Consider the following 72,089-nt stretch of genomic DNA (forward strand, 5'->3'; position numbering starts at 1 on the left):
GGTTGGTAGTGTTATTAGGTAATGGTCCTGACTCTAGAACCTTTTCCAGAGAGGCAATGGCATATCAAGCCCATCGGATCCCTTCATGGAGAAAAGAGCTCCCATCAGTGAACCATATGAAAGTAGGGCTGGGTAAGGCCCCCGCCTGAACATTGGAGGGACAGGGCAGCTATGGGATATTGAAACATGTATGTTGGGGGGGTGGGTAAGAGGGTGGCTGGATTTAAAGGAGGACATGTCTTAAATGAAATGGAAGAATCCTCAATAAGAGCAGTTTGCAAGGCTAACACCTGACAGGGCGGTAGAGTTTGCAGACCCTCATAAGTAAGGAGCTCGGACAGATGATGAGGTGAGAGCACTTCAGTGGGAGCCCCAAAGGAAAGTTTGATTCCTGGATTAAGACAAATGCTGCAGCTAATACTCTAAGACATGGCGCCCAGCCTCTTACATGGGGTCTAACGTTTTTGATAGGTATGCCACTGGGCCAAAGGTGGGGCTGAACATGTGTCCTAAGCCCCCAGTGCAAACCCACTTTTCTCAGAGACAAACAGGTAGAATGATCTGGTAATGTCAGGGAGCTGTAGGGCTGGGGTTTGAAGAAGGGCTTTCCTTAGGGTCTGGAAAGGGGCTTCCTCCGTGTTGAGGAGAGGTTCAGTGGGAATACCCTTTGAAGCCTCATATAAGGGAGCTGCCAGGATGGAAAAATTAGGGATCCAGGATCGTAAATATCCTGCTAACCCTAAAAAGGAAAGGATTTCTTCCCTGGTGGATGGAGTGGGCATGTCCTGCAGCAATGCTTTTCTCTCTACAGTGATGGTCTTAAATCTAGGTGAGAGGCTAACTCCTAAGTAAATCACCTGAGGCTGGGAAAGCTGCAACTTTGCTGGAGAGACCCTGCCAGCCAGAAAATTTAGAAGCTTAACTGTGTCTCCTTGGGAGTCCTTGAGAGAGGGACTACATAGAAGATCATCAACATAATGTAAGAGGGAGGAGGAAACGAAAGTGAGAGAGGCGAGATCATGAGACAGTGTTTAACCAAAGAGGTGAGGGCTGTCTCAGAATCCCTGTGGGAGAACTGTCCAGGTTAGCTGAGAAGAAACATGAGTGAGAGGGTCAGTACAGGTAAAAGCAAAGAGATCCTGTGAATCAGGGTGAAGCGGGACGGTGAAAAACGCAACCTTCAAATCTAGCACTGAAAAGTATGTGGTGGAAGAAGGGATAGAGGAAAACAGTGTGCAAGGATTGGACACAATGGGAAAGATGGGGACCACTGCTCAGTTGATGATGTGGAGGTCTTCCACCAAACGGTAAGATCCATTAGGCTTCCTAACGGCCAGGATGGGGGTGTTATGAGGTGAGTCGGTGGGGCGCAGGAAGCCTTTCTGCCTTAAATCCTGGATGACTGGTTGAAGTCCTAAGAGGCTCCTTTGGGAAAGGGGATACTGGGCCTGGGCTGGGTAGGATGTTGGGTCCTTCAGGCGAATGAGTACAGGTGAGCATTTGGCTACAGAGGGTGTGTAGGTGCCCCAGACCTTGGGGTCAACCAGGGAGGGAGGAAGGGGAAGACTCAGTTTGAGTTGTATATTCCTGCAGAGCCATAAGGAGAGGAATAGCAGTGGAGTCTTGGCGGAGGCGTATGGTGGGTGAGAAGGAAATAGAGGCACCCAATTTGGTTAGGATGTCCCTTCCAGGAGGGAAATAGGACACATAGGAATTATCAAAAAGGAATGAGTGAAGCAGATTTGTCCTATATGACAACTTATTGGAGGGGTTTGTAGGGGGTGGTATGGTTTTCCCTCTACCCCAACAATAGAGGATTTGGCAGGGGAAGTGGGTCCCCAAAACTCCCGCAGCACTGAGAAGGTGGCTCCAGTGTCTATAAGGAAAGGGAGCTGCCTGCCTGCCACTGTAAGTGTCACCCGGGGCTCCTGAGCGGTGTTGGTCATCAGGTGCAGAAGTCCCGGGCCCCTTCAGTCATCCATTGCCAATCTCAGTAAGTCACTCGGGGGAGGGAGCAAGGGTGACCTGGCACACCTCTGAGCACCAGGGCAATCCACTGCCCAATGTCCCGGTTGGTGGCATTTTGAAGAAGGACCTGGGGGCTGCTGGGGGTTGGGGCAGGGTCGTGCCCAGTGGCCCTCTTTTCCACACTTGAAGCATGGGCCTGGAGGTCTTCTGGGAGCTAGGGTGCCCCTAGTGGTGGCCAGTTGGGCAGGTCTAGCTGGCTGAAAAGCTTTGGCCAGCATTTGGTATTTTAGTTTAGTTTTTTTTTTTTTCTTCCTTTCTGTTATACACCTTGAATGCCACTGCTAGAACCTCTGGCTGTGGGGTAAGGGGCCCCCTATCCAACTGCCTCGATTTAGCTTTTATGTCCAGGTAGCTTTGGGAAAAATAGTAAGTCATAAGTAGCTGCCCCCCCTTCAAGTTTCAGGGTCCTGATTAGTATATTTGAGCATGGCCTCTGTGAGGTGAATCAGAAATGCAGATGGGTTTTCAGTTTTGTCCTGTGTTACTTCCTGAAGTTTATCATAATTAATGGGTTTAATGGCAGCTTTTGGGACACCTGCCAGGACACAAGTTTGGAACTGGTCTCACTGCCATTGCCCGGCCCCCGTGTTATAGTCCCATTGGGGCTCCCTATCTGGTACTGCTTCAGCTCCAATGGGGTGGGCTGGGGTTGACTGGTGAACCTCATCTGCATAATTGCATGCCTGTTCCCAGACTCTCCTGCACTCCTCAGGGGTCAAGGTGTTGGACATAATCATGTAAATGTCATGCCAGGTAAGGTCATAAGACTGGGTAAGGTATTGAAATTCCTTAATGAAGGTCACAGAGTCGGAAGTGAAGGAGCCTAGCTGCTTCTCTATCTGGGAAAGATCGGAGAATGAAAAAGGAACATGGACTCTGATCACCCTTTCCACACCGGCAACCTCCCGTAGGGGGGCTAGAATACGTGCTTGGGACCATGTGGTGGGTGGACTGGGTGGAGGGGCAGGAGTAGAAGCAGAGCAGAGCAAAGGAGATGGAGAAGCAGGGGCTGGAGGGGCTTCCTCTGCAGGAGACTGGTATGGGGGTGGTTCATTTGCTGGGTCAAACTCAGAGGGGGAGGAGGGATCAAGAAAGGGAGAAGAAGCAGTGGGAAGTGAGGGTTTCATTGCCAAAAGGAGGTGGTCAGGCTTGCAAGAAGAATAAAGATCAGTTTTAGTGCACAAGAAAGAATGTAAGGAATCTTTTTCCATTTGTCCGATCTCTCAAAGAAGTTGTGTAAATCCCGTAAAATATCGGGGTCCAGGGAGCCAGTTATGGGCCATTTGGATTGATTATCTAAAGGGTACTGTGACCAAATATCATTACACAAATGAATAAGTTTTGATGGCTTTAAGCCGGGGGTCAGGCGAAGGGTTCTAAAGTTGTCTAATAGACATCCTAGGGGTGAATCTGCCGGAAAGGAGGACCCAGATCCCATGGTGGAGACCGATAAACAGCCAAGTCAGTGCCCGCGGCATCCCGAGGTTAGACTAGTTGGCTGAAGATGAGAAGACAGCTCAGTGATGGGGTCGTCACCCAAACATCTGTGTGTGCCAGGCAAAAGCCGAGGGGGTTGAGGACCTGGCGCCAGGCATTTCAAGAGGAAAATTAAGAAAAGGAGCCTCAACCCTGACAGGGAATCTCCACCATAAAGATCAGGAACCCACCCATTAGATAAGACCGACTAAGGGGGCCAACCGTAACTGTAAAAGTCCTGGCTGGGGGTACCCCCCACTCCTCAACCACCTTGAGGGCCACAGACACTCAGTGGTCACTTCTGAGGTTGGCAGAGGAGTGTTTCAGTTGGCCTAGGGAACTCGCCTAGAGGACTCACCAATCTGAAGGTCAATGATGGATGCAGAGCAGAGTGTCCGGGCGAATGGAAGGTGAGGCCGTGTCGGGGGCACTGGGGCGTCAGATGGGGTTCCGCTTGCCTAAGAGGCAGTGGAAGAGCCCATTTGAAGTCATGGCACCAATGTAAGAAAAATGTGGCTCAGTTTGGGTCCCAAGGCAGCTCAGACCCTTGAATCCAGGGGAGCAAGAGCTCTGGGGTGCCCGGTCTGAGTCGCTGTCCAGCGACAGCACCCAGAAAGCCACTCGGGACACTCTGGGAACTCACACCAGAGATTTTATTAGGTGGATGACCAGAGCGTCTGCTCTCGGGGCTGGGGGAGAGAGAGAGAGAAAGGTGCAGGAGCTTCTCCTAAGGAGTGGAATTTCTCGGACTAACAATCGTCAGGTCAATTGCAGAGAAGGGGGCTCGCAGGCTGACTAGTGGACCAATAACTAGCTAGGATGTTCACAGACTGACCATCTAGGTTGTAAGATGGGAGGGGGAGAAATGGCTGCAGCGTAAAGGGCTGGGGAGCAGCTTTATATTAAAATCTCTCTACAGATGATGACCCAGTCTGAAACTCAGTGTATGAAACGTAGTTGAGTGCATATTACTGCACAGTGCACGACTGTGCAAACTCTATGTAATTAAAGAAACTGCACTTGAAGATTGAGGAAAACTGAATATGCTAGAGACATTTGCAAATGAGGATTGTCCTAACTAGGTATTCAACCAAGGAAAGCTGTTCTCTCCATCTCTCTTGGGGGATGAGTTGCTTGCTCAAAAGCTTCACTTTTTCTGCAGGCCATTTAAGAAAGCACCCAGCATTCCTTTTTCCTCCCTGACTTTGTATTCTCCAGTCTGCAGTTTCTAGATCAAGTGGTCTAACTTGCTCTCCTGCAAAGTGTTCAGCAGCATAAGCTAAAGAGCATGGACTTTGGAATCGGCTTACTTGGATAAATGCTGAAACTAGCTGTTATTCCCTTGATGAGAGCCACCATTTCATCCCCACCTCTGATCTTCTGAAAAATCACCTATTCCTTGAAAGTTGTATGTATGGCCCCCTCTTTCACTTCCTTTATTGAATTTGTTTTTCAATGTCTTTGAAAAGTTCACTTCCTGCATGAATGCTTCCCTACCAGAGGGAGAGGTGGCGAACTTGCCTTCCTTATTTAAACATGCAACCCCCAACCCCCACTCCTTCCAAAGCCACAGCAGGGCTGTGTGTTGTGGGGTTGAGGGTAGACACAAATATTCCGTCTGGAGAAAATACTGCTCTTGGAAGTACCAACACAATAATAATCAAACGATGGCTTCCATTTTACAACCAAGTTAGTGCACCTTTGCAGTTTATTATTTTTCTGATAGATGCAAAATCTTTTCCAAGAAAAGCATTTCTCTCCTTATTCTCCTTTCTCCCTTTTCCACAGTCCTTTTAGTCTCTGCTGTTCTTTCTTTTTTCCAATCTCCTTTTGCTCCCTTTAAAAATTTGATTTGCCTCCTTTATTAGCCAAGTTACCAAAGAGGGAAAAAATAGAGGGAGGGACCTCTTTCCTGTAGTCATTTTGCAAGAATCACATCTATAAAGGTGTTACTTAAGAGGCATCTCTAAGTACCATTTCACTAATTCTTTTGTGCATTAATAAATAGGTGCCCTATTGTACCTGGCACTGTAACAGACACTTGTCCTTCTTTGCCTTAGAAAACTAAGTTGTGGGTTTAAGTTTTGCTTAATTATCCTGCCACAGAATTTAAAAATACTACCAGAATTTGATATCCCTATTCCTTCACTTGGCAAGATATAAAGGACTTCGTGTTATTTTTAGTTAGTTTATTCTTTTCTCCTCAGGGTATTAAAAAAGAGCCAAGATTTAGGATTGAAGCAAAACGAGCTTTAGATTCAGGCAATCAGTGTGAATTTAGATAAATCTGTACACTTTTGAACCTTCATGAGTTAATGGAGAAAATTAAAATGACAGCAAAGAGAAGTGAAATTCAAGGAGAAAAAGAGAAGCACTTTCCACGAAGAGAGCTTTTTGAATTGTGCTCTTTGTTTACAGTCTTTAGGGGATGGATTATAAACTCAGTAATCCGAATTGCAGTAGTATGAATAATCCATAGAAAAAGTAAACACACAACGGTAGTAGGGTAGTAGAGACGGCAAATATGTAACCCGAGCACTATTAAGTGCACTATTAAGTGAAGCCATTTGTTGATTTTGCAGTAGGTCATTCATATGCAGGGCAATCTTTAATTTGCTGCTGTTCTGAGCTAGGGAAATTTTTACAGTGAAAATTCAGAAGTCGGTATTTTTAAGGCACTTTGTTCTCTCATGGGGAATTTCTTTTTGCCCCAACAAAAAGTTATGGTAACACATTTGCATATTAATATTCGTGAGATGGAACTGTGGAAAACCCGACTTGTAAGCCGAGACAGAGACCTTGGGCAAGATACACGACTTCTCTGAGCCATACTGTTTGGAGAACACTGCTTATGCACACACATTTGTGTATGAACTAAGCATGCTGCGTATTTCAAACACCTGGCATATAATTGACAATCAACTGTTATTTTCTCCTTTTCCTGGTCCCCCAGATCGGTTACAGGAAAATGATGCTCATAAACAGCACCTGTTGGTGTGCCAGGCGTTATGCTAAGTCCCTCACAGGCTCGTCTCATTTAATTCCAGCAACAATCTTACGAAGGTTACAGAAGCAGTTTGGCAATGTGAAGCTAATGAACATTCAACTTTGGGCCCGCTCCCTTGTACCGAAGTGACCTCCTCCCGCCAGGTGTTTCAAAAGTTTCAGGCGCGCAACACGTGGATTCGCTCCTGGATTAAGTATTATCACTCTCTTTGCAGAGAGGAGTGACGTTATTACCTAAGCTCGTGCACTTGCCAAGTAGTGGAGCAAGATCCGAGGCAGATAACTCTAGGGCCCACACTGTTAACCGCCCAAGGTGATGAAAATAGTCTCGTGGGAAAGGCAGAGTTGCAAACACGGGGGCGGATAATAATCGCGCAAAGTCCCCAAGGCGGCTGCAGTGAGCAGGCCCGGGTCGGAGGGGATCACCGGGCCGCGGCACCCGCCCCTTCCTCTTTTCCGCGCAGTCAAGTCGCAGCCGCGCAGCACGCCCTGCAGCCGCCCAGACCCCCTCGCTGCCCTCCGAGCCCTGCGGACACGAGTTTGAGAACTTTACACGTTGGGGAAACTGGATGGCGAGTCGGGAGGAAGCGCAGGTGAGGCGCGGCCGGGGCGGCGGCGGGAGCAGGGGCGCGGCGCTCGAACGCGCGCGCTGGGCGGTGCCGCCACCAGGACCACAGGTGCCCACAGGCGCACTGAGCCGCCGCAGGGCGGGCTACGCTGCCCTACTGAGGCTGTCGCCTCGGGTCTCGCTGCGGAGACCAGGAGGTGCGGGCGCACGGGACTCTGGCGGCCGTCTTTGTGCGGCTCGGCGCGCTTCCCTTTTCTCTAGCGTCCCTCGCTCCCGTCCTGGCGAGGGCGGGGCGGGTGACTGTCGAGTCGGGGAGCCGCCACCTAGCGCTCGCCCCGCCGTCCGGGCGCGGGGGGCGTGTCCTGCCATCGCGCGGGGGCGGGGCGGGCGAGGGGCGGGGCCTGTGGGGCGGGGCCTGCGCGGCCCGCTGGGGGATCGTTTCTGAGCCACAGAAACGTGAGAATTTCAAGTTCTGGCGAAGTCTGTTCCCTGAGAGACGGAGTTGATGGGAAGAAAGTGGCCCAGTGGCGGGCCGGGGAAGTCCCTGCAGACTTCGGGAGGAAAGGAACTTGGGGCCCGTCGGCGCATAGAGGATGGGGAGGGCTGGGTGCTCCTGGGTGGCGGGCAGGACGCGTTCCCTCCGCCGAGGTGGCAGTGACTTTGGGGGTGCGCAGCCGTGTATGAGCTGTGTATGGGTGGCGGTGGCTCAGTGGAGAGGAACGTTGTCGCCAAGGGAAAGGTTGTCCCGGGTGCTAATTTGGTTTACCAGCTGTGCAGAGGTTACGGACCTCGGGAGCCACTCCTTGTATTAAAATAGTTGTGACAATGGTGTCAGGTACTCTCTATTGAGCAGTTTTTTTTTTTTTTTTTAAACCCTTGCGGGACTGGGGATTGAACCAAGGACCCGGCGCACGCTGAGCCGCGCCACCACTAAGCTACGTGCCCCGCACCCTTTTGACCACATTGAATAAGAGAATAACTCCACGTGTCCCGGAGGACTGATGACGTTAAAAGGCTGTGGTGTTTGTTGCTGGGCTGTCTGACCTGAGTCGGCACCTGGAGAGTTTTTCAAAGGTCACAGATTGGGGCCACCCCAGAGGTTCTGAATCAGAAGCGGTTGGGGCTGAAGCCTGTGGGTGTGAGTTTTGGTGAAAGCTTCCCTGGGGGATTTTACTGCCTGTCGCCCAACCCAAGGTGGAAACCAGGAGGTAGAACTGAGTTCCACTCACTGTGACCTTGAACACTCTTAAAGCACAATGTTTTCTCACCTGTGAGGTGCCTCTAAGAACTCATTACCGAGTTAAAATAGTATTGTGTATAAGGAAGGGTGTGGAAAGGGAGAAATCAGAATAAGGTGCAGGTGACAACAGAGTTCTGCCAGCAAAGGTTTGGGTTTGGGAGAAGTCGCGGGTGTGAAGAGTACCTCTGTCAGGCGTGGGAGCAGGAGGCTAGTTTTCAGGTGATCTGATCTGTGACAAAGAAAGCTATAACTCAGAAAATCACTATAATCCTGGTGGGAAAATGAGCCAGCTCCCCTTTAGAGGACAGCTTGAAAAATGCGCCATATGTGTTTTTTCTTAAGAACCAAAGGCTTAGCCGGGCGCAGTGCGGAACGCCAGTAATCCCAGTGGCTCTGGAGGCTGAGGCAGGAGGATCATGAGTTCAAGGTCAGCCTCAGCAATTTAGTGAGGCCTTAAGCCACTTAGACGCTGTCTCTAAATAAAATATATAAAAAAAAAAAAAAAAGGGGCTGGGGATGTGGCTTGGTGATTAAGCGCCCCTGGGTTTAATCCCCAGTACCAAAAAAACAAACAAAACAAAGGTTTTAGAGTGTTTTTCCTTTGATCAACAGTCAGGACTCACCCAACTGTCCTGCCCTTTGATAACCCCAGTCTGTCTGAAAGCTCTGTTTTTCCTCAATGTGAATTTATTTTCCATCATTCATCAGACACATGTTGATGCTCTTCATGTACTAGCCATTCTCAGAATTCAGAAATGAATAGAGTATTTTTGTCCCAGCCCTCCCCATTTGGGGGAACAAGGAGACCAGTGTGAAAACATCCTCCAATATGATCTGGTTATGATACTAATAAAAGTATAGAATAAACACAGTGCCCTGTGGCTCAGAGAGGGGAGCAGCTCCTAGATCTTGGGTAGAGGGTGGGCAGCCACAGGCAGCAACATGAACTGGGTAAATGGGGCCCTTCTGTAAAAGCTGTGCATACAGCTTAAATTTCTTGTTTGTGTGTTTTCAATCTGATAAAATTAAGTATAATCATGTACTGATAATCTAAAATGGAAATGACTGGGTTTCACGATGACTTTTTTAGTAGGCATTCTGCCATTTTAGGTCTGTGAAGTCTCAGCTATGTCTAAAGTTAACACGAGAAAGGGGTTGTTTTAAAAAAACATTCAAAATGTGTCCTGTTCTTACTAAGTAGTCCCACTTGAAAATAGTAGACAAATTTGATTACGTGAGCATTTAAAAGTGGCTTTAATTTTTCTCATTGTACAAAAACAAAGTGACAGTAGAGGAGGGGGCACAAAAGGAAATGAAGCAGGAATAAAAAGGGACCATCTAGAAAAGGGAGGTGGGGAGGAGATTGGACTGGTAAAATTGCAAGTGGGGCTGAGAAATGAGCGAATCAGATCTGGTGGCCAGCTTCTTTGGGGGCTCCTTGTCTTATACATTTTTATTGGAAGTATGCATGGGTTCTTGGTTTTAAAAGTTATTTCAAATATCATGTCTGTAGAGGGAAGAAGTATAAGTGATGGTTGAAGCATGAGCTCCCCCAACCTCCTTGGAAGAACTTGCTAGCTGTTGACCTTAGACAAGATCCTTAATCAGCCTCTGCTTATTTGTAAAATGGGAAAACAAACTTATCTGCAGGGGACCTATGCAGATGAATAGTCGGTGGTGTTTTGGAGGCACCTGGCTGCAGTGAGGCTCTGATCTGGAATGGTGGTGGCCCTTGACCTTGGCTCACCTTAAATGAGCCTGGTGGAAGCACTGGCAGCCTGCTCAGATCACTTTGTTCCCTCCTTTCACAGCTGTAGAAAGAAAGTGGAGTTGGGAAGGATTGGGCGGCTAAAGCCCTGGAGCTGATGGGCAGCAGAACTGAACCGAGGAGCTGTGTCTTTTGGAATTTATTTTGTGTTTGTGCTGTGACTGATCCCATTCTGGTCACCCTGGAGTTGGAAGGAGCAGTTCTGCTCACACTGCGATCCGCTTTCAAGTTCTCCTTGTTGATTTCTTGATAATTGCATTTTTAGTTCCAAGACTCTTTAGTTCATTCTGGGGAGAAGATGGTTGAAAAACCATAAGGAAGTCATATATGGGAGAACTTGAAAAGGGGGAACCCCTCTCTCCAACTTCCAGTAATGTATTGTTATATTATTAGAAAAATAGCTTTTTTTTTTTTTTTTTTTTTTTTTTTTTTTAAACTCAGCAACTTAAGTGCTTTCATCTGCAGCTGGTGGCTCTGGTGTCAGAAATCTTATTTCCTGGCATATCCCCTTTGGTCCCTACATAGGTGCGAGGGGGGTCTATGAATCTGTGCAAAGAACTCATGGGTGTGGGTCAGATTTTAGGATGATAATTGGTAACTTGAAATGCAAAATTATGACCAGGAATCCCTTAACTGAAAAATAAGAACACAGAAAAGTGTAAAGGAAGATTTTTGGAAAGTAGTTACCAATGTTTTATTTATTTTCTTAGGAAGAAGCATCCTTAATTGTCATAGATAATGTTTCTAGTGTTAGATGCACCTGGTCCCCTCTTTCATGTATTTCAATTCAGGGTTTTTGTTTGTTTGTTTGTTTTTACAGGAACCCAGGAGACTACACCACTGAGTTACATCCCCAGCCCTTTATGTATATTTTTTTGAGGCAGGAACTTGGTCAGTTGCCCAGGCTGGCCCCAAACTCACCATCTTCCTGCCTCAACGTCCCAGGTAGCTGGGATTACAGGCATGGGTCATAGTGCCCAGCTCCCAGCTCAGTTCAGCACCCTTAACCTTCAGAAAGGATCACAAAGTGTATTGCATACCAGCCGTGGGCCTAATGCGACATTGGGTACTACAGGTGGCACACCAAGGCAAAAGCCAACATTTAAGGGAACAAAGAGGAAACAACAGGTTGAAATACATGAATATAAATGCTAAATGGTGCAGCTTGGTCTCCTGAAAGGAAGGGCTCACAGGGCTTTTGTAAGGCTTGAACCTCATGAAAGAGGAGAGGGAACTTTCCATTTGCTAACGTCATTCTCACTTTTCAAATCCTTGGTCACCTGAAAGTGATGGTGGGGCAGTGAGGTGACGTATGGGACAGAGTACTGAAAGTAGAGGTACTAAGAACCAGGGACCTTGAAGCTGGCCTCCCAAACTGGCCCCAGGCACCCTGAGTCTAACTAAAGCAGGCTTCCTGGGCAACCTAGGAACTGGGGAAAATGGCAAAACTTACTCAGCTTCTTCCAGCAGGTACTGACGCTCCAGAGCAGCTGGGGGAGCTATTTGCTGAATACCTTTGCTAAATGTATTAAAGATATCCGGGAAAGGTAGAGTTAGGGTAAAGGTTATAGCCCTCATCTGAAAATCAGAAATCCAGAATGCTCCCAAATCTGAAACTTTTCGAGCTCCAAAACAGTGCCACAAGTGGAAGATTCCACATCTGAGCTCATGTGATAAGACAGGTAAAACACAGGCACATTAAAAATATGGTATAAAATTACCTTTCAGCTTTGTGAATAAAGTACATATAAGGTACATAATGAATTTTATGTTTAGACTTGAGTCCCCTCCGCAACATAGTTCATTATTTACCTGCAAATATTCTGAAATCTGGAAGAAAAAAATGCCAGATCCAAAACATTATTGATTCCAAGATTCTTCTAACAGATGTCCACACTGTATTGCAGAATAAATGATAACTTCCCTATTCTTGGGAAGGGAAGTTCCAGAGCAGGAAGCCACAGTGTCTCTAGGAAAAGAAAATTGGAGAGGGTGTGAGGACTTTGGGGTCTTTGTTAACAGTGACATGACAGGTCCTTGAATCCTGCCCGGTTGGTGAGGCAACCTGAGCAAGACCTGCTAATCTCAGTTGTGTCGAGTAAACTCATAGGAAACAAACACATCCTATTTTTAAAATTTGTTCTTATTAGTTACACGTGATAGTAGAATGCATTTGGACACATCATACATAAATGGAGTATAATTTCTCATTCTTCTGGTTGTACATGATGTAGGATCACACTGGTGGTGTAGTCATATATGCTCACAGGGTATTAATGTCCACGTCATTCTACTACCATCCTATCCCCATACGCCTTCCCCTCCCTTCACTCCCCTCTGCTTAATCCAAAGTACTTCTACTCTTCCCTAGCCAACCCCCCCCCCCAATTGTGAATTTAGCATCCGCATATCAGAGAAAATGTTTGGTTTTTGGGGTTTGACTTATTTAGCTTGGCATGATATTTTCCAACTCTATCCATTTATCAGCAAATGCCATAATTTCATTCTTCTTTAAAACTGAGTAATATTCCATCATACATACACACACACACACACATTATCTTTATCCATTCTTCATCTGTTGAAGGACACATAGTATGGGTGGTTCCATACTTTACCTATTGTGAGTTGAGCTGCTATAAACGGTGACGTGGCTACATCACTGTAGTATCCTGATTTTAAGTCCTTTGGGTATAAACCAAGGTGTGGGATAGCTGGGTCAAATGGGGTTCCATTTCAAGTTTTCTGAGAAATATCCATACTGCTTTCCATAGTAGTTGCACCAATTTGCAGACCCACTAGCAATGTATGAGTGTACCTTTATCCCCACATCCTCGCCAAATGTTATTGCTTGTATTCTTGATAATTGCTATTCTGATTGGAGTGAGATGAAATCTTAGAATAGTTTTGATTTGCATTTCTCTAATTGCTAGAGATGTTGAACATTTTCTTATATATTTGTTGATTGTATATCTTCTTCCCTAAAGTCTGTTCAGTTCCTTAGCCCATTTATTGATTGGGTGGTTTGTATTTTTGGTGTTAAGTTTTTTGAGCTCTTTGTATGTCCTGGAGGTTCATGCTGTATCTGAGGTACATGTGATAAAGGTTTTCTCACATTCTATAGACCCTCTTTTCACATTATCGATAGTTTCCTTTGCTGAGAAAAAGCTTTTTAGTTTGAATCCATACTATTTACTGATCTTAATTTCACTTCTTGCACTTTGAGTCTTGTTAAGGAAATCAGTTCCTAAGCCAACATGGTAGAGATTTGGGCCTATTTTTTCTTCTATTAGGCACAGGGTCTCTGTTCTAGTGCTTAAGTCTTTGATCTACTTTGAGTTGAGTTTTGTGCAGTGTGAGAGATAGGGATTTAGTTTCATTTTGCTACATATGGATTTCCAGTTGTCCCAGCACCATTTGTTGAAGAGTCTATCCTTTCTTTTTTTTTTTTTTTTCCAGCATTGGGGATTGAACCCAGGGCCTTGTGCTTATGAGGTGAGCACTCTACCAACTGAGCTATCTCCCCAGCCCTATCCTTTCTCCAGTGAATATTTTTGGTGCCTTTGTCTCATGCCACAGCCTGTGCAGCAAGGGAATCAATAAACGGTTAAGGAGGTAGGGGCCACCTGGAAGGCAGGAACAATAATATTAACAAAGAGGAAGGACACAAGAAATATAGTTTACGCGGGGGTTTGACGGGTGGAAAAGAGACCTGATGGGTCTGATCCTAACAGAGAGAAAGCCCACTCTTCTGGGCTCCAGGCAGGTGGCACCTCAAGGCTATTTGGGAGCACTGCTGTCTCTTTCATCCAAGGCTAGCAGACATCTAAATTCAAAGCTATCAGACTCATAAATTCCATGTCAGGCATGAAATTAGCCCCATTAACAGCAGCCACCCGCAAATGGTTATGTCTGTCTATACCTCTGCATGGAAAGATTTCCAGATGTGGCAGTCACACTGTACAAGGCTATGGAGTTCAAAGCAATAATTTATTTGCCACAGCTAACATTGGTCTAGTATGAGGTGACTGTATTTATGTGGGTTTGTCTCTGTCTTCTATTCTGTATCATTGGTCTATGTGTCTGTTTTGATGCCAATGCCATGCCATTTTTGTTACTAGGGCTCTGTAGTATAGTTTAAGGTCTGGTATTGTGTTGCCTCCTGCTTCACTCTTCCTGCTAAAGATTGCTTTGTCTATTCTTGGTCTCTTATTTTTCCAAATGAATTTCATGATTGTTTTTTCAGTTCTATGAAGAATGTCATTGGAATTTTAATAGGAATTGCATTAAGTCTGTATAATGCTTTTGGTAGTATGGCATTTCGACAATATTAATTTAGCCAATTCAAGAGCATGGGAGATCTTCCCATCTTCTAAGGTCTTCTTTACTTTTTTTCTTTAGTGTTCTGTTGTTTTCATTGTAGAGGTCTTTGATCTTTTTTGTTAGATTGAGTTCTAAATTTTTTTTTTTTTTTTTTTTGAGGCTATTGTGAATGGGGTAGTTTTCCTAATCTCTTTAGGAGAGAATTCGTCACTGATGTATAGGAATGCCATTGATTTATGGGTGTTGATTTTATATCATTCTACTTTGCTGAATTCATTTATTAGTTCTAGAAGTTTTCTGGTGGAGTGTTTTAGATCTTCCAGATAATGTCATCAGCAAATAGTGATAGTTTGAGTTCTTTTCCTATTACTTCTTTCTTCTGTCTAATTATTCTGGCTCTAGTTTTAAGGACGACGTTGAATAGAGGTAGTAAGACACACACTTGTCTTGTTTCAATTTTTAGAGGGAATGCTTTCAATTTTTGTCCATTTAGAATGATGTTGACCTTGGGCTTAGCATAGATAGCTTTTACAATGTTGAGGTATGTTCCGACTACCTCTAGTTTTTCTAGTGTTTTGACCAATGAAAGGGTGTTGTATTTTTTATTTTATTGTTTTTACAGACTGCATTTTGATTCATTGTACACAAATGGGGTACATCATTTCATTTCTATGGTTGTACACAATATAGATTCATACCATTTGTGTAATTATACATGTACATAGGGTAATGATGTCTGTCTCATTCCACCATTTTTCATACTCCCTACCCTCTCATTTCCTTCTACATAATCTAAAGTTCCTCCATTCTTCTCTCCCCCCCCCCCCCCCATTATATATCATCAACCACTTATCAGGAAAAACATTCAGCCTTTGGTTTTTTGAGATTGGCTTATTTCACTTAGCTTGATATTCTTCAATTCCATCCATTTATCTGCAAATGCCATTCTTTGTTATGACTAAATAATATTCCATTGTGTATATATACCAGTTTCTTTATCCATTCATCTGTTGAAGGACATCTAGGTTGGTCCACAATCTAGTTATTTTTGAATTGAGCTGCTATAAATATTGATGTGGCTGCATTGCTGTAGTATGCTAATTTTAAGTCCTTTGGTATAAACCTAGGAGTGGGATAACTGGGTCAAAAGGTGGGTCCATTCCAAATTTTCTGAGGATTCTCCACTCTGCTTTCCAGAGTGACTGCACCAATTTGCAACTCCATCAGCAATGTAGAAGTGTGCCTTTTTCCCCACAGTCATGCCAACATTTATTGTTGTTTCTGTTCTTGAATAGCCATTCTAATTGGAGTAAAATGAAATCTTAGAGTTGTTTTAATTTGCATTTCTCTAATTACTAGAGATGTTGAACACGTTTTCATATATTTATTAATTGCCTGTATGTCTTCTTCTGTAAAGTGTCTTCCAGTTCCTTGGCCCATTTGTTGATTGAGTTCTTTGTATTTTTGGTGTAAAGTTTTGTAAGTTCTTTATAAATTTTGGAGATAAGTGCTCTATCTGAAGAGTGTGTGGAAAAGATTTTCTACCACTCTGTGGGCTTTCTTTTCACCTTATTGATTGTATCCTTTACTGAGAAAAAACTTTTTAGTTTGAGTCCATCCCATTTACTGATTCTTGCTTTGATTTCTTGTGCTTTGGGAGTCTTGTTAAGGAAGTCTTATCCTAAGCCAACATGATAAAGATTTCGGCCTGCTTTTTCTTCTATCTGTTGCAGGGTCTATGGTCTAATTCCTAAGTCGTTGATCCATTTTGAGTTGAGTTTTGTGTCACATGAGAGATGGAGGTTTAATTTCATTTTACTGCATATGGATTTCCAGTTTTGCCAGCACCATTTGTTGAGCAGGCTATCTTTTCTCCATTGTATGTTTTTGGCTCCTTTGTCTAGTATGAGGTAACTATATTTATGTGGGTTTGTCTCTGTGACTTCTATCCTGCACCATTGGTCTGCCTATTTTGGTGCTAATACCATGCTGTTTTTATTACTATTGCTCTCTAGTATAGTTTTAGGTCTGGTATTGTGATAACTCCTCCTTTACTTTTCTGGCTCAGGATTATTTTGTCGATTCAAGGTCTCTTATTCTTCCAGATGAATTTCATGATTGCTTTCTCTATTTCTATGAGGAATGTCACTAGGATTTTAATTGGAATTGCATTGAATCTGTATAGCACCCCTGGTAGAATGACCATTTTGACAATATTAATTCTGCCTATCCAAGAACATGGGAGAGCTTTCCATCTTCAAAGGTTTTCTTCAATTTCTTTCTTTAGTGTTCTGTAGTTTTCATTGTAGAAGTCTTTCACATCTTTTGTTAGAACGATTCCCAAGTATTTTTTTTTTTTTTTTGAGGCTATTGTGAATGGAGTAGTTTTTCCTAATTTCTCTTTCTGAGGATTCATCACTTATGAATGGAAATGCATTAGATTTATGTATATTGATTTTATATCCTGCTACTTTACTGAATTCATTTATTAGTTCTAGAAGTTTTCTAGTGGAGTTTTTGGATCCTGTATATATAGAATCATGTCATCGGCAAATAGTGACAGTTTGAGTTCTTCTTTTAATTTCTTTGGTCTAATTGCTGTGGCTAGTGTTTCAAGAACAATGTTGAATAGAAGTGGTGAAAGAGGGCATCCCTCTCTTGCTCCAGTTTTTAGAGGGAATGCTTTTAGTGTTTCTCCATTAAGAATGATGTTGGCCATGGACTTAGCATAGATAGCCTTTACAATGTTGAGATATGTTCCCACTATCCCTATATTTTCTAGTGTTTTAAGCACGAAGAGGTGCTGTATTTTATCAAACGATTTCACAGTATCTACTGAAATAATCATATGATTCTTAACTTTAAGTCTATTGTGTGATGAATTACATTTACTGATTTCTGGATGTTGAATCAACCTTGCATCCCTAGAATAAATCCCACTTGATCATGGAGCACTATCTTTTTAATATGTTTTTGTATGCGATTCGCCAGTATTTTGTTAAGAATTTTTGCATCTGTGTTCATCAGGGATATTGGTCTAAAGTTTTCTTTCCTTGATGTGTCTTTATCTGGTTTTGGTATCAGAGTGATACTAGCTTCATAGAATGAGTTTGGAAGGGTCCCCTCCTTTTCTATTTCCTGGAATACTTTGAGGAGGATTGGTATTAGTTCTTCTTTAAAGGTCTTGTAGAATTCAGCTCAGAATCCATTTGGTCCTGGGCTTTTCTTGGTTGGTAGGCTTTTGATAGCTTCTTCTATTTCAGTGCTTGATATTGATCTGTTTAAATTGTGTAAGTGTTCCTAATTCAGTTTGGGAGGATCATATTGTCGCTGGCTCTTTGCGGTTCCAAAATCCGTGGATATTTGTCACCGCCTGCAGCAACAACTTGCTCGGGTCTTATGGGTGGTGGAGTGGAAACTGAGGCACTTCTATCTTTCTCTTTAGTGCACTGCTTTCTTGCTTGTTTATAGAGGATAGAGGAAATGAGGCTTACTTGCTTTGAGAGGAGAGAGAGAGAGACTTTGCTTAAGAGAGACCTTGAGAGAAGGACAGGCTTTGCTTAGAGCTTAGAGGAAGAGACTTGCTATGCCTTAAAGTCCTGCACCCTGTGAACTAAGGGTACGTCTACCTAAGGTGCCCTAGTGATGCGTCTCAGTTCTCCGTTCTGCGATCTGCCTTCCGCTGCTGCCTGCTAGCTGCTGTGCCGCTTTTCCCTACTAGCTGCCGTTGCACGTTTCCTAGCTGCTTTCGTGTTTAAGTCGTCTTCTACTACTTTTCTGCTAATGGCTGCTGTAGTGTGTTTTTCCCTCTGGCTGCTGCCGCGCGTGTGTCTTCTTCTCCTGCTTTTCTGCTAATGGCTGCTGTCTCTCTGTCTCGCTCTGCCTACGCTTATATCACCTCCAGGAGGCGGAGAGCAGGGCCACGCCTCTTACGCAAAGATTAGGCGAGACACTCCGAGCAGGCGATTAGTGCTCCAGAACACACGCGCATACATTGTGTGCGTGGACGAGAAAATCACCTGAGCGTGCTTATGTCAATTAACCTCCTCACTGCCGGTGTGATCAGGCGCCATCCCGGCGCCGCCAACATGGCACGGCCCCCAACATCATATGGCTCTAGAAATTTGTCAATATCTTCAGTATTTTCTATTTTGTTGGAATATAGGTTTTCAAAGTAGCTTCTAATTATGTTATGTATTTCAATGGTGTCTGTCATGATCTTTTTCATCACGAATTCTAGTACTTTGAGTTTTCTCTCTCTTCTTTAGTGTGGCTAAAGGTTTATCAATTTTGTTTACTTTTTCAAAGAACCAACTTTTTGTTTTGTCAATTTTTGAATTGTTTCTCTTGTTTCAATTTCATTGATTTCAGCTGTAATTTTAATTATTTCCTGTCTCTTACTATTTTTGGTGTTGATCTTTTCTTCTTTTTCTAGGGCTTTGAGAGGTAATGTTAGGTCATTTAGTTGTTGACTTTTTAATTTTTTAATGTATGAGCTTGGTGCAATGAACTTTCCTCTTAGTACTGCTTTCATAGTGTCCCAAAGAGTTTGATATGTTGTGTCATTGTTCTCACTTACCTCTAAGATTTTTAAAAATTTTTTCCTGATGTCTTCTGTTATCATTGCATCATTCAATAGCATATTATTTAGTCTCCAGGTATAGGAGTAGTTTTTGTTTGTTTTTGTTGATTTCTAATTGCTTTCTATTATGGTCTGATAGGATACAAGGTAGTATCTCTATTTTTTTTTTGTATTTACTAATGACTTCTTTGTGGCATAGCATATGGTCTATCTTGGAGAAGGATCCATGAGCTGCTGAGAAGAAAATATATTCACTTGATGATGGATGAAATACTCTGTAAATATCCATTAAGTCTATATCATTGATTGTAGTATTTAGTTCTGTAGTTTCTTTGTTCAGTTTTTGTTTGGAGGAGCTATCCAGCGGTGAGAGCAGTGTGTTAAAGTCTCTCACTATCATTGTTTTTGGTCTATTTGATTCTTAAAATTGAGATGCTCCATTATTTGGGGCATAAATATTTAAAATTGTTATGTCTTGCTGATTTATGCTTCCTTCCTAAAGTGTCCTTCTTTATCCCTTCTAACTTAGGTTTGAAGTCCACTTTATCTGGTATGAGGATGGAGACCCCTGCTTTTTTACTGAGTCCATGTGCGTGGTTTATTTTTCCCCATCCTTTCACCTTTAGTCTGTGAATGTCTTTTTCTATGAGATGAGTCTCTTGAAGGCAATATATTGTTGGGTCTTTCTTTTAATCCAGTCTGCCAGTCTGTGTCTTTTGATTAATGAGTTTAGGCCATTGACAATCAGGGTTATTATTGTGATACGATTTGATTTCCTGGTCATTTTAGCTTATTTTTGGTTTTTAACTTGACTTGGTTTCTGCTTTGATTGACTTTTCCTTTAGGGTAGTTCCTCCCTTTGCTGACTTGTATTGTTGTTTTTCATTTCCTCCTCATAAAATATTTTGCTGAGAATGTTCTGTAGTGCAAGCTTTCTGTTTGTAAATTCTTTTAACTTTTGTTTATTGTAGAAAGACTTTATTTCATCATCAAATCTGAAGGTTAGCTTTGCTGGGTATAGGATTCTTGATTGACATCCATGTTCTTTCAGAGCTTGAAATATATTGTTCCAGTCCCTTCTTGCTTTTAGGGTCTAGGCTAAAAAAATCTGCTGATATCCATATTGGTTTCCCTTTATAGGTAATCTGACACTTTTCTCTCGAAGCCTTTAAAAATCCTTTCTTTATTTCATATGTGAGGAATTTTTATTATAATGTGACTTGGTGTGGATCTGTTGTAGTTTTGTGCACCTTGTGTTCTATAAGTCTCTTGTATTTGATTTTCCATTTTATTTTTCAGATTCAGGAAATTTTCTGATATTTTGTTGAATAGGTTGTTCATTCCTTTTTTTTTTTTTTTTTTTTTTATCTCTCTGCCTTCCTCAATTCCATAATTCTTAAATTTGGTCTTTTCATGATCTCCCATAATTCTTGGAGGTTCCATTCATGATTTCTTACCATATTGTTAGTTCATTCAACTTTATTTTCAAGATTAACTATTTTGTCTTCATTGTCTGAGATTCTGTCTTCCATGAGATCTATTCTGTTGGTGATGCTTTCTTTTGAGTTTTTAATTTGGCTTATTGTTTCTTTCAAGTATTTGTTTTTTTGTTTTGTTTTTTCCAGAATCTCTATCTCTTTATTGAAGTGCTGTTTTGCTCCCTGCATTTGCTCTTTTAACTGTTTATTGGAGTGATCATGCATTGCCTGCATTTGCTCTCTTATCTCTCTTATCATCTTTTGCTTCACGGATCATTTTAATTATGCAGATTCTGAACTCTTATTCCGTCATTTCTACTGCCATGCTGTCACTGGATTTCATCAAAATAGCATCTTAGTTTGTTAGGGACACTTTCTTCCCCTGTTTTTTCATATTGTCTCTGTATATTCCCCTCTAGCAGTGAAGATCTGAGGTTGAAGTTTCCCCCCTGCAGGCTCATTGTGAACCTGCAGTTTTCCAGTACCTCTCCTCTGAGGGGGAGATCAATATTAGCAGCACCCAATACAAACAAAATGCATCCCTGAACCAGAGAGCCCCAATAAACACTTTAACATTATTTTAATAAACAGGATGAGTTTGATTATTATTTGCAGTATTTCTATTGGTGAATGAAGAGGTTGGGGAAGGGTATAGAATGTAAGTGAGTAAATAGAGGTACCTGTCAAAGGGCCTCCAGTCTCCTGCAGGTGTCTCAGGAAGGAAGACCATGGCCAATGATGGTGGCCATGCCCTCAGGAATAATTCAAAATGTCAGCACCAGCCTCCATAGAAACTGGGGAGCCTCGGGGTGAGCACGTGGAGTCTGCACAGGGGTGTGGGCAGGCACAAAAGACAGTCTGCAGCGGGACAGGCAGACTGGCATCTGTCTGTGGCGGGGTGGGGGGCGCAGGCGCAGTCATGGTGTTGTATTTTGTCAAACGCATTCTCCGCATCTATTGAGATGATCATGTGATTCTTGTTGTTAAGTTTATTGTTGTTTCAGTCAGCTTTTTTCCTGCTGTGACTAAATGATCTGATCAGCACAATTGTAGAGGAGGAAAGGTTTATTTGAGGGCTCATGGTTTCAGAGGTCTCAATTCAAAAAAGGCCAGCTCCGTTCCTCGGGGCACGAGATGAGGCTGAACATCATGGTGGAAGAGTGTGGCAGAGGGAAGCAACTCAATCATCAGGAAGCAGAGAGAGAAACTCCACTCTCTAGATACAAAATATGTACCCCAAAGCCACACCCCAATACCCACCTCCTCCAGACACATCCTACCATGTCATTTAATCCCATCAGGGATTAACTCACTGTTTGGGTTGTAAGAGTTTTAATCCAATCATTTCTCTTCTGAACCTTCTTGCACTGTCTCACGTGAGCTTTTGGGGGACACCTCACATCCAAACTATAACAAATGTGATTACGTTTATTGATTTTTCATATGTTGACCCAATCTTGCATCCCTGGGATGAAACTCACTTGATCATGGTGCACTATCTTTTTAATATGTTTTTGTATGTGATTTGCCAGAATTTTATTGAGAATTTTTCCATCTGTGTTCTTCAGGACTATTGGTCTGAAGTTTTCTTTCCTTGATGTGTCTGGTTTTGGTATCAGAGTGATAACTAGCTTCATAGAATGAGTTTGGAAGGCTTCCTTCCTTTTCTATTTTATGGAATAATTTGAGGAGTATTGGTGTTAATTCTTTGAAGGTCTATAAGACTCGGCTGAGAATCCATCTGGTCCTGTCCTTTTCTTGATCGGTAGGCTTTTGATGGCTTCTTCTATTTCACTGCTTGAATTTGATCATTTTAACTTGTGTATGTCCTTCTGATTTAGTTTGGGTAGGTCATATGTCTCTAGAAATTTTTAAAAGTCTTCAAAATTTTCCATGTTATTGGTGTATAAATTTTCAGAATAGTTTCTAATGAACACATCCCATTTTTGGATCATTATTTTACAACAGAAAAATGAAAGTGCCTGCTGGGTTTGTGTACTTTTTCCATAGTAGATGTAGGTTATTTCCTTCACAGCAAGGAAACCAAATAAATATCAGAGAGCTACTTATTGAGAAGCTAGCGACGAGTCACCGATATTCAGTGGTAGTGCCACAAAGCCCCAGGAGTCTGATCCGCCCTTCACCTGTGGGTGGGCGGCACGTCCTGGCTGCAGGCAGGCTAGCTGCACCCTTACACAGTGCCTGGGATGCATCAAGTGATCAAAGGCTCCTCTTCAAGTCTCCCTTCTTGGACTTCAGATCGCCACCAGCCTTTCCTTGGGTTTATCAGGCATGTGTCAGATTTCCATGATTTTGACTTAATAATTTATGATAACCTCTCCCAAATTGGAAGTCATTTCTCTTGAGAGAAATTCTAGTCTGTATGAATTTACGTTCGAATACTGTTTTGGCAACAACTCCCAACTTTTTGCTTCAGTATAGGTGTGTGAATTTGGAGGCACTCTTCTTGGACATCCTTAAGCATTCATTGGTTTCAGCCTAAACCTCGATGGAGATCTGAATGAACATCCAACCACAATAAGAATAATAGGTTCCCTTGGGCAGGAATTTTCATGAATTCATGAACCTGAGGACTTTGGGCTGAATGGAGAAAAGAAGCTTGTAGAGATAGGAAAAATGGAGAGAAGTATTATGACATGGCAGGGCATTGGCAACCCCTCTAATGATCCGTTTTCCTGGGACCCAGTTACTTAAGTTGGGAGAAGGACTAGAGGAATGAGCTGATGAAGCTAATGTTGGTGATGTTTTTGGAGGAGGATCAAAGGGAGTATAGTGTCTTTTAGCAGCTTGGGTTTGAGATCTTTGGGGTGCATTGAGAGTGGTATCTGGATCAGAGAAGGCAGGCTATGGTTCTCTGGAGCACCACATCAAACCTTCCAGGGAGAAACTGGCACAGGGCTGTGCCTCTTCCCGACACTGATGGGCAAGGGCTTGGCCAGGTGTACAGGTAGTGCACTTCTGTGATCAGAAGAAAAATGGTTTTTAGTGTCTTATTCTGTACTGGTTAATATTTACATATTTGTAAGTAGCTTGTTAACATTTAGGAGAAGCATGAGTTTCTAGCTAGCTAGGGGTAAATGGAACAGGAGTCATTTTTATTCATTTACAATGTGCACAATGTTATCCAACCTGTCTTGATACAGGTCTTGACACTGTTTAATGAGTGAATGCTGGGGATGTAACTTAGTGGTAGGCTCTTGCCTAGCATGCTTAAAGGCCTTGGGTTTCATGCCCAGAAACCACCCCCCATCAAAAGAAAAGGTGGATTTATCTTCAGAGGGAAGTTTGGCAGTTTTTCGAAACACTACATATATTCCTACTATATGATCCAGCAGTTGCACTTCTTCATAATTACTCAAAAGAATTAAAAACTTCTGTCCATATTTAAAAATAAATCCACACAAGGATGTTTATAGAATCTTTATGTATTATCGCCCAAACTAGGAAGTAGCCAAGGAGTCCTTCAGTAGGTGACTGGGTAAACTGGCACATTCAGACAATGGAAGATTATTCAGTCCTAAAAAGAAAGGAGCTCTCAAGCCACCAGAGAGCTGCTCATTACTAAGTGAGATAGACCAACCTGGAAACCTACGTACTGCAAGACTTCAACTGTAGGACATTTTGAAAAAGGTAGAATTATGGGGACAGTAAAGACTATGGTTGTCAGTGGTTAGGAGAGGGAGTGATGGACAGGTAGAGCACAGGGGACTCACGGGGCGGTGAGACTATTGTATATACTGCTGTAATGGTCGATGCATGCAGTTATACATTTGTCCAGCCATAAAATGTGCAACTCCAACAGTGAACTCTGATCTGACCTATGAGGTCTGCATGAGAACGATGGGTCAGTGTAGGTCCCTCAGATGTAGCCAACACACCACTGTGGTGGGGTGCCGATGATGGGGAGGCTGGGCCTGTGCAGGGAGGAGGTATATGGAGCTCTGTACCTTCTCAGTTTTTCTGAAATGGTTCTAAAATATAAAGTCTATTTTGTAAAGAGTGAATGTGTCAACAGAGAAACAAGATGTATCCCATTTGTTTACAATAAAAATAAATTAAAAAATAAAAGCGAATGTGTCAATATAGGGAAAGTAATAGTTCTCAAATGGACAGACTGGAGCTCTGGGACTCCTCAGCGGTGGTGAAAGGTGGATGTAACTTGGGACAAGGAGTGAGAATGAGTGGGAAAAGGAATGATCTTTTACCTGGCTGCTGCTTCAACTTGTCTGTGGTACTTTTATGTGTTTTGTTCCTGACCTTCCAATATATCCTTATGATAAAGGGCATCATGCCTTTCAAAAGTAAAAGTGCCACTCTGATCTGAGCTTCCAAAGGTTAATTTTTAGCTCAATTGAAAGGGCTAACATGAGTCTAGCCCTGTGTGAAGATAGTACCCAAATGAAGACCGTGCTGTGTTGTCATTTGTGGGAATCGGATTCTTTCTCCTAGGCTTCGTCGTCATTAATAATGTAAATGTGCCTCTTGCTTTCCTCAGAGTTCCTGTGGTTGTGATTCGTATCTCTGACAGCCGTGACTCCAGATCTGGAGATAAGCATACACACATTTTCCTTTCCTGAGCCTCAGGACTTTGCTCAGGGTGAGAGTGAAGGACAGGGTTAGGGGCAGAGTGGAGCTGATCCAGCAGGAGGGTCATATATGGAGGGGACTGGGGTTGAGCCTGAAGCAAAGGGTAGGAGAGCTGGGTATTGGAATAGAGGCAGGTAGGCACTTAGCAGTTAGATTTGGGGACAAAGGCAGCTTAGTACAGATATAAACTTAGGTTTAATCCATGTAAAACCCATCTAGATAACAAAATCCCCAACATTAAAGAACTCCAGGAGGCTGCGTGGTTTTGCTCAGTGAGCATTATGGGAGGTGTGGGTCGTGGCTGTGGCGCTGCCTCTGTTCTTGGCTTTGTGACCTTCGAGTCAGCTTCCTTATTTGTAAAATGAAAGTGTAAAACTAAGCACTTAGTGACTTTTCTTGCACCCCATGTGTTTCTGGGTAAGTGCATTTTCGTGAATGTGGACGTAGGTGTGTAGGAGGGTCCCTCTCTGTGCTCAGTGGATGTTTCCTTTTCAATATGAGCCCAACCCCTACGTGAAAGGAAGCTCCCCAATACAAAGCTGTTTCTTGTCTACAAAACTCAGATGCAATCTTTTATTACAACAACTGAGGTCAAAAAGGTGCTGGGTTATTACATGTTCCCCCTCATGTTTTACTCTTGTGGGGTCCGAAAGGTGAGTTGTGAAATAAAATGGCATTAAATTTTGCATTACCATCCATCTACTATATAAATACTATATTTCTTTACAAATATAGAATTTTCTGGAAATAATTTTGTACAAAAAAAGTAGCTCTAATATACCTCATACACAAATACATCCACACACATGCACACATTCTTGTGCAAGTATAAAGGAAATCTAAAAAGAAATGCACAGAATTTAATCTTGCCTATCTCTGGGGGATGGACTATTAGAAGGATTGGTAAATGTCCAGGTTTTTTTTAATATACTTTTGTTACAGTGAACACATATTAATTTTGTAATTTCATGTCTGATTTATTGCAGAATGTGCCTTCATAATTATAAAGTGACTTATTGGATTTATAGATGCACTCACCATTTGACTTAAGTAATTTAAGACCTGGAGCCAAATATTGTTAGGTCACATAAAGAAAGAGATACCCATTTTTGGGTGGCTTTTAGAGTTTCGTGTATACCTGGGCAGTATTTGTGTGATAAACAAACAAATGCTTTTCTTCATTTACTTGACGAGGCTTGGACCCAGAGATGACCAATAAGTTCTATAAAGTCTGGTTGTGACTACTTAGAGGAATGTATTAAAGAATTAGATCCCGAGATCACATCTGTGTTTATGGGGTGAGAATACCATGATCAGGAACTAGCCTCACATAGGCCCTATAGGACAGGGAAAATATCTGATCATCATCCCCAAAGCTTATACTTTTAGGCATAAGTCTCTTTGTGAAAGCAAATAGTTCTCTTTTGATCCAAACCTCTTAAGGATTTGGTGTCTGCACTATTTATCATATTTAATCAGATGGTATTTTGCACAGTTATTGAATAGTTTCATGATAAATCATGAAGCAAGACTCTGTACCTGAATGACCTACTCAAGAATTAATAACTAATTGAGTAAATGACGATTCCTTTATTTTGTCAGTCTCTGGTTATAGATGGTAAGAATGATCCAGTATCACTGAATGTCAGTTAAGAGAAATACATTCACCCTAGATACATGTATGAAAAAAAATTTTTTAACAAAAAAAATAAGTTGGAAAAAAGATACTACCACCTCTTAAGTTTGGGTGAAGTTAAAAGAAAGATATCTGCAATTGTGTTTAAAAACTATTAAAGTAAGCCTCTTCTTTCTGATTACTCATTTATATAAGACTGGAATTTCTTTATGCACCACACCTAAAACTATGCATTGCTATTGATAGAATGCAAAAGACTTAATAATTCAACTGTCTTCTATTAAACCACATTAATGAGATCTCTAAAATATAAAAAAATATATATATATATATATATTCATCTTTCTTTATCAAAGCATTTACCAGTATTGGTGCTAAACTGAAAAATTGAGTTCTATGTTTGTAATTTCCCTTTGTGACTCTCTCAGAGAGTTGATGATACGAAGAAAGAGTTAAATGGCTTAAATGTATGAACAGGAGTAGCTCAGTTTTTATGTTTTTGGTCTAAGCACACACCCATTCTACACACAGCCTAATGTGGAGAGAAGGGTACAATCCTCTTTCTGGTCACAAGATCCAGATGCCAGAAAAGGAAAAATACTGAAAATCAGCGCATCCCCACCTTTTTTTTTTTTTTGGTCCTTGGATTTGTGGGGGAAATAAAAGCATTTGATCATACAGTAGTGCGAAGCTGCCAGCAAATTGGGTCTCCAATTATTTCCGACTGAATTTAAAAACAAGCCATCCATTTGAATGACATCCTGTTTGCAACTCATGTGAACCAGACAGTAGTCATCCATTTGATTAATAACATCTGTTGAGTACCTGCTATCTGCCCAGCACTGTTGAGGCTCTGAGAACCGAGTGGCAGAGAAGAGACAGAGCACCTGCCCCATGGTACTTGCTACAGATGAGAAAATTAGCTGCCTACAAAGGGTCTTGCCAGGGTGGTGGAACTATGACTTGAATTACGTGAACAGATTCCAAGTTCAGAGTTCTATCCTGTGTGCCATGCTGCCTCATATAATCACAGAGGACCCTGGTGAAATACCACCAGCTCTGCTCTGCTGCCATCCTTTGCCTCCCTTGGTGGGGCCTACTTATTTCCTCATGGACGCATGGATGATGCTCAGCTGCTCTGATTCATTTACTCGCATCTTATTTTTAATGATATGATCCTAACTTGATCTTCAGGAAATAAATGTGGGTGATCCCCATGGACAGCGTCTCTGTCCTCCATATACAGATGGTCCCTGACTTACAGTGAGGTTGCATCCTGATAAATCCATTGCAGGTTTAAATTATTGTTAAAGTCGAAATGTACTGAATGCCCCTAACCTAGTGAACATCCTAGCTTGGCAACACAGCACCCTGCAGAGGGTTGATTATTTCCCCCCCATATTGGAGCCACTGATTTGGAGCTGCTGCTGCTCAGGATCAGAAGAGTATTATACATAGTTCCACATATAGCTAGTCCAGGAAGAGATCAAAATTCAAAATTTGAGGTCCAGTTTGTACTGAATGCATTTTGCTTTTGCACTATTGTAAAGTCGAAAAATCTGAAGTTGAACCGTCCTGAATTCAGGACCCCTTGTATACAGGGTAGAGAGATACTGTCTGCTGGGATCATGTGCACCTTTTCCTGGTTCTGGGGAGAATCACATCCACTTTCTGAATAGCACTTTAGGATCATGCCATTTAAAATAATGTGAGTAAAGTAATTGGAACAGTATTTTTGGTGAAACTGTTGAATTTTAATTTGGTAGAACAAAACCAGCATTTAAAAAAATTAAAAATCTCTGGATGTACTTTGATCAGTAAGATAATATTCTATAAAACTTTTGTTTCATGAATATGTTAGCTAGGTTGCAACACATTTTTCCTTGTGGTCATGGTCAGAAGCATTCAAAGCACTGGCTTAAAGGGCATCAGGTATGATATAGTTGGTGAGAAAAATAGAGGTAAATAATCATCCTTACCTCTTCTGTGAGTATATATGTGCCTTCAGGTATGTGTGCATGCTGTTGACCAAAAGAATTCAAAGCCCTGAAGTAGAATTTTTGTGATGAAAATTCTTTATTTTTTTAAAATTCTAGTTGAAGCTAGAATTCTAGTAAAAGCTTGAATATATGCCCTGACAGGACTTTTCCCACCCAACACGTGTGTTGTAGTTAATGATTTCCCTCTAGCCTATCCTTCCTTTACTATGCTATTGTCATCTCCGAATGGAGTGGCTTTGTTATTTTTCAAAACTTATTTTGTAATTGTGTGACATGTAGAGGAATTTGGAGAAAATAAAGCACCCAACTCAGGTAATTTCCTAGTTGTTACCTGATTATAATAAAGGCTATAGCTGTTTTGATTTTAATAAGGCTTATTATATACTGACTTATTTTAAAGATGATTTAAGATTTTATTTTAAAATCTAATTTTAAAACATTTGTCAGTATATTTTTGCCTGAAGATATTTATTATAAAAGATAACTCTTAAATTCTGGTTTTTATAGAAAAGCATAATTTGGAATTTGGGAAATTTGTACAGATATTAGACTGATAACCTTGGGAAAGAAAAGTTTGTTGTGCAAAAAATGAGCCATGTGAAGAGATGCAAATCTGTCAAAATATATTTTTGGATGCACATAAGAAAACTACTGTTTAGAATCCAAATTATTGAGATGTATTTGAATATTATGTGCTCATTCTTGGCAAGGCATGAATAAGGTATGTTCCCTAGACTAAGTGTACAATCAAATTATGAAGATATTACTGTAGTGAAAATCTAGCTATAAGAGGATAGGATTTTCTCCTCTCACACAGAGGACAGGTGACTAACATAGGAAAGATAAAAATGCCTTGTTTTAGTCAGCTTCTGTGTCACTGTGACCAAAAGACCTAACAAGAACAATGCAGAGAGGAAAAGTTTATTTTGGCTCAGTTTCAGAGGTCTCAGTCCATGGTTGACTAACTCTAAGGTGAGACAGAACATCATGGCAGAAGAGCATAGCAGCAGGAAGCAGCGGGCTCTGCTCCCCAGGGACAAAACATAAACCCTGGTGTCCCATCTCCTCTAATCACATGCTACCTGCTAACAGTTACCACCCAGTTAATCCATTTCAATGGATTAATCCACATTAAGTTAAGGCTGTCAACATCATTTCACCTCTGAGCATTCTTGCTTTGTCTCACGCAAAGTGTTTTGGGGACACTTCACATTTAAACCATAATATACCTTGAGAAAGGTTCCAGACAGGGAAATTGAGCAAGCCCAGATCGTGGTCATCAAAGACTCAATAGCACTATGTTATGGACATATTTAATTCATTGAGTTCAGCCAATCAAGATCAAGAGAAGCAAAAAGAAGAAACTAGTATCTTTTCCTGGACTATTTAGGCCTCACTAGGCATGTTGAAAACATATGCAACTTTATTTTATTTGTGGCTCTGGTCAAACCCAGTTCCTTGCCCATGCTAGGTAAGCACTCTAACCCCAAGCTGCACCCTCAGCCCACAGAAGTAGAAAATTCTGAGTCCAACACATCTGCACCCTCACTTGGTTTCAGAAGAAAGCCCTGACCTCCTACCCCATTAGAAACCACACAAGCAGGGCACAGTGGTGCACACCTGTGATTCCAGCTCGGGAGGCTGAGGCAGGAGGATTGAGGGTTCAAAGCCAGCCTCAGCATAACAGACCCTGTCTCAAAAAATAAATAGGCTGGGTATGTGGCTCAGTGGTGAAGCACCCCTGGACCCAGTCCCTTGTACGCTCCCACCAAATAAAACACACACACACACACACACACACACACACGACAAACTTTTTTGAATTTTTTAAACTTTTTATTTTGAAATAATTAGATTTACACAAAGTTTACAAATAATATAGGAAAATCTCATGTATTGTTCGTTCAACTTCTCCTGAGAGATCCTTTGTAGTAACAATAGCTACTTAAAACCAGGAAATATTTTTTTAAATTTTTTCATACATGAATATAGGGTAATAATATCTGCCTAATTCTATAATCCTTCCCATCCCCACCTCCTCACTCCCCTCTGTATAATCCAAAGTTCCTTCATTCTTCCCTAAACAGCCCCCCACCCCAACACGTACACTGTGGATCAGCATCTGCTTATCAGAGAAAACACTCAGTTTTTGGGATTGGCTTATATCACAGCATGATATTTTCTAGTTCTATCCATTTACCTGCAAATGCCATAATTTCATTCTTTAAGGCTGAGTAATATTCCATTGTGTATATGTACCACATTTTATTTATCCATTCATCTGCAAGACAAACTCTTTTAAGTGGACCCTTCCCACTCCTGCCCCATGCCAGCCACATGTCTGTTATACACATCTGCCCCTTTTCTTCCCTCCTTATTTCCAGACTGATACCTTTTGAAGTCTAGACCTGTATTCTGTCCTCCAGGACCTCCCTGCCTAGGATCTGTTCTCTCCCTCATGCGCAGAAGCTGCGCAGCTCCCGAATAAAGCCCCTGGCTCTGGAGCCCCCGTCAGCCGGTTTGGAATATGGCGTCGTGCTTTCTACGTGTGTGATTGTGGGCAAATTGTTTAGCTTCCCTGTGCCTCAGTTTTGCATTTGAAAGATGGGACTAGTTACAGAGTTTACCATGTATACTGTGAGGATGCAGAAGCTGCAACAGCATGTGGACACGCTTGATGTTAGCTTCTCTGCTCCCATTATTCCTACTGTCAACAGGCATATCTCTAAATCTCTATTGTTTTTCACCCCTCAGCCTGTGTGTGTGAAGCACTTCCTATTCTGGAAAAGGAAAAAGCTATTCTGTCTCTTGGCTAAATAGTGTATTTTCTCTCTCCTTTTCCCACTTGGGTGTTATAAAGATTACTCAAGGTTAACTGTCTCTACTTTATCTTGTTAGTTTTTTTCTTTTTAGAAATTGTTTTAAATAAGGTATTGACTAGATTAAAAAGTTAATAAAATATTTTATAGTTTGAGTGCTGAACCTATTTTCTGTTGCTACAATAAAATACCTGAGGCTGGGTACTTTGTTATAGCAAAGTTTATTTAGCTCACAGCTCTAGAGTTTGAAACATGGCACCAGTGTTTGCTTGGCTCTGGTGAGAGATTCGTGGTGGCTGGTATTTCACTGGTGGGAGCAAGTATGAGAGTGGTAAGGGGAACAAGCAGAAAAGGGGTTCAGAGGAGGTGCCAGGCTCCAGTATGAGAACTCAATCTCAGTAATCCCTTCCGGGGTGATGACCCATGACCTAATCACCTTCCATGAGGCCCCACATGTTAAGGGTTCCATGACCTCAGGGTTGCCACAATGGGACTAAACTTCTAGTACATGAACTTTTGGGGGATGTGCTTACCCCAGCCCCCCACCCTGCTTCAAACCATAGCAAGTACTTTGAAAGTCTGTGTACTTACCATTAAACTTGGAGTTCCTGTGAATTCCTCCCTAAACCCTTTCTTCTTTATTTCTCTTTAAGCATTTGTCACTATGGAACTTTTTATATTGATCATTCTCTGACCTTCTTCATAGTTTTACCTAACATTTGTTACAGTTTCTCTTGTTGTTGAACTTTATTAGTGGAATCATATAAACGGGCTTGCTTTTTTGAAGTTATTCATTTTTGTTGGCATGAAGAATGTCATTATGTGCCACAATTAATTTTCCTCTTGATGGACATTTTGTCCTTTCCCTACTATAAACAGGTTTGCTATTAACATTCTTGCATGTCTATCCTTGCTTGCTACTATGAACCTCAGATTCTCGGTTCTCTTATGTTTCTCTTCAAAGATTTTTGCATATTATTTATTCAGACTCCAGTACGGGTGCCTGTGTGTGTGTGTGTGTGTGTGTGTGTGTGTGTGCTGTCCTCCTAACACTCTTGCTATCTAACTGGTCTTTGTTTTGCTTTTTATGACTTAAATACTTTGGAGATTGCTATGTGTCTGTGCATAAAGATCTTCCTTCTTTTTATTTGAATAGCTGCTCCTATTCCATGGTATGGTTGTATGAAAATGGACAACTTCTTTACTGGATATCTGCTATGCTCAATTGCCTACCTTGTTCATATGTCACATTGCCCATGTGAGTAGACACGTTCTTTTTTTTTTTTTTTAAGATGTTGGTAGACCTTTATTTTATTCATTTATTTATGTGGTGCTGAGACTCGAACCCAGTGCCTCACACGTGCTAGGCAAGCACTCTACCACTGAGCCACAACCCCAGCCAGTAGACACATTCTTAAAAGTGGAATTTTGAGAGCAAAGAGAACACATACCTGTGCTTGGGCTGGACGTTGCCCAGTTGCCTTTCCAGAGGCCAAACCATGTCATCCTTCCACAGCAATACACAAGAGGCGAGAGGGCCTTTCTCCAAACCCTGGATGCTGTGTCTAGGTTATAATTTTTCCATCTTTGTCAATCTGATAAGAAAAAAATATCTTAGCACAGTTTTATTTGCATTTCTCTTAGGAGTATCTTTTAATAGATTTAAAGCTATCCCTATATTCTTCACTAAATGACCTGTGTCTGCCCATATCCTTTGTTCATTTTTTGAACTGTTGATCTTTCCTTACTGATTGAGAACCATTTTCTGGATGACGGAAATTAGTCATTTATCATGAGCTGCAACAGGCCCTCTGCTCTCACCCTAGATCCTTGTTTTCTGCTGACTATACTTATGATGTTTTGTCACATCCCAAATTTGACTTTGTTCTATGGTTGCAATCACTGATATCTTTCTTTCACAACTTTTGAAGCCATGTCAAACTCAAGAATGCCTTCCTTACCTTAGGAAATAATTTTAAATGCATTTAAAAGAGTATTTTTACCCAGTGGCTCAGAACGCTGAAACAGGAGGATTGCAAGTTCAAAGCCAGCCTCAGCAATTTAGTGAGGCCCTAAGTAACTTTGCAAGACCCTGTGTCAAAATAAAATGTAAAAAGGGGCTGGGGATGTGGCTCAGTGGTTGAGCGTCCCTGGGTTCAATCCCCAGTAAAAAAAAAAAAAAAAAAAAAAAAAAAATGTATTTGTAAAGATATTCATTATATTTTTTGTAAATTTAAAAAGCTGATAATATGGAAGTTCAATAATTGAATAATGGGACTGTGATATAGTTACATAATAGATTACTATGCAGCCTATCTAAATAATACAGGAAATTCTTGAACATATCGTATTAATGTTTACACATAAATGTATAGAAAGGTTCTTGTTCTGGTTGACACCAGAATCAAGATCAGAACTATGCCAGATTATTTCAATGATATAAATTATATAAAAAACAGAAAAAGCCAGGTGTGGTGACACACACCTATAATCCCAGTGGCTTGGGAGGCTGAAGCAGGAGGATCGCGAGTTCAAAGCCAGCTTCGGCAAAAGTGAGATGCTAAGCAACTCAGTGAGACCCTGTCTCTAAATAAAAGACAGAATAGGGCTTGGATGTGGCTGTGGTTGAGTGCCCCTGAGTTCAATCCCCAGTACCTCCCCACCAAAACTGCCCCCCAACCCCCCCAAAAAAAAAAAAAAAAAAAAAAAAAAAAAACCTGGAAGAAAGCAAATTAATAAGCATGCCTTTCTACAAGAAACCAGAGCAACAACAGCAACCTGGGGTTTTGTGTTCCAGCATGCCTGCAATATGCTTTATGTAGGGCCATTTGCTTTGGGGCTTAACACTCTTCACACCCTCAGCCAATAAGTGGGGCAAGAAAAACTGATGGTTATTTATTCAGAACTGGATTTTTCCAGATTTTCTTCTCTTGTCAGATGTGGGTGTGTCTTTTAAGTACTTCACTGTGGAGAAGGTGCAGCTCAAATGACAATCGTATCTTAAAATTAGCACATTATGTTGCCTTTTTATTTCTCTTTTAAATTCTTCCTTCTAATAGTGGTCTTTTAAATTCTCTCTCCATCTTTGTACGTGTTAGTCTTTTTTTTTTTTCCTCGACTTTATTGAGTTACAGTTTACAAACAATAAAATACACTTGTCAAAACTCAAGCTATCTGTTGAGTTTGATTGTTTGCCCTTCAAATTGCCACCACAATTAAGATAGATTTCCATAAGACGACAAAGATCTGACTTAAAAAAGAGAACTTAAAAGATATGTTTAATTCTAACAAACTCTGGAACATTTTTAAGTAAGGGTAACAGTTAATTTCAGAGAGTATTCAAAAGAGATACATGTTTGAAAAGTTAATGGTTTATAAAGTAACTATATGCAGTTCAATAATTAACTTCACAAAGGAGCCTTGCTTTGGTTATAGCATAAAATTATAATAAGTAAAAGTGATAAAGAACCATCCGAGCCATTAGTTGGATTCACTGAGGTGCTAAGACTTCAAAGGGACAGTCCTCTGCATTTGGGAGTTTTGATTTCTTTCCATTTCCTTGACCTCTTCTTCCCTTAAAACGCTGCAGGGTTTCTATTTATTCTATCAGAATGAACAATACTGTAAGGCCACTGAGGAGCATCTGTAGAATTCTTCAGGATCTTACTCTATGTGAATCTGTGCACATATTTCTAAGACTAGAGAAATTGGAAATATTAGACTGGATGAATGATTTAAGAGTTCCCTGACAGAGAGTGGTTCCCTGTTAAGAGACTGTTTTAAATACCTAACCTCATCTCCAAAGAGGAACACGTTGGAGCAAGAGGCTGTGTTTGTGTAAATCAAACTACTATACAGTTTCAGGATCGGATAGTGGCACTTCTGTAGATTCTGTTCAGCACGTTACAGTTGGTGCTCAGCTGACTGAGAGGGGCCGCCATGGTAGTCGCCTTGGCTGGTTTTGTTCTTGGCACTGGGTGGTTTGTGCATCTTCTGCTTATTCTGCCCATCAACTACTTTTCTATTCCTTCTTGTACCTTTGTCCTTTTCTTTCCTACCCTTTTCTCATGGAGTTGTGGAAGAAACCCAAAGAAGACCCTCATCTGTAATTTTGCTTTTTATCCTGAATCCTTAGGGTTTTAACTTCTTTGAGACTTTGTACTTCAGGTAAAAATAGTGTTAACATCAAATTTTATCAAGGTGCTTAATTTGCATGGAGAAGACTAAGTGAACTGATTCAACCTGGAAATCTTAAGTTGAAAAGTTACTTGTTCAACCTTTAGATGGAGACATATCCATTGGTTATGCAGGAGTCCCAGGGGTTTGCAGGACCTTGGGAGGACTGAACGTTAATTGATCTTGAGCATGACTGTTCATGTGAATGTAAGCTAAAGGTCTAAAATGTGTTTATTTGAACTTGAAATAACTGAAAGAACTTTAGTGGACAAATCAGGGGCTTGAGTATTGTTGAATTGCTGGAAATTAATGGAAATAGGAGTTTTAATGAAAATGTATCATGAATTTGTTAGATTATTTATAGAGAAAATTGTGCAGCTGTGGAGTACCAGATCTCTAAATTTCATATCCTGGAAGACACTCAGCTAGACAATAGCCTTAAATTCCTTTTGTGGATATGGCAGAATAAATTACAAGTAAATAATTGTGAATATGCACTAGTATTTCTTGGGCTAAGATCAGGTGACGGGGTTAACAATTCTAGTTTCATATAAATCATAGAAAACAGTTTCATTATGCTACAGTTGAAGAAAAATCTTTTTTCCAAGACTTGTCTTTTTTCAAACTCTGATAAAGGTATGCCTCTGGAGGACAGGGATGTAATTTATTACAGTAGCTTTCAAATGCTTTGGGATTTAAGGTACATGAAAACATGCATTTTTTATCACAATCCCTGAGAGACCCACTCGAATATCTAAGCCCTTATTGAGTCAATTGCTTTCTGATTTTCATTTCAGTAAGAAAAAATTGCTGGTTGTCCCACTAAATTAAGTTCATGACCTACTCATGGATTGCAATCCATTGTTTAGAAAAGAATGGTTTCGCTGGGCACGTTGGTACATGCCTGTAATCCCAGTGATGGGGGAAGCTGAGGCACTGAGGATCGAAAGTTTGAGGCCAACTTCAGCAATTTAGTGAGACCCTAAGCAACTTAGAGAGACCCTGTCTCAGAATCAAAATTGAAAAGTGTTTGTGATGTAGCTCAGTGGTAAAGCACTCGTGGGTTAATCCCCATACCAATGAATGAATGTGGTTTATTGGGTTTTGAACTTCCAGTACCTTGTAGAATCCCTGGGACAGGTTAGTCCTTCTCTAAATGCTCCTCAATACATGAATGAATGATTGAAATGAGCAGGTAACGATGTACTGGTTAAATGGAAAAACATTTTTAGAGGTAGCTTTTGCCTGTCACTTAATATTCTTGTTAGCTTCTCAAAGTGGTGGTGTCTCAGATGGACTGAATCTAGGTGATCTCAGGTGGATCTCCGGTAAGTGGGTGGTTTTTCCTTTTGTCTTTTTAATATACTCTTTATTTTAGAATAGTGTTGGATTTTGTGCTCACTTCCAAAGCACACAATACTAGAATAGTCTTGGATTTTTAAAAAGTTGCCAAGATAATAGAGTTGCTATATATGTAGCACCCTTTTTTTCCTTATATTTTATGATACATCTGTTGTAATTAATGAGCAGATGACACATTATTATTGATGAAACTTGATAATTTATTTGGATTTCATTCATCTTCCCCTCATGTCCTTTTTCTGTTCCAGGATCCCATCCAGGACATCCCATGACATTCAGTTATGTTTCTTTAGGGAACTCTGGCTGTGATAGCCTTTCATGTTTTCTTTTTATTAAATTTTTAATGGCTTTTTAGGGGAGTACTGATCAGGTGCTCTGTAGGAAGCCCCTCATTTTGGGTTTGTCTAGTGATTTTCTTATGGTTAGGGAAGCTTGGAGTTTTGGGGAAGAAGACCACCAAGGTAAAGGAGAAGGGTCCCTGTTTCTGGACCCAAAAGCTTTGTGCAGGGAAGTCACTACGTGCAGCCCATTGCTTGGGGAGCTGGGAGTTTTGACATAAAGATCGGAGTATTGACATAAATTATTTGGAATTCTCCTGCACAGGATTTGCCTGGTCTCCTTCATTTTCTTATTCAGTTGTTAATATCAACATGAGCTCTTACTGATATAAATGGATATTTATTTATACTTTGGGTTATGGTTCAATGTAACATGAATTATTTGGTTGCTCACATAGTTCAGTTTTAGCCATTCGGAACTCTTTCCAGTTGGCTCCTATATCCCTTGGACTTTCAACCATCGTTGCTTGGTTTCTGAGCACTTCCTTGTTCTTTGTCACGACTAGATGTTTCAGGTCCATCTTGTGTATTTCCTGCCTGGCCCTAGATTCAGCCATTTCTGTAAGAATCCTCTTTCCTTTTATTGGAGAGTAATGTTAGAAACAAAGATCTGTGCCGTGCACGCCTGTAATCCCAGCGGCTCCAGAGGCTGAGACAGGAGGATCACAAGTTCAAAACAAAGCCAGCCTCAGCAAAAGTGAGGTGCTAAGCGACTCAGTGAGCCCTGTCTCTAAATAAAATACAAAATAGGGCTGGAGATGTGGCTCCGTGGTCGAGTGCCCCTGAGTTCAATACCCAGTACCACCCTACTCCCCACAAAAAGAAACAGATCTGAGTGAGAGGTGTTCTTGCTGCTACTAGGGTCTCATTGCATGTCGGCCTTCTCAGCAGACCAAATTAGGAAACATCTGCATGTCTGCTCACCTGTGTGTGCACATGTCTGTGTATATATGCCTGGGAGTATGGTCACTAAGCTATGAGCGAGGTGACAATATGTTCAACTCTGCTCCATACCGCATGATTTATTCTAACTTGCCCCTTTTGCTTGTCTGGCACCTCCCTGTCCAACAGCGAGAAACCTGGCTCCCACCACACCCCGTTTTCTTACTTGTTCATTCCCATGGGAAGGGAAGGTGGTTTCAGAACTGTTACTTTGTACCCCATGGCGTGGGGGGGGGTGCGGGGGGGTACTTTATCAACTATAGTGCAGTGATTATTTTGTGCACAGTTCCTTTTTTTTTTTTCCTTAGTCATTTCCAAAGTTACTTAGGTCAGCACCTGTTTTCTCTGGCCCCCTTCAGTGAGTTTGTCATACATAAATGATAGTTAGATTTTTTAAATTTTGGGGGTCAGGGGGTTACAATTTGCAGCATTGCATCCTGGGATCCTCTGACCTCCTAGTTGCTTTTCTTTTGAATTTGCATGCACTGTGATTTGCTCTTTGTACATTACCTACTAGTGTTCATTATAATTCTTCTATTTTGTTGCGTGAATTAGTAGCCCATTCCTTTTGATGGTTGAATAGTATTCCACATTATGTATATATACATATCATAATTTGACTATTAGTCTATAGAAGAACATTCTGGCTACTCCCAGGTTTTGACATTGTGAGTAAACTATTATAAACTTGGATATAGGTTTTTCAAATCAACCAGGTAAATAACAAGGAGTGCAACTGCTGGATAATATGGTAAGATGATGTTTAGCTTTATAATAAACTGCCAAACTGCCTTTCAAAGTGGGTGGCTTCACCATTTTCCAGTTTTACCACCAATGATAGGTTTTTGCTCTGCATCCTCACCAGGATTTGATATTGTCAGAATTTTGAATTGTAGTTGTTCTAATAAGCATTAGAATCTTGTTACTTTAATATGCATTTCCAGAAAGACGATGTTGATCATCTTTTCAGATGTTTTATACTATCTGTGTATATATACTTTGGTGAGTGGTCCATTTGCCCCCTATTAAAAACTGGATTCTTGTCTCATTTATTTCTCAACATTCTTGGTTTATCTGCATGTGTGAACTTTCATCAGATACACAAGTTGCAAATGTTCTCTCCCAGCCTGAGATTGTCTTTGGCGTGTGGGATTTTAAAAGTTCTTTGGGTGACTCCAAACTTCTAGTTCAAAGCCCCGGATGTGCTTGAGATAGGAGAGGTGGCTCACCTCTTCTCCAGCTACCGTCTCCTTTCCTGTTTTTCACTACCCTGCCTCCCTGCGTCTTGATTGCCTCATCTATAAAATAGGAACATTAAGTCACCTAGCAGGGAATAGGTGCTTTTCCATTCTACTTCCACGATTCCCAGATCACCTGACCTTTCAAAATCCTCCTGGAATGCTACCAATATGTAGCTGGAGGGTCTTACTTTTCTAATTGCTTTCACAGAGGAGAAGAATGCCATGATCCAGACACTGAGAGTACTTATTTTCTTTGTGGAATTTTATTACTCTCACTACCTAAAAGCTCAACAGTTAATGATGGTGTTCCAGAATGAAATAAATCTGTCAGCAACTTTAAAATCAGAATAGGACAAAAATCGACTGGATTGGATCATGGTGGTCCTGTTCATAGAAGGGCCCTCCATGTTTATTATGTTTTACAAACTTTATGTATTTGCAGGCAGCCAGGGAAGCAATGTGGCTGTTTAGGCTTTCTGTACATCTTTCCTCTGTGTAGTTACTTCACCATTAATGAGCATTTTCCTATAAAAGTTGTTTTTCTCCCTGCATACCCATCCCCTGAAGGACAGATCGGGAAAGCTGCTGAGAGATATTAGGAAGGCTCACAAAGACTCAGGGTGCCATTCCTTGAAGATTATCTATTAATGGAATTATTTTTTTTGGTACCAGGAATTGAACCCAGGGGCACTGTGCCACACCCCAGCCCTTATTATTTTTTATTTTGAGACAGAGTCTCGCTAAGTTGCTTAGAGCCTCACTAAGTCGCTAAGACTGGCCGTGAACTTACAATCCTCCTGCCTCAGCCTCCTGAACTGCTGGAATTACAGGTTTGCGCCACCATGCCCTGCAGATGGAATAATTTTTAAAAGATATTAACCTTGGGTTGGGGATGTGACTCAGTGGTAAAGTGCTTGCCAGACATGTATGAGGCCCTGGGTTCAAATCCCCCAGCACCAAAAAAAAAAAAAAGATAGTAACAATTGCTAAAATTTTCTGCCAAAATAGAACTTGTAGATGTTTTAACCATACCCTGTGGTGTTATTAAATCAATCCAAAGTGTGAAGTCCTTCTTCAGCTTCAGTTGCTATAATGCAATAAGTACTCATAAACCTTATAGTCGAAATGATCTTTACCCAATTAGTGTCAGTTTCCGCCCCCTACCATTATGGCCCTACTGTCATAAGGATTTTGTAGGCTTGGGAATCAGAATTTCAGCTTGTTTCCTTGTGTGAACCATGTGTCTGTCAGCTTGGTTATTATGAGAGATATAGCAGGTCTACTCTAGCAAATAGAGTAGCTTAAACAACAGATTTATTTCTCAGTTTTGGAGTCTAGAAGTACAGGACCAGGCTGCCATTGACTTTGGTGTCTTCTGATGGTTCTTTTTAGGATTTGCATACAGGGGTTTTTCTGGTGGGAAAGAGAGCAAGAGTGAGCTGGCGCTCTGATGTCCCGTCTTGTAGGGACACTAATCTCATGACAAGGGCTCTCCTCTCATGACCTAATCACCTCCCAAAGGCCCATGTCCAAATGCCATCCCACCAGGGATTAGTGTCTCAACACGTGAACTTGGCAGGGACCGGCACGCTTGGTGTGGTTTGGGGCTGCTTTGAGCACAGCTTGGTTAGCAGCCGTGTCGACACTCAGAGTTTTCCCAGCATTCCTGAACGGCCTGAATTCAGGAACACCATCACTGGATGGTTGGGTCTGACCTAGAAGCGTTTCCTTTCTTTTTTATAATTTTTCTGCAGTTCTTAAATTTCTCAGAATAAAAAAGCTGAAAGAATAGTTCAGTGAACTCTCCTACCATTCACTGATTCAGTAATGTATGATCCCTGTTTGTTTTGTTTCACCGGCTGAGGGTAAGTTAGATTTATGATTGTTCAGCCTTAAAGACTCAGCAGTTATCTCCTAGGAACAATAACGACCTCCTACATAACCACAGTACAATTATTATATTCAGGAAACTTAACATCAACACACTACTATTCTTCAATGTATAGTCCACATTCAAGTTTATCCAGCTGTCTCAGTGTCTTTATAACATTGAAAAAAAAAAAATCCAGGAGTCATTTTGGGATCAAGTATCGCATACAGTTTGGTGTTTTTAATCTCATTTAATCTGGAATCTTAGCTTTTCCTTTTAATAACATGCTTTTACAGTGTTGTTTGTTTTTTATTGTCCCTGGATTTTGGTTTGCCTGATTATTCATTATTTTAAAATTTTTTATGTATTCTAGAACATAGCACAGAAGAATAATCTTTGTAACCTTGGGATAAGACACACACAAAAAACATGAATCATAGATGAAAATATTGCTAAATGTATTTTTAAAAAAATCTTTTGTTTGTTGAAATCATTAAGAGAACGAAAAAGCCCACCACAGCATGGGAGAAAATATTTGCAAAATGTTCATCTGACAAAGCATTTGTGTTCAGATCTAAATAAGAATTCCTGCATCTTAATAAGTCGCACGGTAACTAAAATGACAACAAAAACATAAAAGATCTGTACAGGCACCTGACAAAAAGATGCTTCATTTCTCCAGCCACTAGGGAAATGCAAATGAAAACAGCTAGAAGTGATAGCACTTATGTATTTGAATATCTTTTATTTTCTTTAAATTTTAATATTGAGGTCATGAGTGTTGGGCAGGAATACTACGTACATCTTAGTACATTGCATTAGAATGTGAATGTCAATTTGTGCCATTATTGGTAATGCTTTTTTTTTTTTAAGGTTATTTCTGTGGGAATTTAAATCCATTGTTAGAACAGGCATTACTTTTATTAATTAAAAAAGTCATATATTTTGGATAACATGTTTTGAGATGTGTGCATGTCAGAGAAGGGCTATATCTAGCTATTTAACATGTCTCACATACTTAGTTGTGTGTAGGGTGAGGATACTTAAAGTTTTCTCTTGGTGATTTTTAAGCCTATGACGTGTTGTTATTAATGGTAGTTGCCAGTATGTACAATAGGTCTCTTGAAGTTACTCCTCCTATGTAACAGAAATTTTGTGTCCCTTGACCAATGTTTTCTCAATTCCCACAACCCTGGTAGCCACAAATTTCATCTCTACTTCTGTGAGTTTGGCTTTTTAAAATTTCACATTTAATTGAGCGCCTACAGCATAAGTGCTTGGCTTATTCCATTTAGCATAATTTCCAGATTCATACGTGTCCTTGTGAATGACAGGATTTCCTTTTCTGAGACTGGATAGTGTTCCATCTTGTCTATACACTACATTTTCTTTACCTATTCATCTGCCAGTGCGATTCCAGCTTGATCCCACACCTTGGCTATTGTGCTTAACGCTGCAGTGAACAGGAGGACCCGGGTGTCTTTTCGACCTACTGATTTCACATCCTTTAGATTATCTCCCAAAGTGGGCAAGGAACTAACCTCAGCCACTTGGTTGAGGTTTACTGTGAAGCTGCTGTTTCGCTTTTTGTAACTTTGGAATACATTACCCGTGAGGAGAGAGATGTTCTGAGACTACGTAAATACCCTGCTCTTCAATGTACCACGTTACTTAGAATATTCATTGCTGATTCTTGCATCCTGGGATGCTTACAAAACGCATCTCTTCTTAATTATACTCTCATGCTTATTAGTGACCAGGCGGGAGCTGTAGGGTTTGGTTCTGTGTGAGGACAGGTGTCCAGACCTGAAGATGGCAGTGGGAGGTGACTGGGGAAGAAGCCGAAATGAGGAAGGAGGCTGGGGCTCTCACTGCAGTCAGGGTAAATACCCTGCGATAAGAGGGTGAGCCGTTTGGAAGGGCAGTGAGTCAGATGTGGGGGTTTTGAAATTCGTGGTAGTCCAGCCCCTGGCTGTCGAGGTCCTGGTTGCCATGGATTCAGAGAGCTGTTTGAGTGAACAGGTTTTTTTCCATTACGAGGAAGCAAAGGGATTCTAAGGCTAGGGTATTGAATAAATCAACCACGTGAATGTCGAATTGGCCCAAGATAATAGGATGACGAGAGGAGAAATTTAACTAGACACATGCCAGAGGCCTCCATGGAGCAGGATCCATGATGACTTCGTGAATGACAGCCTGGCTGTAGGAGCCAGAAATCGCACGTGAAGGAACAGGGATGTCGACATGGGGTTAGGGGATAGAAAGAAGGCTGTCTTTTTAGCCTCTCCCAATGCTGCACCACCACACCTAAGAGTCCCTGGATGGCAGGTAGTCTCTAAGCAGAGCCAGGCTTCTGAGTTAAGGTAAAGAGCTGGGGGAGCTTTGAAGCGTGAGGGAGAAGCCTGGCTCGGAGGCTGTGGACAGCATCAGAGGAGAGAGGAGGAAGGTCAGTGTCTTAGTCCCTCTGTGCTGCTGCTATAACAGAATGCCTTAGACTGGCAAATTATCAAGAAGAAATTTATTTTCCCACTGGAAGCTAGGATATGCAAGGTCAAGGCCCCAGCAGCAGATGTGACTTCGGGTGAGGGCTGTCCTGATTCTGAGATGGGGCTCCTTACTGTACCCTCTCACAGGAGGGGATGGAAGGGCAGAAGCAGGGAAGCCCCGTTCCACGTGGCAGAACAGGAAAGAGTGAATCTCCATCCTTCTGCCTTTCGTCAGGACCTGACCCTCCCTGAGGGCCCATGGCTCAGTCACCTCCCCAGAGGCATTATTGCTCTGTACTGTCACATTGGTGAAGTCTCAGGGTGAACTCTGCAGAGGATTACAATGTTCCAACCAGAACAGGCAGTAAGATGGGGGGCTGCTGGGTAGAGGGAGAAGCCTAGGACAGTCCCAGGAAGGGAATGCCCTGCAGGAGGTTGAGGATCAGAAGGACAAGGACAACAAGCTGGAGACAGGGCGTCCCGGCCTGATGTCAGGATAGTGCCTGGACCTTTAGGGCAAGGTGCTCAGCCTGGGCTCCCCCTGCCCCCCACCCCCACCCCACACTGCTCTAAATTTTCAAACAGATTGGATGTTACCCAGTTCGGGGCCTGTAGACCACACGGATCCCTGTCACACCTCTGCCCTCGTTAAAGCCAGTGTGGCTGTGCTCTAGTCAAACTTCATTATGGCCACTGAAATTTGAATTTCATATAATTTTCATGTCATCAGATATTCTTTTTTGATTTTTATCAGCCATTGAAAGACTATAAAGCACAGTCTTAGCCTGCAGCCTGTACATGAAGAGCCCCCAGTCCTTTGTGGCTCCTCTGTCCTTGTTGGTGAACCCCAGCTCTCAGGAGGAGGGCAGGAGCTTCTGAGAAAGCAAGGGTTTGAGTCCCCAGGGATATTTTGGGAGGGAAAGTAAAATACCTTGATGATCCTGAGAAACTGTGGGCAAAATCAGTGAACCAAGAGTAGGGGTTAACTCCAAAGAGACTGTCAACTCCAAAGAGCAAGGGAGAACTTGGAGGTGAACCATCGAGAACATGGTGAAATGTGGCACACGCCTACAATCCCAGCGGTTCACGAGGCTGAGGCAGGAGGATTGCAAGCTGAAAGCCAGCCTCAACAACTTAACAAGGCCCGGTCTCAAAATAAAAATAAAAATGGGCTGGGCATAAAGTTCAGTGGTTGAGTACCCCTGGGTTCAATCCCCAGTACCAGTGGGGGTTCTGGGGAAGATGGTGAAACAGATATATAACTAGTGCAGAGTAGTTTATTATGATTTTAATTTTTAAATTTTTTTTTCTGTGTAGGATTATTTAAAGTCAAATACTACACATTCATGGCTCATGTTCAGTTTAGATGTTCGGTAATTCTCTTGTTTCAAGCCTCCTGCTCGCTGATCTCTGACTCTGAATCTTTCTCAGTTTAATTCGCCCAGATAATAAATCTCTGGTTCCTTCTGGGTTGTGGGAGGTGTAGTTCCCCGAGTCCCTGAGTTATCAGAAGAGACCTGGTCACCCAAATGCTCTACAAAATAGACTTTCAACAAATGCTTTCTTGGAGTCCCCACCTGGACTTCTTGCTCCCTGGTACTCTGAAGTGTTGAGGCCCTCTTAAGTTACCTATCAGTCCTCCATTTGTATTTCAAAATTCTTTCAAAATCTGTGGAGGTCTCAACTGCTGTCCTTGTGTCCCTTCTAATGTCCTTGTCTCAGCAGAGGTTTGGGAGGAAGAGGTGGCCAGGTGCTTGGTTAACCTGCCATATTCTTTAAAATGGGCAGCTGAGGGTTGTGGCTATAGCTCAAAGGTAGAGTGCTCGTCTAGTGCACACAAGGTCCTGGGTTCGATTCCCACACCCACAAAAAAGAGCCGCTAATACTCCTACATTATGAAAGGCATTTACCACTTTTCCCTCTTCTTACCTTTGCTGGTGAATTTTATGATGAAATTTTAATTAGAGTAGATGGGAAAATAGAATAAATATCGATATCTGGCATCTGAAAATGACTTTCACTTCTTTGCTCTAAAGCCCAGCGTTTGGTCAATCATTGTCAACTTGCTTTTTTTTCCATGCCACATGAAACAGGAAAGAAAATTGATGCCGTTGATTCTATTTTAAATTACTTCTCACTGATTCTGGTTGCTTATTAATAAAAGGCGAAGTGGGATTTTTTCCCCTTATTTTTAATGTGGTATTTTAGTTTCAAGCTAGACACTGAATGTGTTTAAAATTCATATCTCCATCTTGTGTAACTAGAGTCACAACACTACATTTTATTGTAAAATTAGAAAACACATAGATATTCAAATCAGTGGCGACCCTCACGGGAGCCGCAGCTATGTGCCTTCTTGTGATCCTTGATGTATGGCGAGGTAATTATCATTTTCTTATTGTATTATCCAACATGCATGTAAATAGAGATTTCTCTAAATAGAGAAAAAGTAAGGAGTCTAAGCAGAGGAGCTGCATATGCCAAGCATCTCCTTTCAATCCTACTATGCTTACCAAATGTTAATCAGTTGAAGATAGAAATGGACTTAAGTCTAGCTTATCGGGAAAAAAAAAAAAAAACGTTCTCATGGGAGGCTTATTTGAGGAAGTGATACCTGGATGGGGAGCTCATTGCAAATAGTGACAAGCTCAGGGAAGGAGGCGGGAATCCTAGGAGCCAACCTTAGAGTCTCAGAAGAGAAGCAGGGTACAGTGGCACATGCCTGTGGCCCCAGCTGCTTGGGAGGCTGAGGCAGTTTCTCCAGGCTAGCCTGGGGAACTTATCAAGACCCTGTCTCAAAATAAAGGCCTGGGGATGTAGTACAGTGGTAGGTGCTCACTTGCCATGTGCAAGTACCCAACACACACACACACACACACACACACACACACACACACACACACACGGAGATTGAGAGAGGCCAACACAAGGTCAGTGAGAGGTGGTTTGGCCAGAAGCCATGAACCTCAAAAGAACTACATGCTTTTCTAGGTTTTAAAATGTTAACTTATATTTTGGTTAGAGGAAATGAAATCTAGGCACTTTTAAATATTTGTTGAGTTGAATGCACTGAAAGATTTTTTAAGTTATGGTTTAAAATCTGGTTATTAGAATGTAAACTGTAATGCGATCGCTCCATGGCTGATTGCTATTGTTAAAGAACACTGGATTAGGAGCCCGAGGAATGACTCAGTTTGAGTTTCATCTGTGCCACGTATACCCTCCCGGTGGGAAAGTGAATTGGTAATATGCTAGGGAGAGCCGATGGAAGAGTTTGCAAGAAAAACAGGGAAGGTGAATTCTAATCTAAACTGTTGTGGAAGAAGATTAAAAACTGTCTCTTTTTACCCATCCTATTGAAATAAAGAATAGAAAAATGTTAACATTGTTGAGGTTTAATTTACACTTAAAATATAGATATTTTATTACACATATGACAAATATATAGAACGCTGTAATCTTCTCACTAAAATATGAAACATTTCCATTGCCCCAGGTTCCCTCATGATTTTCCTACATCTACCCTAGGAAACCACCGATTTGCTTTTTGTCACTATAGATGAGATTTGTCCTTCTAAAATTTCATGTAAGTATGATCAAATCATATGCTACCTTTTACAGATGGTTTCTTGGACTCTGCACAGTGCATTTTAGATTTATGTTGGCAACACTATCAGAAGTTTGCTCATTTTATTACCGACATTTGGGTTGTCCGAGTTTGGGACTAATATTATTTTTGCATCTTTGTGCAGACATGTTATTTCTCTTGGATAAATACTAAGAGTGGGATTGCTGGGTTATTTGTTTATAAAAAAAACTTTCAAATGATCAATTTATTTTCCCTTCAAGAACGTGTGAGAGTTGAGGTTTTTCCAACCCTTGGTATTGTCTTTTTAATTTTAGCTGTATTGGTCCATATGCAGTGGTATTGTCATTTTAACTTTCATTAGTCATTAGGAAAGTGGTGTTAAATTGTATTCATGTGCTAACTTTCATTAGTCATTAGGAAAGTGGTGTTAAATTGTATTCATGTGCTCATCCACATATCTTTGGTGAAGTTCTTTTCAAGCATTTTGCCCATTTTAAAACTGCACTATTATATTTATTGTAAGTTCTTCAAATGTTCTAATACAAGTCCTATGTCAGATCTATATATCTATATACATGGGATATTTTCTCCCAGTACATGGCTTGAATTTTAATTTCCTTAATGGTTTTCCCCTGAAGAATAGAAGGTTTTATTTTTAGTAAATCCAATTACCAACTTATTTTATGATCACTGCTTTGTGTATCCTATCAACCAATCTTTGTCTATCCCTAGTTTTTCTTCCAGAACAATGTTGTCAAACAGAAATATCATGTAAGCCATATAATTTAATGTAATTTAAAATTTTATAGCAGCCACATTAAAAAAGTAAAAATAGCTTCAGTTAATTTTAAACCATATATTTTATTTAAACCAATGTCAAAAATATTATTTCAACATTTAATCAATATAAAAATTAATGAGATAGTTTACATTCTTATTTTTATCCTGAGATTTTGGAAGCCAGACTTTATATATTTATATTTTAACCTATACCACCTTTCAGTTTGGACTAACTATGGTTCAAGTATTCCATAGTTATGTACAGCTAATGGCTATTGTATTGAATAGGGCAGTTCTCGAAGTTTTTTAGTTAGGTCTGTGTTCTAATTTGACTTCATTTTTCGGGTATGGTGTGAACTGCAGGTAGAAATTTTTTCTCCATATAGACAAGCAGTTTCCACATAATTATTCATGTTCCTATTGAATTACTTGCACCTCTGTCAAGAATCATGTGTGGTTGTACTTCTGGACTCAGTATACCTTCCCATGCTTTCTTACAGTAGCACAAGACTGTCCTAATTATTCTAGCTTGATAGTAGACCTTAAAATCAGGTGGCATGAACTTTCCAACTTTTAAGATTATTTAAGAATTTTTTTCTTTTCTAGGTACTTTTCATTTTCCATAGAAATTTTAGAATTAGCTTTTCAATTTCTGCAACAAAGATGACTGGATTTTATCTGTTGTAGAGGATTGAAAGATGGCCCCACAAAAGATAAGTCTTATGTCCTAACCTCTGTAATCTGTGGTTGTTACCTTATTTGAAGACATAAATAAATAGGTCTCTGCAGGTGCAATTAGTCTGAGGATTGTGAATTGAGATCACCATGTTATTCAGGTGGGTCCTACATAGAATGACAGGTGTCCTCACAAGATAGACACACAGTTCACAAGTTGTGAACACAGAGGCAGAGATTGGAATGGTGTGGGTACAAGCCACAGAAGTCAAGGAATGCCAAGAGCCACCTAAAACTGAAAGAAAGTTGGAAAGATTCTCCTCTGTTGCCACTAGAGGGTGCTCGTGGTCTTTGCTGAAACCTTGATTTCAGACTTCAGTCCTCTGGAACTGAGAAAATCTGTCTTGTTTGAAGCCACCAATTTGTGGTAATCTACCAGCTATAGGAAATAACCATAAACATTATCAGGAATAAGAAGTTCCATTGTATTCCTAGTTTTTTGTTTTCAAGACTGGCGATTAGATTTTATCAAATGCCTTTATCAATTAAAAGATATTTTCCCCATTATTTTGTTAATGTGTTTTAATTTCAGCCCCATCATAGCTGTTCCTCTTGGTGAAAACTCTTCTGAATGTGTTGGGTCCTGACACACTGTATCAAATTGTAAGTATGTCAGCATCAGTCATCTTGTTCTTTATTTGATAAAGAAAATTTAAGTCATTGAAGAATCGGGGGGCAGGGTGAACCATACCTCAAAATACTTAGAAGGAAAAAAAGAATATTTATATAATTTTCCCTCAGTGGTTCTTTCTATGATGGAGATACACTGGAAACCCTTAGGTTTGCTTTGGCCTTGAGAGATACTTCATTCCACTGTAGTGTTTCCAAAATTAGGAGATTTCATATCGCATCTCATACTTGACAATTATAGAGATTTGGTGACTGTGCTGTGATCTCCCACAGAGCAGCCATTGGCGTGATCTGTACACCACCTGCCCCTTATACAAGGATGCTCTGTCACTGTACCAGAGCTGCATTATTCCTCACTGATTTAGACCTTATGGAGATTTGAGTTTGCAGCCTCTGTTTTAGGACCTTGTTGGGACACTGTAATGTTGAAGTATGTGTCGCTGAGGGAAGGCTTAGAGGAAAGGAAGGTGTCAGCTACTGGGCAACAAACCTGTGTTCAAAGAGAACTGTGGAAAGAGATAAAAGGGATTTTCAAATAATTTATCACGTATGGGAGAGAGAAAAAAAGATAGACTTCTGGATGTATGTGGTACAGGAAGCATTAAAAAAAAAAAAATCAAATCCCTAAACTATCCAAATGAAAGCAGGGAAAAAAACAAAACAAAACAAAACAAAAAACCTCGCCTGCTATAAACCAAAGAAAAGAAGAGCATATCTAAACTTAATGTAAAATTTGAGAGGTGATGGCAAAGCAGCAGTGCTGACAAAGTGTGGCTCCCCTGTGCCTGTACCCACCCAAGTCCTCCTCCCACCCCTGTGAGACATGTCGAGGAAAAAGATAATCAGACCCCATCCTGAGAATTCTCACAAACGCCCTCCACTTGGGAAAGGAGTGAGTGGAAACCCCACGAAATGCCCACAGCACTGCCCAGGCTGGCCGGAGGCCGGAGAGGTGCCACATTCTGGAGTTCCCTGTTGCACGGAGCACACGAAGCAGGCAGGCTGCTCCCAGCCAGCAGGGCTGGGGAGGGCATCCAGGACTCAGCAGCGATGGCTGGATTCCCCCGAAAGCTCTACACTCGTCTAGGCTGAGTTCCACACACCCCCTTCCTCCTACTCCTTGTCTGAAATCCTTCAGTTTCTAGAAAAAAGTAGACAGAAACAACACTCATCCCTAAAACTGAAGCCGATTCGGCTACGTACTATGAATGGAATCTAAAAACTGAAAGACCATACTATATGCAAGGGGAAAATGAATAGAGTAGTTGACGCTGAGTCGCAGCCCAGGTAAGGATACTAACAGTACTTAAATGATGAATTCTTCGGGCATCAGGGCAGGAAGATCAAGCCCCCATCAAGGTAAAGGTTACATAGGATTCCAACTGCTCCCCAGAAGTCCTTCATGTCAGAAATCAGTGAAGGAATTACCTTGTTCTCGTAGGTTTTAAAGGAAGGTGTGTATTCAAAATACATACCTAGCTCAGTTTTTACTTACATATGGACAGAAAGCAGACTCTCTCAAATATTAGGTACTCTATAAGCCCTCATTAAGAAAAGGGCTTGAAAAAGAAGGTAGTTCATTAGATACTAGCTAAAAATAAAGAATCCAGGAATGAATAAGTCATGGTGACTATCAAATTCATTTAAATGTGGATTTAAGACTAAATGCCTAGGAGAATAAGGTTGCAGAGCAATTGTAAATGCTAATTGCTAATAAACCTAAAGTAATATAAGCAATGGAAATTCAGAGACTGCTGCTGAAGGTAGGTGGAAGCGTGAGCTGCTGATTAATCTCATCTCTCAGATATGAGACTGCCTGAAACTAAAACACACAGGAAATTCCTTGGATCCTTAGTCTTTTCACTTAACGTTCATGGGCCTCTCCTAGGAATGTACAACTTGCAAGGAAGAAAGCCATTGCTGGCGATTCACCTTAGCTTTTTCTTAAACTACAGCAACATTGAAAACATTTTAAGTTACTTAAAGCATACACAATGTGAGTCCACAACTACGGAATTACTTCTGTCTCATCGTTCTGTGTCTTCGTTTCCTCAGCTGTCCGATGGGAATAACAGTGGTCCTCCTAGGGTTGGCATGAGGGTTAAATGTCTTCACCTGTGGGGTGCTTAGGACAGTGCGTGGCTCACCAGCAGCCAAAACTTCAACGCTGCACGCAGAGGAGATAAGTTAGTTCAGCCTATCTCAACGTGCTTCAGCATCTGTGCTGTTTCTCATTTATGATTTGGCTCATTCTGGTGGCGACTTAAGTGAACAGTCTGTGGTAGGGGGGCTTCGGGCTGGTTCAGGTCTACCTGCGCCAGCTCTGCACCTGGGCGACGTTGGCTTTGCCCACGCCGATGACTCAATCGGCCTGGCGTCTGGGCGCCTGTCCTCTTCCTCCGCCCCAGCAGTCGACCCCCCGGCTCCCCAGCGGGGCCTCCTCCTGCCACGTGACGCCCCCGCCAGGGGCCCCAGCGCCCTCCTCGCGGACGCGCCGTTCCGGCTCCCGGGCTCCGCCTGTGCGCGGCCTCCTCGGCGCAGCCATCCTCTTGGCTGCCGCGGGCGGCAAAGCCCACGGCATCTGCCATTTGTCATTCAGCCCGTCGGTAACGCCCCGAGCCTTGATTTAGACACGTCTGGGGCGGACTCCGGCCTCACTCTCCTGGCGGGCGAGCAGACAGACGGACGCGGCAGCCGTGCTCCCAGCGCAGCGGAGCGCGGGCCTTGGCGCGCGGGGCGCTTCCCCGGTTGCCGTCATGGCCGCGGAGGCGGCGCGTGTGAGCAGCCTCGCCTGAGTTCCGGGGGGCTCTCGCCCCGCAGGGTAGGTGCCGGGTGCTCGCAGCCGCCGGGCGGCGCGGGCCTGGGTGGCGGGCAGCTGGCGGCGGCATTGCCGCGCTGCGGGCCGGTCCTCGGCGCTCCGCTGCTGCCGCGCTGGGGAGGGTGTGCCGGTGGCGACGCGCCGCGGACGTGACGGGGTCCCGGGCTCCACGGGCGAAGTGCGAAACTCCAACAGATTGTCACCCGGCGCGCCAGGGTGCCAGGGGCGAAATGCTGTCGCCTGGTCCTTTTTAATGCCCCTTGCCGACCCGTTCGCGTGGATTTGGTCTGCGGCAAATAGACGCGATGTTGAAGACCTGGCACGCTGGGCTCGCCAAAAGGCCACAGAGGGGGAAAGTCTGTTAAAAAGTAATTGTGCGCGGAAACCCGAGAGGCGTGCATTTTCGCCCATTGTGGGGGCTGTTATTTTTGATCCTTTTATGTGATGGACTCTTATCGGCGGTGTTCAGGAAACTATTTTTAAAATGTGGACTCCTAAAAATTTCTTGGATTAGGATAATTGATCATGCAACAGAGACTAAGGGTATTTAGTCTCTGCATCCAACTTTAAGGACGGTAGTGGGGATTTGTACTTTATACTGAACTGAATTTATGGAATTTTGGAAGATTTTTTTTTTTTTTTTTTCACCAAATGTGTTACTCTTATGTTTGGGGAAACAATAAAAATTTAAAATAGAAATCCCAACTTAGGTCCTCCTTTTTCCAGGAATCCTCCTGTAACTCCTCCCGCCCAGGCAGGATCGGAGGTCTCTCCTGTGAGCTTTCTGGGGTCTTGCTGAGGTCCTGGTCCCTGGTCCCTGAAGTTCTCCCCTCCGCACCCCCTCCCTCCGCGTATTAACCCATCGGTCTTGCTGGGAGCCCAGTGGTGGCTTGCTTGGCACCTGGTAAGTGATTGATACTGTTTATGACGAATGAAAAGATAAAATGTTATGATGGCTCTTGGTTTTCTCTCTGAAATAGTAAATCCATATACTCTGAGATAAGAACATTTATTTAAAAGTTAAAGATCAGAAAAAGTTGAAGACACTGATGGCAGCGTTTCACGACTGAGCAGTCCTGCGCCTAGCTATGCAGCCTCTAGACTGATGTTTTTTTAAAATCTGAAGCTCACGTTTGTGGGTCGTGGAATCACTTAAGAGGATAATGAACCTGAGTTTGTTAAACACGAACTACCAGAAAATAGAAAATGTCAGAATGTCTCAGGTCGTAGAGTATTTGCTTTATGATTCTCCCCCCGCCCCAGTTTTATGCACACACAGATGTGTGTAATGATGTAAAACGTCATTCCTCAGTATGAGTCATGGTCAAAAAAGTTTGAAAGCCACTGCCCTAGATAAATTTTCAACATATACACAGGAGGATGTGAACAAGAAGGTTTACTATAGTGCCAAAAGATGGAAGCAGCCTTCCTGTCCATCTGAAGGAAAAATGCAAATGGCATGCTGGCCATGGAACAGAACACGGTACAGCTGCGAATGAAGTAGTTTTGTTTGAACACAGGCATGTTTCAGTGTTGAGCCAAGAAGCAAAAAAAAAAAAAAAGTTACCAAAGAATACTGTATGATATCATCTATGTAAAATTCAGAACGTGGCAAGGCAAAGCTATTGTTCAGGGATGCGCAGGAAGACATTAGAAGTAGTAAAGAAAAAAAATGTAAATTAACACCAGTAATACCATAAAAGTCAGGCTGGTCGTCACCTCCTGGAGAGGGTGTGTGTGTGTGTGTGTGTGTGTGTGTGTGTGTGTGTGTGAGAGAGAGAGAGAGAGAGAGAGAGAGAGAACATACCACAGACTCGGTCATGCTGTAAATGCCTTACCTCCTTGGCCGTGACCTGGGCGATGATTACACCAGTGTTTACTTTATAACTCCTTGTTAAGTGATATAGAGGTTTATACGTTAAACTTCCCGCAAATATATTAAACTATGCATGTTACATAATGAAGAAGCCTAAATCCAGGGCTCTAAGTCTATTATTCATATTTTCCATCTTACAAAAAGTCTTGACCAGGTAGAAGTACCTAGGGAATTTAATATTGGTGATATTTTATTTCATAATTTCTTTGGACATATCCGTAGTCATTAAATTCTTTGTTTTGATACTCAAAGTAGCTTATAATTTTTTTAAAAAACATTTAGAAGAAAGTCAAAATCATTTGGCATGCTTTCCTTCTCTAAAAAGTCACTTTTACGTATTTTGCACAAAATTGGAATTATATTTTATTTAGAAATTTAAGCTAAAATCAGATTCTATTATGGAAAAATTAAATGCTGAAAAAATTAAGAACATAACTTTATAGACTGTCACTCAGGATTTAAAAGTGCTAACATATCCTCGTATTACTTTACCAATTTCAGTTCTTCAGCCACTCAGTTCCACATTTTTGGTACTCAACAGCAACAGATGATTTTCTATTTTATTGTTATATTGTACTACATTGTATCCTAGAAAAGAACATTTACAACACTGTAGAAATTTCTTTTGGAAAACATGATTCTAGATGCAGGTCCTTTTCTGTTTATATAAACTTGCAGATAATAAACTGCAGACATTAATTTTTCCCTTTTGCCTTTTATATCTTAAAATATTCTTTGCTGTTAAATATATTCCTAAAGTTATTTCTAAAGATTTTAAAGTTTGTATGTTGTTCATGCAGCTCTTTACCTGAGGCGTGCATGCACGTGTGTGTATAGATGTATGTATTTTGATCATGTTGTGCAGTCAAGATTGATTTTCTTTGTCCCATGTGGAAAAGTAATTGTCCCAGTGCCCGTAATTGATGGCACTGCTTCTGTCATATACAGTGGCCAGATATGTTTGGTCTTATTTCTGGGCTCTTCTTGTCATCTGCAAATATGACAGATTTTCACTTGTGTTGCTTCATATGTAGTATATTGTTCAGTTTTAAAAATTAAAAATGTTTTCCATTGTGTTTTTCTTTCTTTGAGATTTTTAGAAGTATTCTCTAGTTCCAGTGTGCACAGTTTTTGAGTTATTCTTTGGTTACTGATTTCTAATTTGCATTATAGTCAGGAAATTTGTCTATGCTATTGATTCTTTGAAATTTGAGAATTGCTTTATGGTCTTAATTACTCCTTATATGATCAAGAAGAATGTGTGCAAGCTCAAGACCTTTTGGGACAAGGTATGTATTTGTGTACATACATATATATGTATAAGTGTGCATATATATGTATATAATATGTGCCTATTTCTAATGTTTTCCTTTCTTCAATAAAGTATTATTCTTTATCTCTTCCCCCATTCTTTTCTATTCTTTAAGGAAGTATGATTTGACTTGCATTAGACTTTCTCCACCTTAACATTTATGTTTTTAATCTAGTACATATGTGTATATATAAATAAATTTTTTAATCCATTTTGAGTTCTAGATAATACCTTTCAACCTATGTTCTGATCTTTGACTAATTTGTGTTTATCTCCAAGTTGAACTATATGTACAATAAAAACACCAAAACAAAGTGTGTGGCTTAATGAAATTACATACACCTGTGTGACCACTGCCAGATAAAGATATTAAACATTTTTATCCCTGCAGCAGTTCCCTGTGTGCCTTTACACTGATAGAGCCAAACATTTGCCTCCCGCAATCAACTTCTGTCTTGATTTCAGTTGCCGTGGATGATTTTCAAATGTTATTAAATTTTGTAGAATGGGAATTGTATAGTTCATTGTTTTATTCATATGGTACCTTTGAGGCCCGTTCATGTTGCACATATAAGCCATTTTGTTTGCTTTTTTTACCCTTATATCAAAGGTTGGCAAAACATGACCTGTGAGCCAGTTCCAGCCCTCTTCATATTTTCATACATAAAACTTCATTGGAATATAGCCATGCCTGCTCAGTAGTCTCCAGTCATTATTATTATTTCCTATCTGGCCATTTACAGAAAAAATTTACCATCTCCTATAGTATGTACATGGCTATACTAACGGTTTATCCATTTTCTTATTAGTGAGCATTTGAGTTTTTTCAATGTTGGCTCATTTTTAATTGCTACAAATGTTCTTAAAACTTCCCATTGGTGGACATATATTGGGTATAGGTTGAGTATCCCTAATCTGAAAACCCAAAATCTTTCTGAAATACCCAAATGCCAAACTTTTTGAGCAAATTTTATGATGCCACAAGTGGAAAATTCCAAACTTGATCTCCTGTGATGGGTTGTAGTCGAAATGCAGGTGTACAACAAAAATATTGTATAAATAATCTTCAAGCTGTGTATATAAAGTATATATGAAAATAAATGAATTTCATGTTTCGAGTTGAGTCACATCCCTAATATATCCCATTGTATTTATGCAAATATTTCAAAACCCAAAACATCCCAAATACTTCTGGTCCCAAGCATTTTGGGTAAGGGATATGCATAACCTGTATACACTAAGAAACTGAATTTACGGTCCTCAGGTAAGTTGGTTATATTTCCATGAACATTAATAATGTTAAGCATTTTTATCTTTATTGGTCATTCAGGTTTTTCTGTGACAAGCTTGTTCAAATATGTTTGAAATTGGGGTGGTTTTTTTGTGAATGAGTTTTAGTTCCTAGCATATTCTGGATAGGAAACCTTTGTCAAGTGCATGTTTGCTTATGTTTTCTCCCTTGAAGTTTGCCTATTTAGTCAGTCTCTCTCTTTATTCCCCCATACCTCGCCCACCTTGTTTTTTGTTTTTTGGGTTTTTTTTTTTTTTTTTTTTTGGTACTAGGGATTGAACCTGGGCACTTAACCACTAAGCCACACCCCCAGCCCTTTTAATTTAAATTTTTAAAATTTTTGAGGTGGAGTCTCACTAAGTTGCTCAGGGCCTCAGCAAGTTGCTGAAACTGGCTTTAAACTTGTAATCCTCCTTCTGTAGCTAGCCTCTGGGATTACAGGTGTGTGCTACTGTACCTGGCTCCCACCCTACCTTTTGCAGAACCAGCAATTGAACCCAGGGACTCTGGAATGCTAGGCAAGCATCACTGAGTTTCACTCCCTAGCTTATTAAGTCTCTTAATGGTATCTTTTTAAATTCCTTTCTTTTTTTTTTTTTCTTTCTTCCTTTCTTTCTTTCTTTTTTTTTTTTTTTTTTTTTTTTTTTTTTTTTTTTTTTTTTTTGGTACCAGAGATGGAACCCCAGGGGCGCTTAACCACTGAGCTACATCCCCAGACTTTTTTTATATTTTATTTAGAGACAGGCTTTCACTAAGTTGCTCAGGGCCTCTCTAAGTTGCTGAAGCTGGCCTTGAACTCATGATCCTCCTGCCTCAGTCTCCTGAGTCACTGGAATTACAGGTGTGCACCACCACACCCGGCTTAATGTTGTTTTTCGATGAGCAGAATTATTTCTGTGAAATCCAGTTTATCAAGGATGTTTTGGGGGTGGAAAAAGGAGTAGGTGATTTTTGTTTTGCTTTTGGTTTTTTTTGTATCCTACTCACAAAATTTTCTCCCACCCTCATCATCCCCCCTCCACACACACACTCAAGGTCTTAAAATCTTTTGTCTACATTTTTTTCCAGACATTTTGTAGTTTTAGCCCTGACATTGAGTCAGTGATGATTGCCAGTTGACTTTTACATGTATAAAGTGAGATCAAGATTTATTTTCCATATGGACAAACAACTGCTCTACACATTTATTGAAAAAAATTTACATTGAATTACACTAGGACTTCTTGAAAAATGAAGGATTGTATAGTTGTGTCTTTTTCTGGATCTGTTCCACTTGGACTATTTATTAGTTCTTGCATCAGTACCAGACTTTCTTAATGTAGTTTATAGTAAGTTACTTTTCCCCCTCTTTCTTGCTGGAGGTAGAACTCAGGGCCCTGAGCATGCTAGACAAGTGCTCTACCTCTGGATTAGATTCCCACCTCTATAGTAAGTCTTGACTTGGTAATATAATTTCTCTAAATTTTTTTAACAATTATTTTGACTACTTAAGTATTTTATATTTCCATGCAAATTTTAGAATGAAATTGCCAATGCCTATTTTAAAAAGTGTGCTAGACTTTAATTGTGATTGAACTGACTTTACAGAACAATGTTTGGGAAAGGAATATCTTAATGTTATTGACTCCTGCCTTTTATGAACATGGTATATCTCTCCATTGAATAAGTTCTTCATTGACTCTCAGCATTCATTTTGTGTTTTTCAGTCTAGGGGACTTACATATTGTTAAATTTGTTTCAAAGCATTTGATATTTTTTGATGCTATTGTAAGTGGTTGGATTTTTGTCTTCCAATGTTAATTTCCAGCCATCTTCCCACATATAGAAATAATTAATTTTTGTGTATTGATCTTGTATTTTGTGACCTTGCTAAATTCACTTGTAGTTCAGGTAGCATGTAGATTTGGGGGAGATTTCTTCAATGCACAATCATGTCGTTTGCAAAAAGACAAATTTGAAAAATTTTAAATCTGACTTTCTAAATATCTGTTTTCTTTTTCTTGCCTTATTGCACTGGCTGGGACGCCCTGAACAATATGTTTATTTTTTTTTTTGCAGTATTGGGAATTGAACTCAGGTACTCTCTACCACATCCCCAGTTACAACCCCAGCCTATTTATTATTATTATTATTATTATTATTTTATTTATTTTAAGACAAGTTCTTGTTAAATTTCCCAGGCAAGCCTGGAACTTTTGATCCCTTTGCCTCAGCCTCCTGAGTAGTCAGAATTACAGGTGTGTAACACCATACCTGGCCCCAGAACAATTTTAAACAGAAGTTTTAAAATGAACATCCTGTTTTTTCTTTATCTTAAAAGGAGGAGTACCTCAGTATTTCACTGTTAAAGATGTTTACTGTATGCTTTTTTTGTGGATGCCCTTTGACAGATTGAGGAAACTGATTTGTTTTTCTGAATGGATATTTAATTTTTAGAATTATTTTATTGAAAGAAATTTTGATTTACAAAAACTTACAAAGATAATACAGAGTGTTCCTATGTACTCTTTACCCAGAGTCCTCTGTTAACATCTTATATTGCTATCATATGCTTATCAAAATTAAGATATTTAACATTGGCACAATATTTTAAATTACAAACTTCATTCAGATTTTCCATGAATGCCTTTATTCCTATTCCGGGATTTATCCCATATACCACATTACATTTACTTGTCATATCTCTCTGGCTTACTCTAATCTTATAGTTTACTCAGTCTTTCATGACCTGGATACTTTTGAAGAGTACTGGTTGTGTATTTTGTAGAATATCCCTTTGGGTTTGTCTGGTGTTTTTTCACATTTAGACAATGGTTATGGATTTGGGAGGTAGAAAATCGGGTATTGTACCCTTATCCTACTTGGAGGCATGTGTCATCCACAGCAACTAGTGATGTTAACCTGATTACATAGTTTGGGTAGTGTCTTCCAGGTTTCTTGTTGTCATGTGACATTTTTGCCCTTTCCATATTCTATTTGTTGAAGTCCACAGTCAGAGGAAGAGAATAACATATAATTTGTGGGTATATAGTAAAATCACCATAGTAATTTTTTTTCTTTAGAGGTACTGGGGATCAAACCCAGGGTACATGCTAGGCAAATGCTCCATTACAGAGCTACCTTCTCAGACCTCCCTTCTTTAAGATTTTATTTTGAGACAGGGCCTTGCTAAGTTGCCAGGACTGGCCTTGAATTCGCAATCCTCCTGCCTCAACCTCCCAAGTAATTGGGATTTCAAGTGTGTCCCACCAAGCCTAGCTTAGTAATTAATATTCTGATGAGAATATTTTGAGGTGACACAAATATCCTGTTTCTCAAAGTTTTGCCCATTAATTTTAGTGCAATGGATTTCACCTGCAGTAACAGTTGTGATATGCCAATGGTGTTTTCCATTTCCTTCATTCTCTCTATATTTATCAATTGGAATTCTTCTTAAAGAAGGATTTGTACTTTTCCCACATTTATTTATTCAACCATTTATGTATATCAGTATGTATTGTGGATATATATTTTAGAATTTGGGTCATAATTTAATATTGTCATTGTTTAACTTATTAAATTGTTCCACCTTTGGCATTGGGACTTTTTCAGATTGGTTTCTTTGTCATTTTGACACATCCTCATTTTCTTTTTGGCATTTCATTAGTCTATGAGAGATTCTAAGCTTTTTTAAGTAATTTTCTTTCCCCAACTGTAAGATCCACTTTCTCTCTACATCTTGATTCCATTTACTAGAGGATGGTACTTAGAAACCAAGATCTGGTTGCAAGGTGTCCTTGTGCTACTGAACTGTCAGTATTCTAGGTGTTCCCAGTGAACAGAGCTAGGAATTCTATGCATGTATGTACTTGGTGTTGAATTCTATCAAATGCTTTTTCCAAATCTGTTGAAGTTTTCACATTGTTCTTCCTAGTGTGATGAGATGATAAATTACAAATATCTGATACCATAAAAGAATATTTGTGCAGTCTTTCTAGATGCCTTATTATGAGGCTTTGTTTTCAAAACATCTAACTCCCCATCTTACATGAGCAAATCTTAGGATAGCTTTATTATATATTTCAGTATGTTGTAGGGTGCAAATTTTCCTTTTGTATTCCTTCTGAATTCTCTTGTTTGTTTGGGACCTTTCCCATTTCATATGAATAGTAGCTATTAATTAAGTTCCATGAAGAATTCTATTATGATTTTGTAAAAGTGTTTTTGAACTTATAGATTAATATGAAAAGAATGGCTATATTTGCAATAGCTAATCTTTCATTTTATGTGTTTCCTCTGAATCTTCCCTTGGTTTTTCATAAAGGACTTCTGCATGTTATGTTACATTTTTTCTGAAATCCTTGTGATTTTTGTTGCTACTCTGAATGATCCTACTTTTTATAATCATGTAATTATTATTTATGTTTTTGGAAAAATTGTTATATTACATTATTGTAAATATTATACTGTTACTTAGGCACATAATTTTGAAGAAATAGCAATTACTTCTTTTCATTTTTGATCTTCATATCTCTTATTCTTTGTTTTGTGTTATTTCACCAGCTAGTGCAATAGAGAATAGGGTAGTGATTATGTATATTCTTGTCTTGTGTCTGACCTAAGTGGGAATACTTCACACCAGAAAAGCTGAGTGAGGTTGATGAATAGTTAAAATTCTCTTCTGCTTCTAATTCTTTTTAAAATCTTAAGTGGTACTCATTTTTATTAAGTACTTTTCTGAATCTGTTGAACTCTGAAGATAGGCTGCTTGGGTTTAATTAGATCTGTCACTTTGATGCCATGTAGTATTATCTTAGGCAATTACTTAGCTTCTCTCTGTCTGTTTTCTCATCTGTAAAATATAGATGACAAATGTCTACTGTATGAGGTTGAAAATGAGTTAATATATAAAAAGGGCTAAGAAATGCACCTAGCCTCTAGGGAGCACTTATTTTTTTTATTTCTTAGCATGTTTGGTTATTTTAATAATTAAGGCTTCTTACATTTTTAAGAAATCTTACACATGTGTATGATTTACTTAATTTACTACTTTAATTTTTTCATGTAATATCCATGAGTCATAAAGCAACTGTTCTTTTGCTACAGCAAAGAACATAATGAATGACAGATTCCTAAAGCAATATTACACAAGTGCTTAGCAACTGAGGTGGCAACGTTCCCAACTTTGTGGCACGATTTGTATCTGAGTCGTTTGATAAGCTAGAGATAGAGATAGCATGAGCAAATTCAGCACTTGGCATGTCGTGTGGAAAGTGGCCACTCAATAGAAAGGAAAAGTGACTTTACCTTTTTTTACATATTTCACCTTATATTATTAATACATCATGTTCTTTAATTGTTTGTGTAGAGGTTTCAGTATTTGGAATGGTCAAAAAGATTCACTCACCAACAAGCATTTCAGGTGCTTTCTGTTTGCTAGTGTTTTGCTGGTTTGGGGTTACATCTTTACTCTGGAGAACTTTTTATGTTTTTTACAGTGCTGGAGATTGAGCCTAGGGACACTATTGCCAAGCAACATCTCCAGCTCTTTTTTTTTTATTTTAATTTTAAGATAAGATCTCTCTTTTGCCAAGGCTGGCCTCAAACTCATGATCCTCCTTCCTCAGCCTCCCAAGTAGCTAGGATTAGAGGTGTGCACCACCATGCCCGCTTGCTCTTGAGAATTTATGGGTCATTGAGTATTGAAGGCAGCCTACTTATATCCCTTCAGGGAAATTCATGTCCCCTTTTTTTTTCTTTTTTTTTTTTTAAGTTGGTAAAGTTGGATTTCTAATGTCTGCCTTGTTTTCTTTCATTCCTATCAGGAATTTAGACCCTTGCTTTATGCAGTTTCTCCCCACGTTAACATTTTCCTTCCTATCCTAATGACCACTGGGATTCATTCCCTGAAAGGAATCCTTCAGTAGATTCCAATTCTTTAGAAGAGAAATCCTTAACTTCTTGACCAGGACTGTGTGGTCCAACTTGATTCCCAACTTGCTTTCCTGGCCTTCTGGTCTCTCACTCCTCAGAACTAGGCCAGTGGTCACATGGTCCTAAATGCTCTGTCCCGAAGGGTCACCCTGCTGTCTTCGTGGCTATATTTTTGTTCCTGCCATTTCCTTTACCTTAGATACATTAACCCTAACTAATTTTCAACTCAAAATTTCCGGGCTCTGTTTGGAGGATACTCTATGATCCTGGCTAGATCACAACCCTGTAATTTGTAACCTGTAGCCCTTGTGAAGTTTTTAACTTTCATTGCCAGTCTTTTTATCTAAATGTCATTTCCAGATGGTCAGGTTCTTAGAGATAGGGTTCAAGTGCCTAGCATGATGCTTTGCATACAAAGAGCTATTGCTCAATAGCTACCACCATTAAGTACCTACTATAATTGTGCTACAGTTTTGCAAAGTAAGTATTATTATCTATTTTAAATTGTGAAGAAACTCACTATCAAAGAGATTAAGTAACTTGCCCAACATCATATGGTTACTAAGTGGAAAAACTGGTTTGTCTTGATTCAGAAGCTTTTACTCCTCTATGCCATACTGCCTTGTGCTAAAAATAGTTAAATAAATGAAGTTACTCAATAAAAGTGGTTGTGGTACAACACACACCAAAATCGCTTTACTTTTATTGCCAATGTGCTACTTGGAGTCTTTGGTGACCACACTAGTCGTGTAGACTAACCATTGGGCTTCCTTTAGATTTCTCTTCTACATTTTCAGTGATACTAATGTGTAAAGTTTATTCTAATTGGGGGTCAAACATAAACTTAACCATACTTTTCTTTGTATTTAAGTAGAAAATTTTGCATTTGCCTAAGAACCTTTTCTAGGTAGTGGGTAACATAAAAATCATCTGCTTCTCTTTGTTAAGTACTTTTTCAATTAAGATATAACATACATGGAGGAAAAAGCATATCGAGTCTGCCTGTCGTAAGTATGCAGCTTGCAACTTTACATATGTGTACAGGTGTGTAACCTCACCCCAGATCAATATTACATCCAACCCTTAAAATTTCCTCATCCACCTCCCAGCTAATATATTGAGCATCTCTAATCCAAAAATTTGAAATGCTCCAAAATCTAAAACATTTTGAGCATCAATATGACACCACATGGGAGGTTCCGCTCCTGACCTGATGTAAGGGGGATGTAGTTAAAACACCGGTACACTGAAAATATTATATAAAATTGTGTTCAAGTTATGTGTATAAGGTGTAGATAAAACAAATGAACTTACTGTTTAGACTTGGTCTCATTTCCAAGATACTCTCATTATATATAGGCAGGTATTCCAAAACTTAAAATGCCAAATCCTCCTGATCCCAAGCATTTTGGATAAGGGATACTCAACCTATACAAATTTTCTTAATTGTGCTCCTCTTATTGCCATTTTTGTGTTTCTACCTCTTTGCATTAGTATCTCCTAGCAAATCTTTTCACCGTTGTGAATGTTTTTTTGGAGTCAGAGTCAATAACCTAATATTTGTGACATTTTCTTGAAGAGTGACATGCTGATTCTTAGTCACCAAAGTGTCATCCAGGCGTAGGTGGGCTGAGTCAGAGTGCTTTAGCATCATTACTGGATTTGGATGACTGTCCTTTGATCTGATGGAGTGCTACTTTAGGCCTTTTACGCCTTTGGTTTAAAAAAATTTTTAAAAAGTATATGAAGGTCATGACACTTTTAAAAAAAATACTGCTTCACTAAGTTCTGATTGGCATGAGCTGTAGCTATTTCATGTGTACAATTTGCCATTTGAAAGCATAACCTGGACGCCAGCAAACGGTGGTACTTTTATCATTACACACAAGGGAATGACAGCCAGCCATTCTCGTACTTCCTTCCATCTCAATTATTTAAAGCTGTATAATTGCAAGTCTGTTTTGTTAATATCCAGAACTGTATCTGGAGAGAAAGAAGACTTCCTTGAAAATAAGGAAAGTCCTAAATTATAACACAATAAGTGAAATAATTATCAAATGTGTAGTTTCAACAACTGGGTACAAGTGAGTGAGTTCGTGAGGTGTGGCTGTCGCTTTTGGCCCTTAAAAACAATCTGTTGTGATCCTTTAGCTGTGTAATCTCTGCATTATAATAAATTTGTAAAAGAATTTCAAAGGCATTTAAAATTTTTGTTTAGCATTAACCTATTTATTTTGGATCAGTTTAATGATAGGAGTTGTGTCTAGAAAAAAAAAGAGGGCCCTTCTCATAATTGCACACTGTTAATATATGATATAAGACATTATTATAATTTTACCCTTAAAGTTAAAATGGAAACTGGGGATTATTGTTTTTGTTTTTTTGTCACTGTTACTTCATCACAGTGATTTATTTGAATATTAAATCCTTTGTTAGGAGTTCAGCCCTCTATTCTTACAGGTGGGTGTCTTAGTCAACTAGGGCTTTCATAACAGTACCACAGACAGGGTGGCTTAAACAACAGACATTTTCTCACAGTTCTGTAGGTTCAAAATCCAAGATCAAGGTGCCAGCAAACACATTTTCTGGTGAGGGTGCTCTTTCACGGTGGCACCATGGCATGTGTCCTCCTAGCCTTTCCTCTGCATGTGTGAAGAGCTCAATTCTTTGGCTCTTCCTATGAGGCACTCATCTTTTAGATTAGGGCCCCACCCCTATGACCACATCTAACTCTACTTACATCTTGGGGCCCTGCCTCCAATACAGTCACACTGGGGTCAGGGCTTCCACCAAAGAATTGGTGGGGACGATTTGTCATAGTGGATTTTCTAGAAATGCAGCAGTAAAATATCAGAAGTAATTATAAGCTGCTTAGTGTTCATGATACTGTCTCTCATTCATGATCACACATTTTGTAAGAATATTAGTCAGATTTATAATGTCATTGGTTTAGCTCCTACTTATGTTTGTGAGAGTCTGCATGAAGTAGAGCTGTCTTAAATCTGTCTGCACATCTCTGATGTGTGATGTCATTGTTGTATGCCTTACAGATGAGGCTTTGTCACAGTCAGAGATGGTTTAAAACTGCAGTCTAGAAAACTGCTTTTAAAAAGCTGAGGAAAGATATCCTTGTTCCAGAGGACACAGCGTGGAACATATGGTCATGCCAATGACTGTGCGGTTTTGAAATCTATGATGTATAGGAAAAATATTGATTTTTTTTTTAGACATGCCTCTGGAATTATTGAAATAATGCTGGTTCAAAGCTTGTCTTTGTGATATTGTAGGTTATAGATTTCACCAGGACACTACAGGGAGTCACTGATCCATAGCAATCTTGAAATCGGGACGTCCCGGGGAGGTAAAATGTTTCTTGGTTATCTGGCCTTCTTGTTCATTGTTTTTGGAGACCCTGGTCCTGCCCTCTGAGGAATTTTTTTCCACATTTGATGTAGGGTTCAAGAAAACCAGGGCCTTTCTCTCTCCTTCCTGCATATTGAAAGTTGGAGACCAAAGGACCATTTTAACACTTCACCTGAGTCCACTTTTGTCTTGGAGACCAGAATGCTCCCCAGAATTTGGAAGGTTTCTTATCCATTTGTTTCCAGTCAACTCAATGTACTAATAAACATACCCCTAATATTTTCCTGTTTTGAGACCTGGTTCTCAAAACACGTATTTACTTTCCCATTCCTGTGGCCCTTTCTGTACCTAGGATGGGAGACTCTGACTTCTGTTAGAAAACTTTTTACCCTTAATCTGATCTTTCTTCTTAGTCATTTGTCCACATGCAACAATTTAATGGACATATCATCTGTCCTTGCCCAGAGATGTTTTAATTTAATAACAATAACATTTTCTTGGGCTTATATGCTTCAGAGTCTTCTCTTGGCTGTTAGCCTGGGGTTGAGGAGGTTTTGCAGACTGCGGTACGTCAACCATGCCTGCACTGTCTTCATGTCAGGGTAAGGGCATTGCGGTGTTTGCATCCGCCCCCCCCCCAAAGTAATAGGGCAGAATTCTAACCTTAATGGTGTTTCAGGGTGGGTCTTTGGGAAGTAATTAGGTCATGAGGATGGAGCCCTCATACATGAAATTAGTGCCTTTATAAGACCAAGACCAGGGACTAGCTTGTGCCTTTTCTGCTATGCGGATCCATGAGAATCATCTGTAACCAAACTCTGACCATTTTGATGCTACACTAAGGCTTCCAGCCTCCAGAACTGAGAAGTAGATGGTTTTTAAGCCACTCAGGCTGTGGTACATTTTATCGCAGCCTGAATTGACTACAAGACAATCATGGTCAGTCCATCTGTTGTATCCTCAGGTTTGAAACCCTAGAGGTGAAGTAATAAGGAATATCGTCTTCCCAGCATGTAGGCAAAATTCAGAGGAAAATGCCCACAGTAGCCCCTGGTGCTGAGTCCACCTTTCAGTGGAGGTCATAGTTCCTTCCTATGTCAGGGTCCATGTTCCTGGAAACCGGAGCCTTCATGAAGCAGAGCCACCCTGTTATCATCTTGTGCTCGTTGCTACCGAAGACATTTGCTGGTATTTGTGCATGGTTATTCTTGATAGACTGAGTTGTACGGATGTGGTCTTCGTCTTCTAAGAATATAACAATTTAAGAAACACAATGACATAAATGTTATAGCTGAGTGACATACAAATAAACTGAAAAGGTCACTTAACTTTGTGGAATGTTTTAAAATGAAGACCACTGAAAAACCACTCAAGTATTGCACTCCAGCTGTATATCATTAGGTGACTGTTGATCAATAGAGTAAGAGGGACATAGAATTTAGGAATAAAGACTGCTGCTTACCAAGACTCACTGGGGCGCTTCACTGGGAAGAGAGAAGTGGGTTCTCAGTTCTTTGACTGAATATACAGAGAAACTTAGTCTAAACCAAGAATGTGCTTTTAGAAAGAGCTGAGAAACTAGATGTGATGAATTGAAAGGGAGACCTATATATGTATGTCCTTGGGAGAAGAATGGGAGCTATTCTGATTTTTCTTCCTTCTTAGAACCTCAAAGTCTATTTTATCCCATTATTTAGTGATGGGGCATTCATAAAATGTTTGCATCTGCCGTAGGTTTATCAAAACAAACAAACAAACCCATAGCATTCTTGAAATAATGCTGCTTAAAAAAAAAATCATGGCTCTAGGAATCATTGAGCAGGGAGCTGTCTCCAGTGTCCCTCAGGTCCACCTTTGTGACCCAGCCCGAGTGTCTGACCTCTCGGTGAGGAAGGAGGAACAGGCCCTGTGGGGCATTGTCTGAAAAGGCAGACTCTTTCACCCCCACCTTCCACTTCTCCAGAGAATGAGTTGTGAGTAACTGGGAGACATTATGCAGCTTATTTAAAATAAGCCAACTAGCAGTGCTTTCTAAATTGCATAAAATATAAGCATTTTTAAGTTTTTGATCCATTTAAACGTTAATGAGGTGATGCCTTCACCCCTGAAGGTCAGGAACGGCTGTGTGTGGCTTCCTACAGAGGAGAAACTTCAGAACCCTGTTCCCTGGTTCCTATGTATAACTTGGTCATATGCACACCAAGCTATGTTGACAATGCACTCTCCCGGGCTGCCTCCTGTCTTTGGATCATCCAGGAGAGGTCTTTGAAATTAGACCATAAAGAAAGCCTAGCTGGAGTATTTAGGGCAGCATATCAATGTCTGATCGAGTAGGCGCCCTTTAAGCATTGTTGAATCATTGGGGAGACTGCCACCGCTCTTCATCAATGTGTTATGTGGTTTTGCAGGAGAAAATATCTGCTAATCCTCAGTAATAATGCTCTATCATTAAGCTAATACGCCTACAGAAAAGATTGTTACAATAGGCGTCTACCAAGTTGTCATTATCCGGACATTACCTTTGGACATTTAGATGTCTATTTTTGCTGAGGAGCCTCATTTTGATGCTTTTATCTGTGACTGAAATTTTCAGTCTTCCCATCATCACTGTTGCCCAATTGAATAATTTTTTTCAAGAGTAATCATGGCTGTGCGTAAACCACTGCCTGACAGTCCCCGACGTATGTCGAGGACCAGCAATTTGGGGCTGGTGAGGGTGCGTTGCTGTGATACGGTTCTTCCTGCGTGCCCCAGCCTTTGTTTGTGCCAATGTTCCATCATTTCCTATTTGAATAAAGAACTGTTTCCATTTCGCTAATCGTTGTTTGGGGCATTTTCCTTATTCAGTTCCTGTATTTTAAAGTCTGCCAACAATCAGGTGATTTGTGAATACAACAAAAGGCCACACAAAATCTCTTAATGTCTTTACCATTAGTTTATTCGTGGGACACAATAGTCTGGATGCTAAGAATCTGGTCCCAGGTGCTGGTATCTGCCACTTGCTAGTTGTGAGACTTTAAGTAGCTTGAACCTCTTGGGACCTTGGTTTCCCCCTGGGCCCAACAGAGATGATAATGGTGTATATATAAGAGGGTTACGGGGACTATATGAAGTCACATATATAAATTACCTAGATTTTCTATAGGAAGCACCCGAAGCTGTCTTGTCAGAGAAATGTTGAAAATATGGAATGTGAATTCAGACAGCACTTCTAGCTGCCTTACCTTTCACCTTTGGACTTTTGAAATGAATGGTCTTATGTGGTGGCAACCGTGAGAAAAAAAACATTCCAGAAACGTGTTCCTTCTGAAGCTTATTCCTTAACCCAAAACAGTAGGATTTTTGTATTCATGATTTGACACACAACTTGGTAGTAGTGTCTTAAGAAAAATGACTCAAATATTTATTTTTCTTTCTAAATGGATGTTATTTTAATAAAAATGTGCAAAGATTGGGGCAGAAGCAGGTTATGGTAGAGGAGTTGGGTGTGTCTCTAAGAGCAAAATGAGGGATCCTTTGATAGAACTGTTGAGTATGGTGCCTGTGAAGGTAGAGAGGCACCCCCTACGCATGACATGACACTGTATAGAACAAAATATGCACAGAGATACAGCGAAACTGGGGAACTCTCAGAAGACTTGTGAATTGAGTTAACGTAATTGTGGCGGTTATGCGATGATACTATAGTTTTGTGGAATGTTGCTACTGGGGAAACAGTAATGACTGTCTGAGAACTGTGTATGAATCTACAACAATCTCGAAATTACAGTTCACAAATGCACGTGCGGCTCTATGTAAAGCTAACGAATGGTTTTTATTTATTTTCAGATTGCTTCTGCCTGATTCATACGCAGTGCCGTTGGCTTTTGTAAGTTGACATTTCAGATTTTTTATCCTTCTCCCCCCCCAAACTTTGTCTTCTCTAATCACACATCCGATCACACAAGAGTACATTTCTAAAGGTCCCAGAGCAAGATGTGGGGCAAAAAGATTTTAAATATGGTTCTTATATTATTATTATTTTAAGGTCTGTTTCACTTTTTCTGATGCTAGTAGGTAACAGATGCTTTGAGGAAGTCTGACCTACTCATCGTGGGCTATGAGCATCTGTTTCTTGGAGTGATGTCCCTCCAAGGTCATGGTAGGTGGGAATAAAGGGTTACCTGAGGAGCTGAGGTTGTATGTATGTCCAGAGTTTCCATCCAACATTGTCTTTGTGACATCATTGATTTTTGATGAAGAACTGAAATATGCTAAACCAATTTTAAAGATACATGACTTTGTTTTTCATCTTAGCAGGAGGTGAGTATCATTATAAAGTAATATAATGAAGACTTGCATTGTGGTAGTTCCTAAGTCAGTATTTTGTACATTGTTCTAGCAGGCTCGGTTCCACCTGTTTTGGGGCCACCAGAAAGACACATAGCTTTAGTACAGTTTTCCTCAGAATAGCTGCCTTGACATGGGCATTTTCTGGGGTATTAATTGTTATCATATGGAAAAAGACACTGTGATCATGTAATTTGGGAAAAAACTGAGATAAAATTAAATTAAGACTATTTATTTCCAGCAACTGATTTTCTGAGAATTGCTTTGGTTTGTGGTATTCCTCAAACACAAGTCACGGTGCATCCCCTGATCTCCAGCTGTGTCCCGTGACGTGTCTTCCTAGAGCTTCGGCACTCTCTGGGTGCAAGCCTCATCATCTGTCGTCCTGTCTGCGCTCCTGCCTGGCCTCCGAGCTTTCACAGTTTCTCCTCTGTGACACATTCTCTAAACAGCAGCCAGATAAATTATTTAAAACTGAAAGTCTGGAGTTACTTTCCTGCTCCAGTGCCTCTCGTGCCTCCGTATCTCACTTACAGAGGCCATCAGCTCTTTCGTGATAAGGGCCCCCGTTCGTTACCTTGGGCCTTATTTTTTTCTGGCCTAATCTTTTAGGCCTGATCCTCTTCCCTCACTGCTTTAGCCTTACCAATTCTCTTGTTCCCTTGTTCCTACATCAGGTTTTGCAGTTATTGTTCCCCCAGATGGGCCCATAACTGACTTCCTTCCGTCAGATGTTCCCTGACTTTTTAGATGATTTCCAAATTGTCGTCTTTTTACTCAGGCTTCCCTGACCAGCCTGTTGGTGGTGCTGGGGATTGAACCCAGGGCCTTGTGCTTGCGAGGCAAGCACTCTACCAGCTGAGCTATCTCCCCAGCCCCGTACCAGCCTGTTTTTAATGGCAGTTTTCCTCACCTGATCCTCCTAGCTCTTCCTGTCCCTTCATCACTTTACTTTTCTAATCACCTCTGACGTGTTCTGTTTGTCCCCCTTTCACTCAGTTAAACTCTACAAGAGCAAAAATTTGTGTGTGTGTGAGTGTGTGTGTGTGTGTGAGAGAGAGAGAGAAAGAGAGAGAGAGAGTGTGTGTGTGTGTGTGAGTTTTCACACTGGTGAATCCCCAACACCTAGAACAGTGCCAGGGGAAAAGTTGCTCAGTAGATACTATTTGAATGAAAAATAAGTATTCGAAAAAGGCCTTATTATAATTTGGGTTCTGTAGCCCAATACATATCCCACAAAGATGGGAAAGTGGGTAGGTAAAGCTTCGTTTAGTAGTTACTGACTTTGCCTAGTATGCCCTTCTGATGGGTATGTGACGGAAGCTGGGGCAACTTCAGTGTAAATACAAAGCACTAATGCAAACACAGAGGATTGGACTTTCGTACTGAGGGGCCTTCCACTTCCAGCAATGATTTAGTAACAGGAACTGGATTTATTTTCTTGCCTGCAATAGCAAAAATTTAAAACAAAAAATGATAAAACGATGATACAAAGGCATTCAGACA

General features: G+C 40.7%; 1 protein-coding gene and 1 long non-coding RNA gene across 2 annotated transcripts in view; both read left to right on the forward strand.

The window, feature by feature from the left end:
- Positions 1 to 4,833: 4,833 nt before the first annotated feature.
- Positions 4,834 to 38,580, forward strand: LOC306665418. The gene is made up of 3 exons (XR_013765015.1): positions 4,834 to 4,912; positions 6,552 to 7,103; positions 32,689 to 38,580. It is a non-coding gene; the product is annotated as an uncharacterized lncRNA (long non-coding RNA).
- A 12,837-nt stretch (positions 38,581 to 51,417) lies between these two features.
- LOC306665689 (uncharacterized protein) overlaps positions 51,418 to 72,089 on the forward strand; it is a gene marked incomplete at its 5' end in the record, with an annotated part of 34,645 nt that continues 13,973 nt past the window's right edge. The window contains 4 exons of the mRNA XM_079147346.1: positions 51,418 to 51,444; positions 51,873 to 52,502; positions 53,226 to 53,403; positions 70,083 to 70,122. Of these exons, the coding sequence (XP_079003472.1) occupies positions 51,418 to 51,444; positions 51,873 to 52,502; positions 53,226 to 53,357 (789 nt within the window). The 3' untranslated portion in view covers positions 53,358 to 53,403; positions 70,083 to 70,122. The remainder of the gene's footprint in view (positions 51,445 to 51,872; positions 52,503 to 53,225; positions 53,404 to 70,082; positions 70,123 to 72,089) is intronic.

Source organism: Sciurus vulgaris (assembly GCF_902686455.1).
Source record: "Sciurus vulgaris genome assembly, chromosome: 7".
Lineage (NCBI taxonomy): Eukaryota > Metazoa > Chordata > Mammalia > Rodentia > Sciuridae > Sciurus > Sciurus vulgaris.